General features: G+C 31.7%; 4 protein-coding genes across 14 annotated transcripts; 3 read left to right on the top strand and 1 right to left on the bottom strand.

Moving 5' to 3' along the window:
- The first annotated feature begins 18,380 nt into the window (after positions 1 to 18,380).
- On the top strand, positions 18,381 to 52,958 carry LOC109810324 (calcium/calmodulin-regulated receptor-like kinase 1). 7 transcript variants are annotated; one of them, XM_083061842.1, is made up of 9 exons: positions 18,381 to 18,821; positions 46,611 to 46,741; positions 47,930 to 48,305; positions 49,333 to 49,486; positions 49,841 to 49,967; positions 50,641 to 50,726; positions 50,802 to 50,873; positions 51,189 to 51,389; positions 52,380 to 52,958. In XM_083061842.1, the coding sequence occupies exons 3-9, from the start codon at positions 47,983 to 47,985 to the stop codon at positions 52,710 to 52,712; spliced, it is 1,296 nt and encodes a 431-aa protein (XP_082917968.1). In that variant the 5' UTR covers positions 18,381 to 18,821; positions 46,611 to 46,741; positions 47,930 to 47,982; the 3' UTR covers positions 52,713 to 52,958. The 7 variants fall into 7 exon arrangements, with proteins under 7 accessions (XP_082917968.1, XP_082917966.1, XP_082917967.1 ...); XM_083061841.1 differs by lacking the exons at positions 18,381 to 18,821; positions 46,611 to 46,741 and adding exons at positions 46,767 to 46,994; positions 47,751 to 47,808; XM_083061840.1 differs by lacking the exon at positions 18,381 to 18,821 and having other exon boundaries at positions 45,294 to 46,741.
- On the top strand, positions 36,215 to 40,150 carry LOC109810292 (putative terpene synthase 2). The gene is made up of 7 exons (XM_083061838.1): positions 36,215 to 36,406; positions 37,440 to 37,719; positions 38,141 to 38,513; positions 38,627 to 38,845; positions 38,933 to 39,071; positions 39,404 to 39,652; positions 39,747 to 40,150. The coding sequence occupies exons 1-7, from the start codon at positions 36,275 to 36,277 to the stop codon at positions 40,038 to 40,040; spliced, it is 1,686 nt and encodes a 561-aa protein (XP_082917964.1). The 5' UTR covers positions 36,215 to 36,274; the 3' UTR covers positions 40,041 to 40,150.
- Positions 52,959 to 56,950: 3,992 nt separating the features above from the next.
- Positions 56,951 to 62,164, top strand: LOC109810302 (putative anthocyanidin reductase). Of its 2 annotated transcripts, none has more exons than XM_083062607.1 (5): positions 56,951 to 57,404; positions 59,961 to 60,096; positions 60,392 to 60,609; positions 60,704 to 60,863; positions 61,701 to 62,164. In XM_083062607.1, exons 1-5 carry the CDS (start codon positions 57,282 to 57,284, stop codon positions 62,060 to 62,062), a joined length of 999 nt encoding a protein of 332 aa, XP_082918733.1. In that variant the 5' UTR covers positions 56,951 to 57,281; the 3' UTR covers positions 62,063 to 62,164. The 2 variants fall into 2 exon arrangements, with proteins under 2 accessions (XP_082918733.1, XP_020229313.1); XM_020373724.3 differs by having other exon boundaries at positions 56,956 to 57,404; positions 59,929 to 60,096.
- Positions 62,165 to 67,090: 4,926 nt separating this feature from the next.
- Positions 67,091 to 69,929, bottom strand: LOC109810275 (uncharacterized). Of its 4 annotated transcripts, none has more exons than XM_029273756.2 (3): positions 69,676 to 69,929; positions 68,693 to 69,586; positions 67,091 to 68,121 (listed from the first exon to the last, which is right to left on the bottom strand). In XM_029273756.2, exons 2-3 carry the CDS (start codon positions 69,384 to 69,386, stop codon positions 67,490 to 67,492), a joined length of 1,326 nt encoding a protein of 441 aa, XP_029129589.1. In that variant the 5' UTR covers positions 69,387 to 69,586; positions 69,676 to 69,929; the 3' UTR covers positions 67,091 to 67,489. The 4 variants fall into 4 exon arrangements, with proteins under 4 accessions (XP_029129589.1, XP_029129590.1, XP_029129591.1 ...); XM_029273757.2 differs by having other exon boundaries at positions 68,693 to 69,604; positions 69,702 to 69,929; XM_029273758.2 differs by having other exon boundaries at positions 68,693 to 69,604; positions 69,711 to 69,929.
- Between the last annotated feature and the right edge of the window lie 2,160 nt (positions 69,930 to 72,089).

The following is a 72,089-nucleotide window of genomic DNA, read 5'->3' as shown; positions in this document are numbered from 1 at the left end:
AGAACAAGAGCCTCCGAAAGTTGAACCCCTCGGGGCGGGGATTATAATTAAAGAGCCCGAGATTTCAAAGGATCAATTCCACGCTCTCGAGGACCGGCTGAGGGCTATGGAGGGGCATGATTTTGATATCAAAGATGCCGCTGACATGTGCTTAGTGAGGGACATCCAATTCCCTCCCAAATTTAAAGTGCTCGATTTCCCAAAGTATGTGGGATCGACTTGCCCCAAAAGTCATCTCACCATGTATTGCCGAAAGATGGCTGCATATGCCACTAATGAAAAGCTCTTAACCCATTGCTTCCAAGAGAGCTTGGCAGACACCGCACTCAACTGGTATATGCAGCTGGATGGGAATCAGGTGCATACATGGAGGCAGTTGGCCGATGCCTTTCTCAAGCGCTACAAGTATATCATCGACCTAACACCCGATAGGTCCGATCTTCAAGCCTTGAGTAAGAAAAATGATGAAACCTTTAAGGCGTACGCCCAACGATGGAGGGAGTTGGCGGCACAAATAGAGCCCCCGCTTTCGGATAAGGAGACGGTGTCACTATTTATAAACTCGTTGACTGGTCCCTATTACGACAAGATGATAGGGAACACAACAACGCTCTTTTCGGACATCATCACCATTGGAGAAAGAGTGGAACAAGGGCTGAAAAGCGGGAAGCTAGCTAAGCCTTCCCAATCATTCGAAGCTAAGAAGACCTACGGGAAGAATAAGGGAGGAGGAGTCAACGCCATAACTATTTCCTCATCTTCCTCCGCTTCGAAGTCGGGAAAGTCGCAGTACAACCCTGTGAAGAAGTTTGATAAACTTCCGACCACATATAGCAACCTCCTGCCGAAGCTAGTGGAAGCTCATCTTCTAGCTTATATTCCACCAAAGAAAATTGATCCACCTTACCCCGATTGGTACAATCCACAAGACAAATGTCTATACCATTCGGGGGCACCAGGGCATTCAACGGAGAACTGTAGAGCTCTCAAATATAAGGTCCAAGACCTTATCGATGCTGGGTGGATCACTTTTGATTCGACAGCGCCCGACGTGAGCAAGAATCCTCTGCCGAAGCAGGAGTAGAGAGAAGAGCAAGCCACGATAGGGCCCCTCCACATTTTTCTTTTCTTCTTGGGACTCATGATCAGTACCCGAGATCATGAGATCCTTTTCATGTAAATAAGGGTTTTGTACAGTTTTTAATACATATCAATAAAGAGGCATTTTCACTCACCATTCTCTCATCTATTCTTTTCTCTCTTTCTCTCAATAACATTAATAATTCTAAACCAAAAATAGAACCAGTAAAACAATTATGTCTGTGATTGTTCGCTCCGACCGGGATCCGAAAGTTGAGGATGAATGGGTTGAGTTGGACAGTGATGAGGAGACCATCTCTCCAGATCTGCAAAGACTGCTAGATCAAGAAGCTCGTCTACTCCAACCGTATCAAGAGAAATTGGAGACCGTAAATTTGGGGCAAGGCCAAGAAATAAAAGAGGTCAACATTGGGACCCATATCAGCGATGAAATTAAGGCGCAATTAATCCAATTATTAAGGGAATATAAGGACGTATTTGCATGGTCGTACCATGATATGCCCGGTTTGGACTCTGACATCGTCGAGCACAAGTTACCGTTGAAAGAAGGGTTTCGACCCGTCAAACAAAAGCTCTGACGAATCAAGCCCGAATGGTCTTTAAAGATTAAGGAGGAGGTAGAAAAGCAATTAGACGCGGGATTCTTGGTTGTATCTCAGTATCCCGAATGGTTGGCTAACATCGTGCCAGTCATTAAAAAGAATGGAAAGGTTAGAGTTTGTGTTGATATAGGGATCTGAATCGTGCCAGTCCAAAGGACGATTTTCCCTTACCACACAATGATACACTAGTAGATTATACAGCCACGAACACACTCTATTCCTTTATGGATGGGTACTCTGGGTACAACCAAATCAAGATGAATGAGGAAGACCGTGAGAAAACTTCCTTCATTACACCCTGGGGCACGTTCTGCTACAGGGTGATGCCTTTTGGACTCAAAAATGCGGGTGCCACCTACCAACGAGCGATGGTGACGTTATTCCACGACATGATCCACAAAGAAATCGAAGTATACGTGGACGACATGATCGCAAAGTCAAAGGACGAAATGGACCATATCCAATATTTGAGAAAATTATTCAACCGGCTTCGCAAGTATCAGCTTAAGCTAAATCCGGCTAAGTGTACTTTCGGAGTTCGGTCGGGTAAGCTTCTTGGGTTCATCGTCAGTAATAAAGGCATAGAGGTGGACCCCGATAAAGTGAAGGCAATAATGGAAATGCCTCCTCCTAAGACCGAGAAAGAGATAAGAGGATTCCTCGGCAGGGTGAACTATGTCGCAAGGTTCATCGCACAGTTGACTGACACGTGCAAACCAATATTCAGGCTGTTGCGCAAGAATCATTCCGAATCTTGGGATGAGGATTGTCAACAAGCTTTTGATAAGATCAAACAGTGCTTGGCCAATCCACCAGTATTGGTGCCACCTGTCGAGGGAAGACCATTAATCCTCTACTTGACCGTGCTTGATGAGTCCATGGGAGGCGTGCTAGGACAACAAGATGAGACGGGAAAGAAAGAACGAGCCATCTACTACCTGAGCAAGAAATTTCTCGACTATGAAACCTGCTACACGCCGCTAGAAAAGACGTGCTGTGCGTTAGCATGGGCAACACAACGGCTCAGGCAGTATATGATTAGGCATACTACTTGGCTGGTTTCCAAAATGGACCCAATTAAGTACGTGTTCGACAAACCAATAATCACTGGGAAGATTGCTCGATGGCAAGTACAGTTATCAGAATTTGACATCATACATGTCACACAAAAGGCCATCAAGGGCAGTACCCTAGCTGATTACCTAGCACACGGGCCGACCAACGATTACCAATCCCTTCAGGATGATTTCCCCGATGAGGATATAATGAATATACAACATGAAGAGCCTAAAGATGATGCGTGGACCATGTATTTTGATGGAGCCTCCAACATGCTCGGACGAGGGATTGGCACAGTGTTAATCTCTCCACAAGGAAAATACATTCCCATAACGGCAAGACTCAACTTCGATTGTACAAACAACATGGCTGAATACGAGGCTTGCGCGTTGGGAATCCAAGCAGCCATCAACAATGGTATCCTAAAGCTCAAAGTGTTTGGTGATTCGGCCCTAGTCATCTGCCAACTACGAGGTGATTGGGAAGTTCGAAATCCTAAACTGATACCATATGTTGAGCACATCAAAGATTTGACACATCTCTTCAAGAGTGTCGTCTTTGAATACATTCCAAGGGAGGAGAATCAGTTTGCCGACGCTCTTGCTACACTCTCGTCGATGTTCGCCTTGGATAGTGAGCATGAAATGCCTATCATCAATATCCGGCGGCACGATAAGCAAGCGTTCTGCCTTCTGATAGATGAAGTTGTCGATGATCATCCATGGTTCCATGACATCAAGCAATACTTAACAAAAGGGGAATATCCTGATACGGCCAATGATAATGACAAGAAGCATATCCGGAGAAGGGCCATGGGATTTCTGCTAGTCGGTGAAACCCTCTACAAGAAAAATTATGACTCGGTCTTGTTGAGATGTATAGACCAAGTCGAAGCTCAAAATATAATCAAAGAAGTACATGAGGGGGTTTTCGGTACCCATATCCCCGGGCCCGCAATGGCTAAAAAGATCCTCAGGGCGGGATACTATTGGTCGACCATGGAAAGGGATTGTTACCAATACGTGCGAAAATGCCATAAGTGTCAAGCATATGCCGACAACATTCATGTCCCACCGACTCCACTCAATGTATTGGCTTCACCTTGGCCATTCGCAATGTGGGGCATGGATGTTATTGGAACCATCGAGCCGAAAGCATCCAATGGACATAGATTCATCCTTGTGGCCATTGACTACTTCACCAAATGGGTAGAAGCGGCATCGTATGCTCATGTGACCCGAAAGGTGGTAACATCCTTCATCAAGAAGAACATTATATGCAGATACGGTATTCCCGATAAAATCATCACTGATAATGGATCTAATTTGAATAACAAAATGGTGGAAGAACTGTGCCAAGAATTCAAGATCCAACACCACAACTCTTCCCCATATCGGCCAAAGATGAATGGCGCGGTTGAGGCAGCCAATAAAAACATCAAGAAAATAGTGCAAAAGATGGTTGTCTCATTTAAAGACTGGCATGAGATGTTACCCTTCGCTCTTCATGGTTATAGGACTTCAGTACGTACATCTACAGGAGCTACTCCATTCTCCCTCGTCTATGGGATGGAAGCAGTTCTACCTATTGAAGTCGAGATACCTTCTCTAAGGGTAATCATGGAAGCAAAACTTTCCGAGGCGGAATGGGTTCAAAGCCGATACGACCGGTTGAACCTTATCGAAGAGAAACGGCTGAACGCCATATGTCATGGTCAAGCCTATCAGAGGAAGATCAAAAAGGCTTTTGACAAGAAAGTCCACCCTCGAGTCTACCATGAGGGAGAGCTGGTAATGAAGAAGTTGCTACCAGCTCAGAAGGACAAAATCGGAAAGTGGGCCCCGAATTACGAAGGACCATACGTGGTGAAGCGAGCCTTCTCAGGAAGAGCATTGATCCTCACAGATATGGATGGAGAAGAACTTCGATACCCAGTCAACGCTGACGTGGTAAAGAAGTACTACGCTTGAAAACGTTGCTTGCATAAGCCCGCTAGGATGAAAACCCGAAAAGGGCGTCCTAGGCAAAAGTTAGGGCAAAATAAAAAGCCCGCCAGTACAAGGGTACTAGGCAAAATAAAGGCGAATTTATCCCCGCTAGGATACGTCCTAGGCAAAAATTAGGGGCAAAAGAATAAGACACAAAAACAAAGCAAGCAACGATCATTTGAACCGAAAACCGAAAGGCGGTTCAAGTGATTATCTTCTAGAAGCAAGCGTCTTGCAGTATCTACACTCCTGGCTCAGGCATCTCACCCGAAGCAATTAGGGGAACGTAAGAGCGACAATTATAGATATAATTGTTAAGCCTAATGTATATAGCCTGCCCTGGCCAGCCATTCTTCAGAAATTCCTTTTGTATATCTTTCTGTAAAAACATTTGTGAATAGCAATAAAATATCTATTCATTTCTCTTCTCTCTTGACCATATGATTATGCCTCTAAAATTGGTATTTCTTAAAAATTGTACGAAATTCCTTTAATAATCGGTCAATAAAGGAAGTTGGAGGGGTTCCTATAAAATCCGTAATCTCCTGCGCAAAAGGCTCACAGAAAAACCTCCCTCACGTTGATGACAAACATTCCTCCAAGAAGAGGAGGATAGGGAGAGCCATTCATTTTTCTAAAAAAAACAAATTAACAAAATAATTTAACTTGCATTTTGTGCATCACACACACATTAGTTGCACGTTCAAAGACCTTATCATGAGACAGTCGCATAAAATAGAAAAAATAGAAAAAATTTCTTGTGTATGACAGCAGCCAACAAGAAAAAGCCAAAATCGACAAAAAAGGCAAAATTCAGAAAAACCAACAAACATACAGAATAACTGAGCCTGGAAAGGCTCGCCGAAATAATACTCCCCGGAGACATTTTAGCTTGCACTTTTGGGCCGAATTCCCAGTGAAAGCTATCAAAACAGGATCAGCAAGATTCCCCAATGGAAGCATGATCCTCAAAGGACTTAGACTTCCTCAGTGGAAGATAGCTTTCCAACTCAAACAACGAGTGAAGCTAAGCCTGAAGAGGCTTTCTAAATAATACTCTGGGATACACGAGATCCTCAATTCCCATTCGCCTACTCAGAGGCACTCCTGCAAAAAGGGAAAATCCAAAAAGATTAATACCCATTCCCCAAGCGGAATTCGGTATTCAACCAAACATGGAACATCAAAGATAATTCGCCTAACAAAAGAGGCCAATAAAGATCAATATGATAGAATCCCCCAGCGGATAACAGCCTACGCAGAGGCAACAAAAACAGAAAATCAAAAAGAGTCACCCGAATAAGGATAACCGGGATACTCCACCAACGTCGAAAGGACGTCAGCCAATCATAAGGCACCGCTCACCTTAGAAAGAGCATCTTTGTGTCTGCATCCCTAAGGAATCAGAAATTCCCCAGTGGGCACCAACTACGCAATGGAAAGTTGGGACACAAGAACTTATGAGTAACTGCACATCCCCTAGACGGATCCCTGCGTTATCCAGCCCTCAGCGGCATCATAATCAAAAACAACCGTCGAAGCAGCATCGTGGACTGTGGAGACAAAATCATCACAAATCCCTGGAGAGGGCAAACTCGCGCTACCAAAGTGACCAGAAGCACGGAGGTATGCAACCCTGGGGAGGGCAAACCGCAGACCCTGGAGAGGGCAAACTCAAGATGCCGAAGTGATCAGAAACACTGAGGTACGCAACGAGCCTGGAGAGGCGACGACTAATACTCAGCTACCCCGTCGTCAGAAACACGGAGGTATGCAGCGGCCAACGTCGTCAGAAACACGGTAACCGTAGACCCTGGAGAGGGCAAACTCACGCTACCAAGGTTGTCAGAAACACCGAGGTATGCACGAGCCTGGAGAGGCGACGACTAATACTCAGCTACCCCGTCGTCAGAAACAACGGAGGTATGCAACTGCCAATGTCGTCAAAAACACAGAGGCAGAGCCTGGAGAGGCGGTACTCAGTCACCAACGTCGTCAGAAACACGGAGGTGTGCAACTGCTAACGTCGTCAGAAACACGGAAGCAGAGCCTGGAGAGGCGGTACTCAGCTACCGAGGTTGTCAGAAACACCGAGGTATGCACGAGCCTGGAGAGGCGACGACTAATACTCAACCTGGAGAGGCTACTCAACAATTTTCCACCGAAAGACTCTACAAGTCAGAAGGATGGCTCATTCCCCGGACAATTAGGTCAACTCCTTTACTTGTCAATCGATACACCAAAAGGTCGTTTGACTAAGTAAAGGGGGGGCAGCTGTAGACCCCTAAAATTGTCCAGGTCGGAAATAAAGCTCAAGGACTCTCAAAGACTGAAGGAAAGTCAGCCAGAAGGACTCTTGGAAGACCCTAGGGTGACTTTTTGTAGGTCTAGGAGTCTTAGAGTAGCTTTAAATAAGGGTGTGTGAGGATTGGACTTCAATACGCCCTCCCTGGAGTTCAGTACGGCCGTATTGGACATTTTGAACTACAATACGGCCACACTGAAACCAATACGGCCGTATTGAAGTTTTTGAACTTCAATACGGCCGTATTGAATTCAATACGGCCGTATTGTAGTTCAAAACTTCAATACGGGCCGTATTGACCCCCCAGGCCGTATTGCGCCTCAATCCTATATATAGGACGTCATTTGCACATCATTCCACACAATTTCCAGATTTCTGGACCCTCTTGCTGAGTATTCTGGGGTTTTTGAGCAGTGTTCTGCCCTAGAAGTCTCTCCGAGAGCCAATCCGACAAAGTTCTTGAGTTCTAAGCATTTAGCTTGGGAATTCGAACTAGTCGAAGGGAAATCGCTTTGATTTCCTTAGTAAATATTGTTTTTAGGGAAAGGAGCGAGCGAGCGTATAGTGGGAAGGAGCGCCAAAAAGCCTCCTAACTTCTTTGAATATATAAAAGCACGCTTCAAAGGTTTCTTCTCTAAATCCTTTCTTTTACTGCTTTCTGATTGTTGCATTGCATATTTAAAGTTTTCATCATGTAGATATCTCGTTTATAATCGTTTCTAATAAATAGGGGTAATTTAGTAACTTTACGCTGTTATTTATGAAATAATCTGTCATAGGGAACCCGAAAGGGGCGTTGTGGGGTGCTAACACCTTCCTCACACGTAATCGACTCCCTTACCCAACTCTGGTTGTAATGGCCAAAGTTGATTTGTGAAAATCAACTGCCTTATATCTTTTTCCAATGTTTTGAGTAAAACATTGGTGGCGACTCCAAGAACCCTTTTTGCGAAAACCACTAAATCCGTGGAGGGTCCCGTTTGGGATTAACATGGATTGGTGAATCATTTAATAAAATTGTTAGTTCGATGAGGTCTCAGTTTGAGAATAAGTCGTTCTAACAATCCATCATTTTTCAAAACTAAAAAGAGAGTCCGACCATCGTCGCGAATGCCAACGTCCGTTTCGGCGGGTGGCGACAGAGAGGAGTGAGAACAATATCCAATAAATACAATAACTCAAAAGAATATACAAAATTATTTATAATCAATATTAAACATATATATATATATATACATATATATACAGATCATATATTAGATTTTCATGATACAATAAAATTTGAATTATACTTGTAGTGACTAGTCAGGATAAATGAGCATCATCATAACACTAACCAACAAAAGGATATTTCACCTAAACCAACAATAGGATATTTCACCTTCATTCCTTACTCATTTAAATCCCCAAGGTCAAACCTCCAACTATAAATAATTCAAACTTTATTTTCTATGGCCATAGAACAATATTTATCTTTATAAATACATGAAGAAATAAGACGAGCCCAAGATACAACTATATTATAGTGGATTATAAAATATATTTACAATAAATATATTTACGTAAAATAAATATATTAACAATACAAATGATATAAATAAAAATGAAAATCATTATAGAAAAATTAAACAATATAAAGTATGAACATCTTATTAATTATTATGAGTAAAAATAATCATAGGTTAAGCAAATAAATGAGGTTAGGGACACCCCACTAAATAAATATACATAAAAAATAACATAAATAAATAAACATAGTAGTATATAAAATTTTAAAGAGATAAAGTTTTCCTCCCCCTCACCTAGATAAACAGGAGCTAAAACTTGAGGAGAACCCCCCCTCTAGATTCCCTCTTTCTTTCGCTCTCTTTCTATCTCTTTCTCTCTCTCTCTCTCTCTCTCTCTCTCTCTCTCTTTCTTTCTCTCTCTAAGATTTTCACCTTCTCACTCAGTTATAATTTTTTTTCACTCCCTGCCTCCTATTTATAGGCATTCTGGCGTACCCGGAATGACCTGTACTGAATTCGGAATGGCCCATTCCGGAGCCTTCAAATATACGCAAAATTTTCAACTGGAATGGAACATTCTAAAATTAGAACGGCCCGTATTCAAAAAGCAGAAAGACCCGTTCTAAAATTAGAACGGCCCGTTATGGGGTCCATGTTAACACGTATTGACCATAGTTGGAACGGCCCGTTTCCAACTAAGGTTTTTAGGCAAATTTAGAACCTTGGAACGGCCCGTTTCCCTTTGGGAACAGCCCATTCTAGAAAAACCCAAACAGGCCTTTTTACAAATTTGGAACGGCCCGTTCCACTTTTGAAATGGCCCGTTCCGAGCCAACAAACACAAGTCTTTTCAAAATTTTGGAATGGCCCGTTTCACTTTTGGGAACGGCTCGTTCTGAGCTCAGAATATTATTTTATTATTTTTAATTATAAAATCTCTTTAATAATCCCATAAATATTTAAAATACATAATAATCATTTATTAAAATCTCTAAAATATTCTAAAAGAACCCTTTTTATTAATTAATAACTATAGAAAAATAATTTTCATATAAAATATTGTATAAAATTTGGGATGTTACAATAGTAAAAAATTTAGGATGATACATAAATCAATTATATCTTTTAATTATACAATGTTATTGTTAAAAATAAATATATTTATAATAATCTAACACAATTAAAAGATATAATTAGTTGACAATATAAAAAATTTTACACAAATAATATTATATAAATGATTAACTCTAATTTTTTCAATTTGGATATGTTAATGACTTAGCATAAAACCGTAGCAAATCAGTGAGAATATGATCGAGCCAACTGTTTTCCCTCATAAAGCAGTCAGACCTGCTGCTCCATCATTGGTATATGCATCTGCTGCTCTGCACACTGTGTTCTTTCGAGCACAACATTAATTAACACGAATCAAATTACTTAATATTCAAATCCTAACTTTAAATATAAAATAAATGTTAGAAGAACAATATCTCACTTAATGTACTGTAAATTCTTTGAGTCCTTAAAATTTACTCAATCGTTAAACCAGTGAGTCTCTTAATTACATTTGTGGAAATATAAATTCCTATAAGATGTATTTAATATAAAATTATATATTTAAAAATATATCATAATTCACATAATTCAATTAGTGATCCAACAATTTAATTAATGATAAATTAATTTAATTTTATAATTGAGTCAATTATCAATTTACTTCCGATAAATTAGTATGAATAAAATGTGGTTGAGTGAAAAAAAAAAAAAAAAAAAAAACTCCACTAAAAACTTTTAACCAATTTCTTTGAAAAAAAATAGTTAAAGATAATAGATCGATATTTCACATCAGATTAAAAAAATATCAATATTAATTATCATGAAGACTATTTTAAAAAATTTCATTCCAATATAAAATCTAATAGTATGATTACCCTTGTATATATCAATTTGAAATTGGATTAACTTTAATTGCAATATAACAAAATTGTCATATAGTGACACACATTTTATAATGACATTATACATTTCACAAAAAATTATTTTTACTCATACAACACTAGTGTACAAATTAGTTTAAAATCAGAGTTTTAAGATCGGTTAAAAGGTGACCGATCTTAATAGTGACGCAGTAATAATTTTGTAAATAATGTGAACACTTTTAAGATCAGTTAAATTTTAACCAATCTTAAAAGTACTTTTAAGATCGGTTCTTTTATGACCGATCTTAAAAGTTATGTCTGACACAACTTTTAATATCAGTTACAAAAGAACTAATCTTAAAAGTGGTATACAAGATCGGTTCTTTTAATACTCGATCTTAAAAGTTATATCAGACATAACTTTTAAGATCGGTCATAGAAAAACTTTTAAGATTGGTTAAAATTTAACCAATCTTAAAAGTACCGTAACAATTTTAAAAATGCAACGCTCTCCCTTAGTCATTCTTCCTCGCATGCGCCTCCGCTAGTCATATTTTAAGATGAATAAATATATTAAGTTAATTAATAATTTATTTAAAATGTTAAAATTTAATTTATAAAAATAATATTTTAAAAGAGAAGGGTTATAATAACACCAGTATAACTTTTACTAAGTATTACACCGCTCAATAATTTTATATTAAATGCAAATTTTATAAATTCAACCGTTAGATTGAAATTTTTTTACTCTTAGCTCATATATACAAAATTTTATATTAATTCAAGATGATTTGATACTTCATTCTTATAAAATAAAATTGACGTAATATATACATTTCAAAATATACTAAAACATGAACACTTTGATTACCTTCAAGTTGTTGTTCAATTTTAACAAAATTTGATATAAACATATAAAGTGATATGAACTTTCAATCTAACAATTGAATTTACAAAATTCACATTTAATATAAAGTTATTGAGCGGTGTAATACTTAGTAAAAGTTACATCGGTGTTATTATAACCCTTATCATTTTAAAATATATAAATTATTATTTAAACTTTAAATTTATAATAAATAATTTAAATTGTATTATAATATTAATTTTAAATAGAAATAAGTAGATTGTTAATTATACAAGTAAATATATATATATATATATATTAATTAAATATAATATAATTATTATTATTGGTAATATAATTATTAAATATTTTTTAATTTTTATAGCTGTTTAGACACACCAAAATGAGAGGGATCCAAAAATAGTATAAGTATGAGATTGTATAGTTAAAGATGACTTAAATAAATTAATTTGTACTATTTATACTGACAACATACACCTACTTTTTAGTAGCTTATCTCATCAGAACTCCATAGTTAAGCGTGCTTGACTTGGAGTAATATAAGGATTGGTGACCTTCTAGGAAGTTTTTCAAAAAATGTGCAGTAAGGACAAATGACGTTGAAAAATGAAGTGTTGTGAAATAGCATCCTTGAGAGACCAAATATGAGGGTTGTTACATTAATAAATTTATTAAAATTAAACAAAAATTAAGTCTGATACTTTAAGATCGATTATTTCGTAACCGATCTTAAAAGTTGGACTTTTAAGATCAGTTAAATAACCGATCTTAAAAGTTCAGCTTTTAAGATTGTCTCTTTTAAAATCGATTCTTTAACCGATCTTAAAAGTAAAAAATAATCGATTTTAAAAGTCTTTTTTCCACTAGTACAATAACTATAATATATGTTAGTATATTATTAAAAAGTGTGGGTATAGACTATAATGACATACAAAATATGTTGTTAAATCTCATTCAAAATTAACACTAAAATTGTGTGTAACTATATGTCAAATATACATATACTTACATATATTGTACCTATAGTGACACTTTTTATATGTTACTATATGTAACATTTCTTGTAGTGTTGGATTAAATTAATAAATTTAATCCACATTCAACCTAAATAATTTAATCATTTTAAATTATAACTATTTTATAATTTTTATGAAACATATAAAACAACGATAACTATTACACTTTGTCTTCTAATTTAATTTTAAAGCGCATCATTCCATTTAAAGAATATTATAAGGAGGGTATGCTTGTAATTTTATATTTCTAAAATAAAAAAATATTTTAAATTTAATCATATTTTTAATCTTTAAGTTTAAAATAAATTTATTTTTAGTCTCTCAAACTTAATACTTATTTTTATAATTTTAAAAATATTATTTTAAATATATTTAAGCTTTTAAATTATAACTAGCGCGTTTTTTTTACCTTACTGGTAAACTATATTAAGTAGGGATGACAAAAATACTCGTACTCGCAGGTATCTGTGGGTAAAATCCACTAAGGATAATAAATGAATAGGCTAATTGGATACCCGCAGATAATGCAGACAGATAATTTTTTACCCATTTATAAACGGGTCGGGGATGGGTATGATGATATTCATACTCGCGGGTACCCGTTTAATAATATTTCTTAAATATCATAATTATCTTTGTACCATGTAACCCTAAAACTACACTCTCTTGTCTTATTTTTTTTCCAAAAGTGAGGTTGATGAAGTTACCAACATGTGTTAAACATGTTATAGAATTTTGTTGGAAGTAATTTTTGATTAATTTTCTAACTTTGATTGGACCAATAAGATTTATGTATTTTAAGTTGTTTACTTTTGTTTGGAATTATGAGATTGAACTATTGTAATTTTGTGATATGAGACTTTCACTTACTTGTGAGATTGATATATTTTAAGTTATTGATTATCTTGTATTTTTATTATTATTTCAACAAAATTAACGTTAAATACAAGTTCAAAATTAATATTAAATTTTTATTTTTAATATTTCAATGACATTAAATATAAACTTAAAATTATTTGTAATATAATTTTTTTAATTTCTTAAAATTTTATAAATATCCATGGGTATTCAAGAAATTCATGGATACCCGCTTAATAGATACTCGTGCAGATATGGGGTAGATATGGAACCAATTTTCATCTAGCGAGATGGGAACAAGTTTACTATTATCCGCCCCATGGGACCCCATTATCTTCTTAATATTAAGTATAGCTAGAAAGTGCATAGTAATAAATAACAAGTAGAATATAGGCATCATTAACTATACAGAGTTCATTCTATTTCTTTAAAAAAAAATTTATAAATACCTACTAATTCATGCAAACAAAAAAGAAAAGAAATTATATACAATGTTTAAAGATGGGTTACGAAGCATGAAGATTGAAGTGGAATGGAGCTACTGAACAATAGCACATGCCCTTACATGTGTTTGAATCATGGCTTTTTGACCAAAGTGGGGTTATTTTAAAAGTTTATTACGTAAATGGGGTTGTTTTGAAACTATTTACGCCTTTGGGGCTGTATATAACGGTGTCGCTATGGGCCATAGCGACCAAGGACGGAGCCAAGGGGGGACCTACGGGTGCCACGGCCCCCCCAACAATTTTAATTTTTTTTTATATACATATATATTATTATATGGCACCCCCTATTTTTAATATAAACTCATATGTATAATTAAATGAATAACCCAAATTTATTTTTTTATTCAACTTTTGGATTTCTGGTACGGCCTGCTATGTGGTATCACTTTGGAATTTTTTTTTTTTTAAAAAAATGTAGCGCCTCATTTGATCATTCCAATTCTCGGCCCCCCAGTATTGAAATCCTGGCTCCGTCCCTATTAGCGACTCCGGTGACACGTGGCATTTTTTTCACTTCAGGGAAGCCATGAAAGCCATATAGATAAAGTCGCTACAGCCCACAGCGTCACTAAACGGCTTAAATAAAGTCGCTATAGCCCATAGCGCCACTAAACGGCTTAAAAAAAATAAATTCAAATATAAAAAAAATTAAGTTAATAATTTAAAAAAAAAAAAATAGTGGCGCTATGGCCTATAGCGACACAGTGTCGCTATAGGCCACAGCGCCACTGTGATAAATAATAAAATACATATTTAATTCGTGATAAAATAATCTAAAAAATATATATATATAAAGAAAAGAAATTACACAAAAAATAAGTTTATAAATAGAAATTAATATTTAATTTGTAATATAAAATAAAAAAATTTAAAAATAATTAAGTAAATAATTCAAATAAAAAAAATAGTGGCGCTATAGATATGTATAAAATAAACAAATTATAGAAATAATAAATTTATAAATATATATTTATATGAAATTGATAATATAATTTACTATGAGTATATAATAATTTTTAACAGATATATTTTATTTAAAAAAACTGGGCAAAAAATAAGTGAAGGAAAAAAATGTAGAAAAACAAAAATGAAAAAAAAAAAACTGGTAGAATAAATCTGGAGAATAAATCTGTATAAAACTAGCCTTTTTTTTTTTTTTTTTTTTAAATTTTCGTTTTTTTTTCTACTTAAAGTCGCTATGGGCTATAGCGACAGAAAGTCGCTGTAGCCCATAGCGACTCCAGCCTTTTTTTTTTTTTTAGTTTTTCATTTTTTTTACCTCAGTTTTTTTTTTAAATTTTTTTTTGTGTTTTTTGGTTATTGGGTGGGTCATTTTTTTCTCCAGATTTATTCTACCAGTTTTTTTTAAAAAAAAAATTTGTAATTCATTTTCTTTTATTTTTCTACATTTTTTTCCTTCACTTATTTTTTGCCCAGTTTTTTTTTAAATTTACATATAAAAAAATTATTAATAAACTTAAATAATAAATTTTCTTTAAACTACACAATTAATTATTTTTAATTAAATTTATTAACAAATTAATGATAATATATTTTTAATTATATTAAATAAAATACTTAAAATATAAATTTAATTAAATTTATTTATTTCTGTACTTATTTAATTAAAAATATAAAATTAAGTTTTTAAAATGAAATTTTAATATTTAAAAATAATAATTTTCCCCAATTTTTTAAAAAATTAACATATTTATAAAATAATTTTTGTTTTTATTTTATTTACTTATTTTTGCCACAATTTTTTTAAAATTTAACATATTATAATATAATTTTATTTTAACTATTTAGTTTCTTTCCAAACAAAATAAGTTAATAACTAAAAAAAAATTAATAATAAATAGTGGCGCTGTGGGCCACAGCGACACTAGTGTCGCTGTAGGCCACAGCGCCTATTTAAAGTTTTTAAAACGAGAAAAATATATATACAAAAACAATATAAATTACAGAAAAATAAACTTTATAATTAAAAATTAATATTTAAGTGCTAAATATAAATTAAACAAATTTCCAAACAAAATAAGTTAATAACTAAAAATAATAATAATAATAATTAGTGGCGCTGTGGGCCACAGCGACACTAGTGTCGCCGTAGGCCACAGCGCCACTTACATAAATAATTAAATCTATTTTTTAAAATTACCTTTTTAAATAAATATTTTTTATTTTTATAAATATATAATAAGTATACTCAGTTGATTATTTTAAGATTACATTTAAATTATTTCAGTTTTTTTCATTTTTTTTCTTAAGTGGTGTCGCTATGGGCTACACCACCTTTGTTGGCTCACAAACTGTGTTGGTCCAGCCCATAGCGACACTGTTGTGGCTCATTCCAGCCATCCCTACGCCATAAAAAAAAAGCCACGTGGCATGGGTGTCGCTATGGCCCATAGCGACACCGTTGTAAACAGCCCCAAAGGCGTAAATAAGTTCAAAACAGCTTCATTTAGATAAATAACTTGGTCAACGACCCCACTTTGGTCAAAAAGCCTTGAATCATATATGGCTGGCTCTCATACCAGAATTCTTGGCCTACAAAAGCCTTTTCTTCAAGTTCATGCAATCTGAAAGTGGGTATCTTTGCCTTCAGTTTATGTATATGTCCTTTCTCCTTACAAATGATGCTCATATATACATCCATCATACATCTCTCACATCTCTTAAGAGACAAGATAATTAAAAAATATATAAATAGAAGACAATCTTCATCTTACAAATTCCACATATCGACTAAAAATAAAAAAGTATATAAGTTATAAATTTAGAAAAGGAAATTATAAGAATTAATTATTTAAAGTTTTACTAGCAAAAGATAAAAGTCACTAAATGGATGGAAAGGAGACAATTGAAAAAATAAATTTTAATAGTTTTTAAAATGGCTACTAGAATTGCCACTAAAAAAATAAGCTTTCCCGACAATTTAATAGGTCTTTACCAACATTTTATATAAACGTCGCGTCGGTAATATATAGTATTAACGACCTTGGATACACCAATCATTATTTAAATGCTAGTAAAAAAATAATGATCATTTATATGACCACTAAAAAATAAATTAATTACCACAAAAAACTAATTTTGATATAGTGTTTGTGTATAAGTATATTTACCAAACAAAAGCTCACTATCGCATTGGGGCCTTATATAGAAAATACACACACAAAAATGTTTAGATACAATATGACAAAGTTCAGAAAAGGTTGCGTTTGAAGCATATTTCATTTTGGATATATCAAACAACTTTCTTTTAGAGAAATCAACATGCATCCATGTTTCACTTAAAAAAAACTTATCATGCATTAAAGCAGTTACAACAAACTTATAAAGGACTCTCCATTTCACACAAATACATCACATGAAGCCTATAAATACAAGATCTCTTGAAGAGTTAAAGAAGAGAATCTTACATGCTTAATTGTGTCAAAACTCTTTTATATTTACTACTCTTCGATCTTGTATCAAGTTCTAAGTTATAGTCCATTAGGCAAATAGTGTTTAAACCTACAAGCTTTATTCTTGCCTTAACAAGTCTACATTATGAGCTTAAACTTATATTTCCTCTTTGTCTGAGTTAACTTTGTAAATACTAACTCTTACTTTCTAGGTTGATCTTGAAGAGGAGGAACTCAATCAGATTGAGACTACACGTGAAGTAACCCCATATTGTGAGAGTTAATTTTGTAAATATTAACCCTTACTTCTTAGATTGAGTCTGAAAACTCTTCAATTGTGTAGTGTGTGATGAGTCTTCATAGATTGAGTTTGAAGACTCTTTAATTGTCCAGTATGTGATGAGTCTTCACAAGAGATCGTGAAATAAAATATTAAAGTGTAATTCATAGATCATCCATCAAATAAATAAGAATTCTTAGATAAAAATTTGAAATTCCAATTTTTGATTAAGATTCTGACACAAAACAAATTAAGAAAATGCATGATAATAACAATACATTAACAAAACAAAATGCATGATGAACAAAAAAAAATGTACGATAATTGTCAACACTCAATTTTTTCCGCGTTTATATAATGTGCTTTGTTTGTAACATTTAGTTTTTTTCATCCAATCAATCTTTTTCTTGTCCACAATCTTTGCACAATAGCAGAAAAGTATATTTTTTTTATATCTTTTTCTCTTTAATTTGACAAAATACAAAAATTTAATTATCCTTATTTCTTTTTTCATTATTTAAATTGGGTGAATTCAAAATAAAATTTAGTCACAATTTAATTGAAATCGATCCCTTTGATTATTTTTCCTTTTATTCTTCTTCTTTCTTTTTACTCCTTGACATTGGACGTGCTATTGTATTGTTGTTCTTTATATTCAACCTGGTTAATTCTAATGTCATTCCCATTGGGTTTTTTTAATCCAAATAAGTCTTGCTCCTTATATTCAAACCTTGCAAATTTATATGTAAATCTCATTATTAGGTTTATACATCTATATAAGCATGTTGATATATTTACATATGTTTTACCTCAATTTTCCCCTTATTTATTTTCTTTTCTCAATTACTATAACTAATATTTGTCCAGTTTTTTTAAAAAATTAAAGTATAAAAAATCAACTTTTTCAAAAATTAAATTGTTCCAAAACAAGTGATTTGGGTTTTTTTATTTTACTCTTCTAGCAAACTTAAAATTCCCTGAGATGAAATTGTAGCATCATAATTCTTCTACTTTTATTAAGAAGAAAGACAAAATTAAAAATTTGAGCTCACCTAACACATTTAATTCTTTTCTACCTTACTGGTGAACCATATTAGGTATAGCTAGAAAGCGCATAGTAATAAATAACAAGTAGAATATAGGCATCATTAACTATACATAGTTCATTTCTATTTCTTTAATTTTTTTTTATAAATACCTACTAATTCATGCAAATAAAAAAGAAAAGAAATTATATACAATGTTTAAAGATGAGTTACGAAGCATGAAGATTCAAGTGGAATGAAGCTACAGAACAATAGCACATGCCCTTAAATGTGTGTGAATCATATGGCTGGCACTCATACCCTAATTCCCTGGCCTACAAAAGCCTTTCCTTCAAGTTCATGCAATCTGAAAGTGGGTATCTTTGCCTTCAGGTTATGTATATGTCCTTTCTCCTTACAAATGATGCTCATATATACATCCATCATACATCTCTCATTAAAATGAAAGGATTCTCATGCAGTTTCCCAATACTAGGAACACATTTTAAAAATATAAAGTAAATAATTTATACATAATTGTAATTTTGTTTTCCTATAATATCAAATCATCCACAATTTGAATTTCTCTGATATTATTTTTACAATTTTAGTCCCTAATCAAATGAAGTCTGCAAATTTGATTTTCTCATTAAACATTTTCCCTTTTTACAATGTCAAGGGATTGCTGTTATTGATGAGTCTTCAACTAACCAATTTGTTTAAAGTTGACATTATGCTTAATTTAGTACAATGTCGACTTGGGACTATTGTTTTGGAGAAACCTTTAATAAAATATATTAAAGAACAAAACTACAAGAAAAATCGACAATAACTTTTCATTTTAAGATAACAAAATCTTTGTTCATGACAATCAAAAATATAATGTTTCCCGAAAGCGGGTTTGATTGAAATTCCCTTTCAAGGTATTAGAATTGTGAACCAAATATATAATTTTAAATTAGCGTTAGTTTGAGGAAATGGTCACAAACGTATACGAATAATAGTAATGTTAAGATCAAACCCAGTAGATAGGTAAACCACACACACAAGGAAAATATTAGATGCAATGTTAGAATACGAGATAAAAGAGGGGTTAATGTTATTTTTGATTAAGCCATGAATGGACATTAAATCTTAGTTAATTAATCAATGTCTCAAGAATCGATCAAAGTCGTTTTCATGAAGGTCAGAGGTGGGCTTCACTTTATTTTTCTTCCTCAAATTAAATTCTTTCTTGGATTCATCACTTCCCTTTATTTCAAATCACATTTGCATTTAGGTGTGTTAGGTCGACAGTTGGAGTAGCTAGATCACTTCTGTTCTCAATTTCCCCAACGTATTAACCGCCAAAGCATATCAACATAGCCATGCACACAACACAATGCATTTTTAATATTATACAATACATATATATATATATATATATATATATATATATATATATATATATATATATATATATATATATATATATATATATAAGTTAATTATCTATATACTATTAGTGTAAAGTCTTTTACACTGACAACTAATCATATACTCCCTCTGTTTTTTTTTCATAGTCGTTTTGTCAAAGTTTGTTGTTTTTTTTTTCATTGTCATATTACTAAAATCAATGAGTTATTAATTTTTTTCTTTCATTTTTACCCTTGATAATTAATACATGTTTCCTGTACAATGTGTGTATTTATTTTTAATGTCTACCTAATTTTTCTCCAACTACTCATATAAGGGACAATTATTTAATGGAGTAGTTCAAGAGTCTAAAAAATGCAAAAAAAAAAAAATTAAAGGGTAAAATAGGAAAGTAAGTAATAAATATTTTTGAAAACTAAAATATCAATGATTTCCTTAAGTCCCGTGCAAAACCTTAAACGACTATGAAAAAAAACGGAAGGAGTATTTTAAAATTGCTTATTTTATTATTATTTCATTGGTATTCTTAATATATTATTTTTGCGTAAATATATTTATTGTAAATATATTTATAATCAACTATGATATAGTTGTGATATCTTGGACTCGTCTTGTTGTTATTTCTTCACGTATTTAGGAAGATAAATATTGTTCTATAGTCATAGAAGATAAAGTTTGAATTATTTGTAGTTGGAGGCTTGACCTTGGGGATTTAAATGAGTAAGAAATGAAGGTGAAATATCCTATTATTGGTTAAGGTGAAATATCCTTTTATTGGTTGATATAATGATGATGCTCATTTATCCTGACTAGTCACTACAAGTATAATTCAAATTTTATTGTATCGTGAAAATCTAATATATGATCTGTATATATATATATATATATATATATATATATGTTTAATATTGATTATAAATAATTTTGTATATTCTTTTGAGTTATTGCATTTATTGGATATTGTTCTCACTCCTCTCTTTTCTTTGTTTTTTTAAAATTAAATATATTATAAAATAGATGGATCTACTTGAGATTCCAGATCATTTTGCAGTTGTTGTTACTGCTGTCCTACTTGGAAGAAATTGGAATATGGAGGCTATTTGATGGATCTGTTATAATTTTATTTGCCAACCATATTATATCAATTGTAATTTTCTTTCCAATATAAATGTAAATATTGTAATAGAAGGAGAAGAAAGAAATAATGTGTAAAATAATACGTTATTGTAAATATTTTAGATTGATATGTCATGTATTAAATTCACAAAATATTCTTTTTCTTTATCTTTATCTTCATTAAAAAAATATATATATTGTTCATGATATAATTGCGAAAATATTATATAAGAAAATATATAATTATTATTATATAAATTGGGCGTTACATTAAGTTGTTACATTTTTTTAGGGACGAAAGATTCACTGCCAAATATTTCTCATGTCATACTAACTACTCCAATTTCATTCTAATAATTTATTAATAAACTAATTATTTTTACTATAAACTAATTATTTTTTTAATTCAACCAGAAAATAAGATATATGCATAATGTTATTTTTAAAAATTTTATTTATATTAGGATAAATTATCACATTAAATTATATGTTTAATTAATAAATATATAGTATTAATATAAAATATTTCACGGGAAGTGATGATTTTTATTTTAACCTTCTAAAGGTGCAGAACTTGATTCCCAACATGATCAAAATTTTACTCTAGTTTATATTTTTTAAAATAGTTAATTAATTCATTGTTACTCAACTTATATTTTATTTTCTGTATTACTCAATAAACATTTATATATAATCAAATTAAAAAAAAGTGTAATTTACTATAAACTAATTATTTTTTAATTCAACCAGAAAATAAGATATATGCATAATGTTATTTTTAAAAATTTTATTTATATTAGGATAAATTATCACATTAAATTATATGTTTAATTAATAAATATATAGTATTCATATAAAATATTTCACGGGTAGTGATTATTTTTATTTTAACCTTCTAAAGGTGCAGGACTCGATTCTCATGATCAAAATTTACTCTAGTTTTATATTTTTAAAAATAGTTAATTAATTCAGTGTTACTCAACTTGTATTTTATTTTCTGTATTACACATAATAAACATTTATATATAATCAAATTAAATATTTTAAATATATATATATATATGTGTGTGTGTGTGTGTATGTGTGTGTGTCAAAATATTATATATGTATACCTATTATAAAGAGGATATATTTTGGTAATCACATTTTTGGTCTCCAGTTTTTAGTAGACCATTATACCCCTTGAATGTAAAAAAAAAATCTTCTTATATCTTCTTTGAATAATTATCCACAACTTTTAATATTTGTCTGTGTATAACTATTAGAGGCACGAAGTGTCTCGATCCCTCTAATATGTATAACTATTAATAAAGGGAATATATTTTTAAACAACTGTGTTCATCTCTATCATTTTGGGACTTTTTTATCGATTCAGTTATGCAATAACTCCTTATAAATAAATGATATATATATATATATATATATATATATATATATATATATATATATATATATATATATAATGTAACAAAATGTAATCGTTTTTTGTCTCTATTTTTTGATTTGTGTATAACTATTAGAGGCACAAAGTGCCTTAACTCCTCTAGTATATATAAAGAAGATATCCCTAATAGTAATTTTTATTTAATTATACTTAATTAATAGCTATTTAAGATTTTAAATAAAATTAATATTTTTAACTCATGCATTGATTGGTGATATTAATTAAATAGTAATTCTATCTTTTAATATCATCTAAATCAAAAGTTTATGAAATAGTCATTTACTATCAATAATTTTATGTATAGAGTAAATATGTTTTGTCTTCTTCAAAAATTAATGTTTAGAAAGTATTCAATATACAATAATGTTATTCAATTAATAAGGATGATTTCAAAAATAGGAAAGTCATAATCTTTTGTTCAAATAATAATTCAAAAAAAATATTTTTACTATAATTAATAGAGTTATTCGAATAATAATTTTATTTTTAATGTTATTTTGAGAGTTTAATGATTAGCCATTTGCTAACTTAAATTCTTATACAAATTTTCTTTTTTAAAAAAAATATATATAAGAGATTTATTTCATATATAAATTATTCTCTTGTATGTAATGGTTTGTGATGTTAATTGAGTAGCATTTCTATCTTTAATATCACGTGAATCATAATAATTTATAAAATAGTCATTTGTTATCATGAATTTTTATGTTTAGAGTAAATTATTTTCTTGGAAAAAATATTCTTTAAAATTTACTTAATATGTAACGGTTAATAACGTCAATTGAATAACATTTTTATCTGTGACCTTATTTAATTTTAAGAGTAATAACTAGTGATTTACTAATTTGAATCCTTATGCAAAATTTATTTCTTTAAATAAAAATATGTTTATATAAAAAAAAAAAGTTTATCTTTCACACATATAAGTTATTTTTAGTAGTTAATGATATTAATTGAGTAGCACTTCTATCTTTAATATCATGTAAATCGTAAAATCTTATAGAATAGTTATTGGTTATCCTAAGCTTTAATGCATACGGTAAAATAAAAATTATCATTTTATGAAAATAAAAAAATTTATTAATAGCATTAATTGAATATCAATTCCATCTTCAATGTTATTTAAATAAGAGGGTTTAATGCTAGTCATTTATTAGCTCAAAATCTTGCACTTATTTTTTTAAAAAAAAATTAAAAAATAAAAAGTTGTTATCTTTTGATAAAATAAAATATTTAAAAACTAATCCCAAGTGTGTGGTTCAGCAGTAGGGGTTGATCCACGCTTAAGCAAGGTCAGGGGTTCGAATCCTGCCTTGTGTATGCAGCCGCGTTAAATCTTGGGGCCAGCTATCCCACCCTTTGAGGTGCCTCCAACGTAGCGAGGAGATTAGTCACTGCTATGGGCGGTGGATAACGAACCAAAAAAAATATATTTAAAAACTAATAACGTTAATTCTATCTTTAGAGTTATTATGAGAATTTAATAATTATTTATTTGTTAGCTTAAATCATTATGTTAGTTTTTTAAATAAAATACAAAAAAAAAGTTTTTTTTCATCTATAAGAATTAAATAAAAGAATAACAAAATATATTGCTAGTGGTAAATTAAATATTTATAAATTTATGTAATTTTGTGCATTTAATTAAAGGTATTATTTTTTTACACGCGTCTAGGGTGTTAATACCTTCCCTACACGTAATTGACTTCTGAACCCAATTTTGATTTTAAAGATTTTTTTAAAAGGGTTTTTCAAATGCTTAGGTATGTGTAGCTTTGATGCCAATTTTCAGATTCATAAATATATATTTTTGCGTCATTATCATCGGGATTCCAGTTGCGACAATATGTTCTACAAACGAGGACCCTCAACCTTGGGAGGAGCAAGGGGAGGCTGTAATGACCCGGCTAGTCGCTACACACGGTACAACACACTAGAAACACCGGGCAAATAGAACAAGTATATAAATATAGGATCTAGAATATATAAATATACAAAGTTCCAGTCTGACTAGAGTTAAAGTGTACCAAAGAGGATTACAACCAAATGCTACTATCCCAAGTAGCCACAAACAAAACAACCAGACAGCAAAACAGCTCCTCGGTCCGCCGGAGACTCACTGCTAGGCGCCCACCTATTCCTGTTCTGCTCCCATACACAGTATGATCATCGCAGTCCAAACACCATGGAAAATAGCAAAAGGGGTAAGCTAGTGTAATTAAAAATCAGCATACAAATGGATAAATAGCAATGTAATTAGATTTCATCATTATGAGTATCAACTCATCTGCACAGCTTATATCACGCATCAATACTAGCACCATGATGTGACTACATCAACACTGTAGAACAGCAACAACAGCACCACCTCAAGTGGTTATAACAGCACCGCCTAGCGGCAACATCAGCACTGCTCAGCAGCAGCAACAGCACCACCTCAAGTGGTTATAATGGCCTCTCACTTAGGCACACATCAGCACTGCTCAGCAGCAGTAATAGCACCACCTCAAGTGGTTATAATGGCCTCTCACTTAGGCACACATCAGCACTGCTCAGCAGCAGCAACAGCACCACCTCAAGTGGTTATAATGGCCTCTCACTTAGGCACACATCAGCACTGCTCAGCAGCAGCAACAGCACCACCTCAAGTGGTTATAATGGCCTCTCACTTAGGCACACATCAGCACCATCTAGCGGGTATCACAGCACCACGTATGTGGCAACAACAACACCGACTTAACGGCTACAACACCACAATAGTGGCTAACAGCACCGACATAGCGGCTATAGCAGCATACAACTCAGCAATAAATAGCACAGCAAAGCAACTCACAGCACATCACAACACATTAACATACAACACAACTAGTAGTATTCAACACAGCTTACTACTCACAACTCAGCTCATCAATCTAGAGTACAGCCATATTATAAATTAGCATTTAAATCATATATAATAGTCCAACTCAGCACAGCTTACAGTACGGCACAGCTAAACAACTTACAGCACAACTAACACAGCTCACAGCACAACGTTACATCATTAATTATATAAATCAACATACAATTCAGATCGGCTCAACAACAAAAATCCAGCATTTGCATCATACATTACAACAACATACATCAACTACAGCTCAACATCATACTTTAGCTAATATCAACTAGTCAGCACAACATATTCATCACTTATCAGCTTAAGTCAACATAAACAACATTCGGCGTTAACATCATTAATCAGCATACAGCATAGCACAACTCAACTTTTCATCACACGGCATTGGCAACATTAATCAGCACAAACAACATTATTATTCACTCATCATCACACCATATTTATCCATTCCAATTCAACTCAGCATATAATGAGTTATCAACTTACAGCAATATACAACGGGTACAGCTCAACATAATAATGCAACATAAACATCTCAATCACATTCATCATTAGCAGCTTAAGTTAGCATGATCAACGCCTAATATGATCCAACCATCTTGTTTACAACTCATCTATCTTGTCAAATTACTCACCCAAACAACAAGAGTACACCTAAGCACCTAAAACAAATTTTCACTTAACCAAATCACTAAAAGTGAAATGGCAGCCTTCACTGAAAACAGCGCATCAGGAGTTATACTACTCCTATCATGCTTATCCTTATCTCATATGAAAGATAAGAGGATTTCTTACAACTCTCATGAAGACACCAAGTCCTAATTCCTTCATATACCTTGTTAAAAATGAGAAAAACCGCAACAGCTATAGGTGATGCTGGCAGCTTGACCTCTCTTCACTAAAACAGCCATATCTGGAGTTCTAGAACTCCTTTTTAGGTGATTCCAACGCCATTGGAAAGCTAACATCCCAGGCTACAACTTTCATGAAGACTACAAAGTCCAATTCTGAAAGTACAAAAGCGCTCAGCGCCTTCAAAGCGCTCAGCGCTTTGCTCCCAGAAATTCTCCTCTAGCTCTCGGCCCCCAAAGCGCTCAGCGCTTTTAAAACCGCTCAGCGGTTTGGTTCCAGGGACTCTCCCCTGTCACGAAACTCCCAAAGGGCTCAGCCCTTCAAAACGGCTCAGCCGTTCGTGACAGAAACACAAACCCTCCTCCATTTTTGAACTATAACCTGCAAACAAAGAAATCCCAACACATGCAAACTAGCCCAAAATGCCACAGTTTCATCAATCAACACAAAAACCCCTTCTTTTTCAACATGCAACAAGAAACGAGGGAAAATCCCCAAATTTTCACTCAAACCCCGAAACCCCGGAAAAATCCATTTTCATCAACCTCGGCTCAAATCATCCAACGTTCAAACAACAATGAGCTACTAGAACTCATTTTCAGCAATTAATCTGCAAAAGAAACTAGCTTCCCTTACCTCGGTGAAGAATTCCGAGCTGAGTGAAGAGGAGAACGAAAAAGATGAAGAGGAAGAGAACTCCGCCCACGCTTAGCTCCGGATGGCTTCACCCTTGTAGAGGAGGGTCTCCAAGATCACCCACAACTTTAGTTGGGAAATGGAGAAGGGTCAGCAACCAAGATGCAAGGAGAGTGCAAGTGAGAATGAGTGCGGGTTCGGGGGAGAAAAGAAATCTGAAGAAGAAAAGGGGGCCTCACAACCTCCCCAACAACAAGAGTTTTCGTCCCCGAAAACAGGCTTACTTGGGAAAGGAAACGGATACTGTTCCCTGCACTGCTGCTCAACCTCCCAAGTAACCCCACCAATAGTTGCATCCCACAACACCTTCAACCGAGCAATGGACTTGCCCCTCAACTCCTTCTGCTTATGATCCACCACTGCTATCAGAAACTTCTCAAACGCTAGATTCTCCTTCATTCGCACATCATCCAGCTCCACTACATGACCAGGGTCATGAACATACCTCCTCAACAGGGACACATGAAATATATGTTCCTTTTCCGCAACTCCAAAGGCTTACGCCTTTCATCAACATATGATTTCTACCTACTCTGAGCAGTCTTCATCTTCTCCTGTATCATCTTCACCTTTTCAGTAGTTTGTAGGATTAGCCCCGGTCTCACAACCACTGACTCACCATCCTGATACCAGCACAGAGGAGTCCTACATCTTCTGCCATACAGGGCTTCAAACGACACCATTCCAATACTAGCATGAAAGCTATTATCGTAAGTGAACTCCATCAGTGGTAGAACCTCCTCCCAACTCAAAATCAACAGCCTTCTTAGTTTTCAGCAAACCAAGAAGTTTCACCAGCTTCGACATCTTGCAACTGTTTCTGTCCAACCTGCCTCAAGAACTCACTAGTTATGGTGATCACCCCACAACTAATATGATCCTGAGCTAACTCCACACAGAAATTCAGATCTCTGAACTACTCAACCAGCTCCAGCTCCCCCACCATCATACTCGACATGTGGATGAATTTTCCTACTCAGCGCGTCCACCACAACATTGGTCTTACCAGGATGACACAGTAACTAGAAATTACAATCCTTCAGAAACTCCATCCACCGCCTCTGCCTCATGTTCAACTCCTTCTGATCAAACAAGTACTTCAGAATTTTGTGATCATTAAAGACACTGAACCGAGCATCATACGGATAATGTCTCCATATCTTCAAGGCAAAAACAACCGCTGCCAACTCGGTTGCCATGAAACATATGTCACTACTTTCCTGTTTTGCATCAGCACGCACCCCAGACCCAGGTGAGAAACATCATAATACACATCAAAGGGCTCACCAGAATCCGGCAACACAGCACAAGAAAGTAGTCAACCTCCTATTCAGCTCATCAAAGCTCCGCTCACAGGCACCTGTCCAAATGAACGGTTGCTCTTTCCTCGTCACCTGGGTTAAAGGCGCTACTATCTTGGAGAATCCTTCAAGGAACCTTCGATAGTAGCCCGCTAAACCCACAAAGCTCAGAATATCAGTAATAGTTCTTGGACGCTCCCACTGCAACGCCGACTCAACTTTAGCCGGGTCAACAGCAATCCCCTCAGCTGAGATCACATGGCCCAAGAACTTCACCTCACTCAACCAGAACTCTCATTTTGAAAGCTTAGAATACAATTGCTTCGCTTTCAAAATCTCCAACACTGTCCTCAAGTGCTCTCCATGTTCCTCCGGGGTCCTTGAATAGATTAAGATATCATCAATAAACACTACCACGAATTTATCCAAGAACGGCCGGAAGATCCTGTTCATGTAGTCCATGAACACTGCGGGGGCGTTGGTCACACCGAACGGCATCACAACATATTCATAGTGACCATACCTAGTCCTGAAAGCAGTCTTCGGTATGTCACCCTCCTTCACCCTAATCTGGTGATATCCTGACCTCAAGTCAATCTTAGAAAACACCGACGCGCCCCTCAGTTGATCCATTAAGTCATCTATCCGGGGAAGTGGATATTTGTTCTTAATGGTCAATTTGTTCAGCTGCCGGTAATCAACACACAGTCGACTACCCCCATCCTTCTTCTTTACCAACAATACAGGGGCACCCCACGGCGAAACACTCGGTCGCACCAACTGCTTTTCCAATAAGTCCTCCAACTGATCTTTCAGCTCAGCCAGCTCAACAGGAGCCATCCTATAGGGAGCTACTGACACTGGTCCCGCACTTGGAACCAGGTCAATGCTGAACTCCATCTCCCTAACAGGAGGCAACCCAGGCACCTCGTCAGGGAACACCTCGGCATACTCCCTCACCACATCGATACCAGCTAAGATCCTCTCGGTTTCCACACTCGTGGTAGCAAGCAGAAGACAGCACTCTGCCCCATCCCTCAGCAAGGACTCAACTTGAACAGCTGAGATCAACAGCTCATCCTCCTCTTGAGGGAAGATTAACAGCCTATTGGCACAGTCTATAAGGATGCGATTGGCAGACAACCAATCCATCCCTAAGATTATGTCAATACCCACCAAAGGTAAACAAATCAAGTTCACCTTGTACCCCTCCACCAATGCTCAGCCTCCCCAACCAACATGTAGACAGCATATGCCAGTCTCCTCTCTTGAGAACATCCCTGCACAGTGAAAATCTTCTCCATCTCACAGATCCAGTGGTCAGCTACCTCTGGGTCTGCATCTCCCTTGAACTGAGGAGGACGGCATTTTCAGAACTCAGCTAGATCCCGGCTCTCCTACGACCCCAAGGGCCTTGCTGCACCAGGTACAGCTCTATCAGCGTCTATCCTAGCAAAATAAGCATTTTGCTGCTGCATAACCACAGCCATCATGAACATGGCACGGCTATCTGCTCATTGGTTCTAGTCATTGTCTCGGAAGTAACGGCATCTTCAGTACACAATACTAAACCAAACAATTCATCAACAGCACAATAAAATAACACAGCAGTCAGCACGACAAATAACACAGCAAGACAACACAACAAAGCATCACAGCAATTTTAGCACAGAAATTTTAGCACAGCAAACACCACAACAAAACAACACAGCACAGAGTCAACACAACAAAAGCCTAAAGGAACCACCCCCAAAGAGTGTCCACTAGACTCGAACTGCTCTGATACCACTAAAGTGTAACGACCCGGCTAGTCGCTACACACGGTACAGCACCCTAGAAACACCGAGCAGATAGAACAAGTATATAAATATAGGATCTAGAATATATAAATATACAAAGTTCCAGTCTGACTAGAGTTAAAGTGTACCAAAGAGGATTACAACCAAATGCTACTATCCCAAGTAGCCACAAACAAAACAACCAGACAGCAAAACAACTCCTCGGTCCGCCGGAGACTCACTGCTAGGCGCCCACCTATTCCTGTTCTGCTCCCATACACAGTATGATCATCGCAGTCCAAACACCATGGAAAACAGCAAAAGGGGTAAGCTAGTGTAATTAAAAATCAGCATACAAATGGATAAATAGCAATGTAATTAGATTTCATCATTATGAGTATGAACTCATATGCACAGCTTATATCACGCATCAATACTAGCACCATGATGTGACTATATCAACACTGTAGAACAGCAACAACAGCACCACCTCAAGTGGTTATAACAGCACCGCCTAGCGGCAACATCAGCACTGCTCAGCAGCAGCAACAGCACCACCTCAAGTGGTTATAATGGCCTCTCACTTAGGCACACATCAGCACTGCTCAGCAGCAGTAATAGCACCACCTCAAGTGGTTATAATGGCCTCTCACTTAGGCACACATCAGCACTGCTCAGCAGCAGCAACAGCACCACCTCAAGTGGTTATAATGGCCTCTCACTTAGGCACACATCAGCACTGCTCAGCAGCAGCAACATCACCACCTCAAGTGGTTATAATGGCCTCTCACTTAGGCACACATCAGCACCATCTAGCGGGTATCACAGCACCACGTATGTGGCAACAACAGCACCGACTTAACGGCTACAACACCACAATAGTGGCTAACAGCACCGACATAGCGGCTATAGCAGCATACAACTCAGCAATAAATAGCACAGCAAAGCAACTCACAGCACAGCACAACACATTAACATACAACACAACTAGTAGTATTCAACACAGCTTACTACTCACAACTCAACTCATCATTCTAGAGTACAGCCATATTATAAATTAGCATTTAAATCATATATAATAGTCCAACTCAGCACAGCTTACAGTACGGCACAGCTAAACAACTTACAGCACAACTAACACAGCTCACAGCACAGCATTACATCATTAATTATATAAATCAACATACAATTCAGATCGGCTCAACAACAAAAATCCAGCATTTGCATCATACATTACAACATACATCAACTACAGCTCAACATCATACTTTAGCTAATATCAACTAGTCAGCACAACATATTCATCACTTATCAGCTTAAGTCAACATAAACAACATTCGGCGTTAACATCATTAATCAGCATACAGCATAGCACAACTCAACTTTTCATCACACGGCATTGGCAACATTAATCAGCACAAACAACATTATTATTCACTCATCATCACACCATATTTATCCATTCCAATTCAACTCAGCATATAATGAGTTATCAACTTACAGCAATATACAACGGGTATAGCTCAACATAATAATGCAACATAAACATCTCAATCACATTCATCATTAGCAGCTTAAGTTAGCATGATCAACGCCTAATATGATCCAACCATCTTGTTTACAACTCATCTATCTTGTCAAATTACTCACCCAAACAACAAGAGTACACCTAAGCACCTAGAACAACTTTTCACTTAACCAAATCACTAAAAGTGAAATGGCAGCCTTCACTGAAAACAGCGCATCAGGAGTTATACTACTCCTATCATGCTTATCCTTATCTCATATGAAAGATAAGAGGATTTCTTACAACTCTCATGAAGACACCAAGTCCTAATTCCTTCATATACCTTGTTAAAATTGAGAAAAACCGCAACAGCTATAGGTGATGCTGGCAGCTTGACCTCTCTTCACTAAAACAGCCATATCTGGAGTTCTAGAACTCCTTTTTAGGTGATTCTAACGCCATTGGAAATCTAACATCCCAGGCTACAACGTTCATGAAGACTACAAAGTCCAATTCTGAAAGTACAAAAGCGCTCAGCGCCTTCAAAGAGCTCAGCGCCTTCAAAGCGCTCAGCGCTTTGCTCCCAGAAATTCTCCTCTAGCTCTCGGCCCCCAAAGCGCTCAGCGCTTTTAAAACTGCTCAGCGGTTTGGTTCCAGGGACTCTCCCCTGTCACGAAACTCCCAAAGGGCTCAGCCCTTCAAAACGGCTCAGCCGTTCGTGACAGAAACACAAACCCTCCTCCATTTTTGAACTATAACCTGCAAACAAAGAAATCCCAACACATGCAAACTAGCCCAAAATGCCACAGTTTCATCAATCAACACAAAAACCCCTTCTTTTTCAACATGCAACAAGAAACGAGGGAAAATCCCCAAATTTTCACTCAAACCCCGAAACCCCGGAAAAATCCATTTTCATCAACCTCGGCTCAAATCATCCAACGTTCAAACAACAATGAGCTACTAGAACTCATTTTCAGCAATTAATCTGCAAAAGAAACTAGCTTCCCTTACCTCGGTGAAGAATTCCGAGCTGAGTGAAGAGGAGAACGGAAAAGATGAAGAGGAAGAGAACTCCGCCCACGCTTAGCTCCGGATGGCTTCACCCTTGTAGAGGAGGGTCTCCAAGATCACCCACAACTTTAGTTGGGAAATGGAGAAGGGTCAGCAACCAAGATGCAAGGAGAGTGCAAGTGAGAATGAGTGCGGGTTCGGGGGAGAAAAGAAATCTGAAGAAGAAAAGGGGGCCTCACAGAGGCTTAGGTATGTGTAGCTTAATTTGATGCCAATGTAACATTGTGAATTGGAGTAGTTAGGGATTTGGTTATTTTTTTGTTTTAGTTCAAAAATTTTAAATTGTAATTGTTTGTCACTACTCTGTTTATTTACCTTTTATGAACTGGGTTGTCTTTATATTTTTATGTTTGTGTGAGGATTCAAAGGAGGTTTATGAACTACTTATGAGGATTTCAAAGCTATATTTTTATCTTTTAATTGGTATCGTATTTGGGGCTAGATGGGTGTCACACATTGAGTCCTGTTTGAGATGCATCATACACACAACTGAGATTTAGTCTTCAGGCGATGGATTTTGGACAACAGTTGACAATTGTGAGTATTTGGATGGTGGCCTTCGAGCAACAATTGATATTTTTCAGCCTTTAGGCAGTGGCCTTCAGGAAATAATTGATAATTGTGAATCTTTAAGTGGTGGCCTTCGAGCAACAGTTGATACTTTTGAGCCTTTGGGTGGTGGACTTCGAGCAACAATGGACAGGTTGGAGCCTTCAAGCGGGCAATAGTTGACAATTGATTTTACTAGTGCTACATACATATGCACTTTGAGGTTTGTGTCCATTGTATCATATGTATATGTATACAACTAAATTTATGTTATGACTTGTATTGGTTATATGATTTGTGTATTATCAGTCCAATTGTATTTTGTTGTATCAATATATCTGTTATTAGTGTGTTATGATTTATATTTTTGTCCCTTTGCTTGTGTTTGGTTATCTAACTATATTTTACGTTATGAGCCAGTGTGAAATGTTTCTCACTCCTTTTATTTTGTATTTGTCTCTTTTGTATGTTTTTATAGGTAATTTATATCATGAGGTTGAGGATGTTGCTAATGAGGCCTAGTCCTTATAGTTGGCTTTATGCTATAATAAGATGTGATATCAAGGTTTAGCTGAGATTTGTTTTGCTTTAAGGTGTGTGTTGGGATAATTGTTATTTAAGGTACTAAATTTCATTTAGTTTCATTTTGTTAAAATATGATACTTTTTATGTTGAATATTAGAAATTAATTTTGATAGATTTTTTTATTTAATTTTATTTATTCGCATAGTATGGTATGTAAGGTAGAGAGTGTCACACTTCTAATACCTTAACTCCTCACTAACCCATCAATTAAAACATTTTAAATCTGGCTATAAAACCCTTTCCTAAAGTAAATAAAAAAAAATCAATTAATTATAAAACCTTATAATATATTCATATACATATAAAATAATTAAAACAACCCAAATAATTATATATATAAAAAATAATAGTAATTAGTATTATATATATATATATATATATATATATATATATATAAATACTATGAAGCATATTTTTTTTAAAAAATACATTTAATTGGATAAATAATCAAAATATATTTTCTTCCAATACTTTCTATAACAAAATAACTTTACAAATCTTCTTTATTAATAAAAACACTCATAATTACTAAATGCCTCTAAAATATTTTATAAAACATCTTTAATTAATCAAGAAATTATAAGAAAATAATCTCAATAAATATAAAATAAATATTAATTAATTAATTATATTAGTAAAAAATTTGGGATATTACATTCCTCATCAAAATCGGGATGAATTCAAATATTATTCACGAGTTTAGGATTTAGTTGTTAATATAAGTTTTAATTGTTAATAGGTTTTGATAGATGTTTAAAAATATATAAGAATAATTTTTTATTTTTTTTAAAAATTATTAGTAATAATATTTGTGATTATTAGTAATTACTAATAAAATTTAAACGTAAATCTAATAATGATTACTAATTATTTATAATATAATAATATAATTACTTCTAACCTAACATTTTTAGTAATATAATTATATTTTTATAGTCAGTTAACATGCTCAAACTTAATTATATTTTTTTTAATAATTATTAATTTTTAATGATTTAAGCAATTTAAGAATTCATGTTCATTAATACTGCAATGATTCTTATTTAGGAATAATTTAAGAATTCATGTTCATTTTCTAATATTCCGTAATTATTAGGATTAATTAGCCTTAATTATGATTTATCAAGGTTTTTAGTCTAAATTTGGAATGGTTAATTTAATTACTTTAGATAATTACTCTTAGTTTTAATTTAATTTATCAAATTTCATTTTATTTTATTCTAGAGTACATTAATATCTAAACATAAACCAAGTTTCACTTATGCCCCTCATTAATTGGAAACGAAATAAATAGGGATATTATTGGAGGTGGGCTAGCCTCATCGGCATAGGTTAAATTGATGTTTGTATTAGTTTTTCTTTCTTAATTTGATTATAAATGAAAATCGGGGAGAGTACCAACTTATTTTCTGTTTTATATTCTACAATAATATCTTATTTGATAAAAAAAAATATTTATTCAATATCTTTGACAGCCTCTACTTTATACGTCATTGACTCATAATATATAAATAATAAAAATTGAATAACGTAATTTTTTATAAATAAAATCAAACGTGTTCAAGGAGAATATATTATATTCTTACGTAAACAAAGTAACAATCAATTGAAATTTACAAGAAAATAAAAATAATATTTTTCAAAATAATTCAACAAAACAATATATTCTAATCTAGTATTAGTTATATCTCGATGTCACATGTCTCATCAAAACAAAATATAACACTAACATTATGACACCCTCTACCCTACATATCATAACACATAATATATTGAATATCTAAGTAACCTAAAATATAATAGATAAGCTCAAAATCATACATGTAACAAGAATCACATTTTAACATAAATTAGACATAGCGAAAATATTAAATTACAAAGAAATTAAAATTAAACTACTCAAACTATAACATAAATTGTAACACCCCAATTTTCATAAATTATATGAAGACCCAAAGCCCAATAAGGGTGATTTAGTAGTCTAGAACGGGTCGTTCCAACCTACTAAAAAGGCTTATAAACCCTAGTTGGGAACGAGTCGTTCCCAACTGGAACGGGACGTTCCAAATCACCAAAAAGGCTTGTAACCCTAGTTAGGAACGAGCTGTTATGGTTTAAGAATGAGCTGATTTAATAGGATATTTAACAGTAAAAATAAATATGTGGAATAATTTATTTCTACGGTTAAATATCCTATTAAATAAATTATTATGAATTATTTTTATCTTTAATTATATATATATATATATATATATATTTTTTTTTTCTATTTTAAAAAGTATTTTGTAAACTTTATGAATCAATAATAAGAATAGTATTTCTTAACATATAATTATATTTAATAATATTTAGCATGGAAAAATGTTTATGTATTTAAGAATCTTATTGTTTATTTTTTGTTTAATTTGGTTACACCACAAATAGATCCAATGGTTTTTCATATATTATTAAATTCATTTTAGTCCAACATTAATGTAAGCTAGCGTTGTAAGTAAGTAACTGTTATGTCTTCTCCTCCGTTGCCTATAAATGTTGAACATTTCAATGCTAAGTTCCATCAAGTCATATTAACTTTGTCCCAAACAGTCACGTACAATTATAGAAAGTAAACAATGTCTAATGTATCATCATCTCTACCAGTTTTCTCTCATGATGCAAAACCACCCTCAAACTTTCGACCAATTGCAGATTTTCCTCCTTCTGTTTGGGGGGATTATTTTATTCAGTATCTTTCTAGTTCCGAGGTACGTTTATATTCCACTTCTAATCGTATCTTTGAGATTTAGATTTGTTTATTTAAGTCTTAAGATGTCACTTTTATATATATTTAACATTTCCTTTTAAATTAATAAATTTTAGTATTGTACTGATTTTTTGAATCTTAGTGCCAAAGATATACGCATATCAAATTTTGAAGAAACATATATATTTAATTTGTATATATAATTCGCAATTCACATTAATCTACATTTATGTATTATTTAAAGGAAGAATATATATTGTTAAAATAAAATGATTTAAATAAAGAATTAATTGAATAATTTTAAACATTAGATTTTATAAGTTGAGTTGTGTGAGCCACAGGAACATGAAAATATAGTAAGTATATATACTTCACACATGAAAACTTTAAATCATTCCTATATGCGCGGGTTCACATTAATCAAATGCTATGGGTGAAAATTTATATTAGAAACATTTGATTAAGAATGTATGTAAGAAATTCACAAGTTAGCAATCACCAAAGTTGTCATTAATCATAGAACAGTTATCATTTATGTCAATAAGCAACAGTCTTGTTGCCGCTAGGATGTAATTTTTTGTCATGTGATTTCCAGCATAATATTTGTGATCTATGTTTGAACATTATTGATTAGATTATTTAACTTCATGATTGATCAAAATAAAAAAAAGAATTTTTTTTTACAAGAGATCTGATTGGATAAACTTATAAAAAGTTATGTATATGAGAAAAAAAAATAGTGAAAATAATAAATCAAATTCCTATTATAATTTGAATTTTTCAATGGGTTAAATAAGAAATATTTAAAATGTTAATGCAGATAAGTTCATTTTTAAGTTATTGGATAATTTATTTTTATTTTATCTTCATATTTTTTATACTCATAAGTGTTTTGTGAGGAAACTATTTAAACTTAATTGTTGTAGTGGTTCCCAACAACTCATCTATTTTACTGAAGAGTGGCTTGGATAATTTGCTTTTGAATTCAGTATGTTTCTTAAATATATAATTAAGTGTTTTTTCAACGCCTGCAGGAGCTTGATCATGATATTGAGACACAAATTGAAACATTAAAAAAGGAAGTGAGCAAGATGCTTGTCTCAAAGACCGAGAATCCCTTAACAAAAGTTGACTTGATTGATTCAATCTCTCGTTTGGGTGTGAACTATCACTTTGGGCATGAGATTGATGAAGTTATGCAACAAATTTACAAGAATTATGTTGTAAACAGAGAAATAAATATTGAAGCCAACCTCTCCATTGTTGCTGTGTTATTTAGATTATTGAGGCAATACGGATTTCATGTTTCACCCTGTATAATTCTCATCTTAAGTGTCTATTTCAATTGATTTTTTTAAAATCATCTTTGAAAATCACTTTATTTAGTTACAACATAAATTACACACACTAATTAAAAAACAGGATTTCATGTCATAGACATACATACTTTCATAATAAGGAAAAAAAAATTATTTGGATTATATTATTTATTATTTTTCAAGTCCTCACTTACTTTCAATCTACATCGTTTCTCACTTTGATTAAATTTTGAATGTCATAAATAGAGTAGTAAACATTCAATAGGGAATAAAGCATGAATTCTTTTTATATTTATTATTATTAATAAGGGATGCACCTTAAATGTTATCTCACAACTTGTTTTCTTTCATATAGTTTTCTTAAATGTTGTCTCTAACTATTTTTCTAATATTGTGGTTGTTGAATAAAACACTAGTTGTGTTCAACAAGTTCAAGAATCTACAAGGAAACTTTAATGAGAGACTTTTGAGTGATGTTGAGGGAATGTTAAGCTTGTATGAAGCCTCACATACGATGGTTCATGGAGAGGACATTTTGGAAGAAGCACTAACTTTCACTTCCACTCGCCTTAAGTCCATTACCACCACATTGAGTCCTTCTCTTGCAGCTCAAGTCAATCATAGCTTAAGGCAAACTCTCCATAAAAACATGTCAAGGCTAGAGGCACGGCGCTACATTTCTATCTATGAGCAAGATCCTTCTCATAATGAAATTCTACTTACTTTGGCAAAATTAGATTTCAATAAGTTGCAAAATCTACATAAAAAAGAATTTGGCAACATTTGCAAGTAAGTTTTTCATCCATGCAATTTTCCCATAGCTAAACGAACAAGGTTAAATCAATTCCAAAGACTAGTTCTTCTAATATTGCTGCCATTATTTCTGGTCTTTAATTATATAGGTGGTGGAAAGAGTTGGACGTCTCTGGTAAATTACCCTATGTGCGAGATAGAATTGTGGAATGTTGCTTTTGGGTTTTAGGGGTATATTTTGAGCCCCAATATTCTCAAGCAAGAAAAATACTTTCGAAAGTATTTGGCATAACATTAATCATTGATGATACATATGATGCATATGGAACCGTTGAGGAATTAGAACTTTTGACTAAAGCAATTGAAAGGTTAATTAGTAAATTATAAAAACACAATTTTTCTTCACTTTCTATTTTTATAATTATGTAATTATTTTATTGAAATTGATTTTTCAGGTGGGATATTAGTTGCTTGAATGATCTCCCGGAATCCATGAAATTACCTTATAAGTTACTCATAAATCTTTATGAAGAAATAAAACAAGAAATGATTAAGGAAGGAAAATCTTATTGCATCAACTACGGCATAGAAGAAGTACACATTTTTTCCCTAATTATTATCAACATATATCTTGAGTTACAAGGCTTGTATATCAAATTAATTTGTGGTTTCTATTGGCAGACTCAAGGTTTTTGTTGACAAACTTAAGGATTTGCAATTAGACTAATTCATATATTAAATATAGAGTTTGTGAACTAAGGCATCCTTTTAGTGCACATATTGTTAAAACTAAATATAAAAAAGTACTCCTTACATTAAAAACTACTATATAATTCTACCCAAAGCACATGAAAAATATTTTGCATGATATACTTTCAAATTCAAAATCTATATATTTATTGTAATTAATGCATCTTTGTTGGCAGTACAAAAAGTTGGTTCGAGCCTACATGACTGAGGCCAAATGGTTCAACAACAACTATAAACCAACAATAGAGGAGTACTTGCATGTATCAGCAATATCATGTGGTTACTCATTGATGACAATAACAAGTTACATTGGAATGGGAGACATGGTCTCTGAGGACATCTTTAAATGGGCAACAAATGAGCCAAAAATTCTTTGGGCTATTTCTATTGGTGGGAGGCTAATGGATGACATTGCGTCCAACGAGGTATAGTCTTTCATTTTAATAATCATTCTCTTCAATGTTTATGTTCCATTAAAGCATGAAAATATTAAGTTTTACGTTATTTCTCGTTTTATAGTTTGAACAAAAAAGAGGACATGTTTCCTCATTCTTGGAATGCTATATGAATCAATATGACGAGTCTAGGGAAGCTGCCATTCACGAATGTCGAAATAGAATAATTGATAATTGGAAGGATATAAACGAGGAGTGTCTTATGCCGACCAAAGTTCCGATGACTTTTCTGAGACGTCCATTCAACCTTGCATGTTTCATGGATGTGTTCTATAAAGATGAAGATAACTTCACGCACTCTGGAGGAATAATGAAGACATCTATTAAATCTTTGCTCTTAGATCCGGTGCCAATTTAACCATTAATTTCGGTCCTTTATGCTTCATATACTAAAGGCTAAATTATATTTTTGGTCTTTATATTTATTTTTTAAAATTTAATTTAGTCTTATTATTGTTAAATAGTTCATCTTAATCCTCTAATATTTTAAAATGTTTAATATTATCCTTCCATCCAAATTGACATTAATAACATGAACGAATTTGGACGAAGTGACAATATTACACATCTTTTGAAAATTAGAGAACCAAATTAATTTATTTAAAAATAGTAGGATTGAATTAAACAAAATAATTTAACATATTTTGTCTCGATAAATTTGAATTTTATTTTGCCTATTTAATAATTTCTTTTATTAGATAACTCCTTCATTTTGTGATTTTTTTTTTAATTTCAAGTAGTACTCAATTTGTTTTAATAAATGATCTTGTTAAAAAAAGTAAAAGAAAATTATATTTTATCTAGACAAAAAAAATGTTAGATAAATTTTTATTCAATTTGATCTCACTATTTTTAAAATATTTAATTTGATCCTCTAATTTTCATAAATATTCAATATTATCATTTCATCTAATTTTATTAATATCGTTAATGTCAATTTTATTAATATCGTTAGTGTCAATTTAGATGGAAAGATAATAATAATTTTTTTTAAATCAAAAAATCAAATTAAATCTTTTAAAAATGATGAAAATAAATAAAATTTTAAAAATAAATAAAGAGAGTTGAAAATATGATTTAGCCTGCTTTAAATATATATAAAAAATGCATGTCCATGTGTGGGATTTGTTTTGATAAATGTGAAGTTACATATAAATTCTAAGTGCAATATGATGCATCTATAAATTATAAAAATAAATATTGAAATTGATTTTCATTTTTACATTAGTTGTGAAAATATCTTTGACTTTAGTTCTAACTTTATACTTTATACGCCCCTTATGTAAATAAATACATATGCATGCATATAGTGGATAGAAAAGGTTCTTGATGAACAAAAGAAAATCCTTATAAAAGAAAACATATATCTCTTTAGCCCTTCTTATTATTGAAAATGTACCCTCTTTAACACATAGGAAAATTGAATATTAGTTTGATCAAAAACAAAATTGAGGTTTACATACTGCAAATTGTCTGCTGAACGAAAAACATTTTTGTAACATCTAGCTCACCATGGTTTTGATGGTTACAAAAAGTACTTTGATCTATGATATACTAATGGTTTTTGAGAATATTGTGTAAGATATATGTGTCCAAAAGGATTTTGTAAAAAGAAAAAGAAGTGTATATAAGCTTTGAGTAATAAAAGTAACTAACCTTAGTATTGTCTAAATAATTTGACATCTTAAAATAAAACATTCGTTCAGCGTCTAATGTGTTTGGACTTATTTTTTCATCCAAACATTAACAAGTCCAATGCTTGCACTTAGTGTCTTTGCACTCTCAAAAAGACCAAGACCTTGATTCAAAATCATGAAAATATAATCGTTGTGATAACTTGCTCTGATTATGACACATTTATTATACTATTTCCTTTTTTCCCTACAACAAAATTTGTTATTAATGATAATTATTTAATGATAATAATTTAATTACCACTATTTAATTATATAATAAAAATATTAATGACTAATATATAATAGCCACTAAAAATATATTTATATTACATTAAAGTTTACTATTAGCGACAATTATTTATTGAAAAAAATTTAAGTCTCACATCGATTAAAGATAAGATAATTAAATAGTATATACGTGAGTAATAACTATTACCTTATAAGTTGATTTTATAAGATTGAGTTAGACTCTTAATTTACTATTCAAAATTAGTATCAAATCACCCACTATTACCAAGTTTAATAGTGCTATAAAATAATTAGAGAACAACTTTCACCTTATAAATCTCACATCTCTTAAGAGACAAGATAATTAAAAAATATATAAATAGAAGACAATCTTCATCTTACAAATTCCACATATCGACTAAAAATAAAAAAGTATATAAGTTATAAATTTAGAAAAGGAAATTATAAGAATTAATTATTTAAAGTTTTACTAGCAAAAGATAAAAGTCACTAAATGGATGGAAAGGAGACAATTGAAAAAATAAATTTTAATAGTTTTTAAAATGGCTACTAGAATTGCCACTAAAAAAATAAGCTTTCCCGACAATTTAATAGGTCTTTACCAACATTTTATATAAACGTCGCGTCGGTAATATATAGTATTAACGACCTTGGATACACCAATCATTATTTAAATGCTAGTAAAAAAATAATGATCATTTATATGACCACTAAAAAATAAATTAATTACCACAAAAAACTAATTTTAATATAGTGTTTGTGTATAAGTATATTTACCAAACAAAAGCTCACTATCGCATTGGGGCCTTATATAGAAAATACACACACAAAAATGTTTAGATACAATATGACAAAGTTCAGAAAAGGTTGCGTTTGAAGCATATTTCATTTTGGATATATCAAACAACTTTCTTTTAGAGAAATCAACATGCATCCATGTTTCACTTAAAAAAAACTTATCATGCATTAAAGCAGTTACAACAAACTTATAAAGGACTCTCCATTTCACACAAATACATCACATGAAGCCTATAAATACAAGATCTCTTGAAGAGTTAAAGAAGAGAATCTTACATGCTTAATTGTGTCAAAACTCTTTTATATTTACTACTCTTCGATCTTGTATCAAGTTAAGTTATAGTCCATTAGACAAATAGTGTTTTAAACCTACAAGCTTTATCCTTGCCTTAACAAGTATACATTATATATGAGCTTAAACTTATATTTTCTCTTTGTCAGAGTTAACTTTGTAAATACTAACTCTTACTTCCTAGGTTGATCTTGAAGAGGAGGAACTCAATCAGATTGAGACTACACGTAAAGTAATCCCATATTGTGAGAGTTAATTTTGTAAATATTAACCCTTACTTTTTAGATTGAGTCTGAAAACTCTTCAATTGTGTAGTGTGATGAGTCTTCATAGATTGAGTCCGAAGACTCTTCAATTATCCAGTGTGTGATGAGTCTTCACAAGAGATCATGAAATAAAATATTAAAGTGTAATTCATAGACCATCCATCAAATAAATAAGAATTCTTAGATAAAAATTTGAAATTCCAATTTTTGATTAAGATTCTGACACAAAACAAATTAAGAAAATGCATGATAATAACAATACATTAACAAAACAAAATGCATGATGAACAAAAAAAAATGTACGATAATTGTCAACACTCAATTTTTTCCGCGTTTATATAATGTGCTTTGTTTGTAACATTTAGTTTTTTTCATCCAATCAATCTTTTTCTTGTCCACAATCTTTGCACAATAGCAGAAAAGTATTTTTTTTTATATCTTTTTCTCTTTAATTTGACAAAATACAAAAATTTAATTATCCTTATTTCTTTTTTCATTATTTAAATTGGGTGAATTCAAAATAAAATTTAGTCACAATTTAATTGAAATCGATCCCTTTGATTATTTTTCCTTTTATTCTTCTTCTTTCTTTTTACTCCTTGACATTGGACGTGCTATTGTATTGTTGTTCTTTATATTCAACCTGGTTAATTCTAATGTCATTCCCATTGGGTTTTTTTAATCCAAATAAGTCTTGCTCCTTATATTCAAACCTTGCAAATTTATATGTAAATCTCATTATTAGGTTTATACATCTATATAAGCATGTTGATATATTTACATATGTTTTACCTCAATTTTCCCCTTATTTATTTTCTTTTCTCAATTACTATAACTAATATTTGTCCAGTTTTTTAAAAAAATTAAAGTATAAAAAATCAACTTTTTCAAAAATTAAATTGTTCCAAAACAAGTGATTTGGTTTTTTTATTTTACTCTTCTAGCAAACTTAAAATTCCCTGAGATGAAATTGTAGCATCATAATTCTTCTACTTTTATTAAGAAGAAAGACAAAATTAAAAATTTGAGCTCACCTAACACATTTAATTCTTTTCTACCTTACTGGTGAGCCATATTAGGTATAGCTAGAAAGCGCATAGTAATAAATAACAAGTAGAATATAGGCATCATTAACTATACACAGTTCATTTCTATTTCTTTAATTTTTTTTATTTATAAATACCTACTAATTCATGCAAATAAAAAAGAAAAGAAATTATATACAATGTTTAAAGATGGGTTACGAAGCATGAAGATTGAAGTGGAATGGAGCTACTGAACAATAGCACATGCCCTTACATGTGTGTGAATCATATGGCTGGCTCTCATACCCTAATTCTTGGCCTACAAAAGCCTTTTCTTCAAGTTCATGCAATCTGAAAGTGGGTATCTTTGCCTTCAGGTTATGTATATGTCCTTTCTCCTTACAAATGATGCTCATATATACATCCATCATACATCTCATTAAAATGAAAGGATTCTCATGCAGTTTCCCAATACTAGGAACACATTTTAAAAATATAAAGTAAATAATTTATACATAATTGTAATTTTGATTTCCTATAATATCAAATCATCCACAATTTGAATTTCTCTGATATTATTTTTACAATTTTAGTCCCTAATCAAATAAGTCTGCAAATTTGATTTTCTCATTAAACATTTCCCCTTTTTACAATGTCAAGGGTGTAGGGCCCGCTAGTCCACCTTTTGCACCACCATAGTATGATATTGTCCGCTTTGGGCCCAAGCCCGCACGGTTTTGTTTTTGGGCTCCTTCCCAAAAGGCCTCATACTATGTGGAATGGTGGACACTTATAAACTAGCCAATGTTCCTTCATTTTACCGATGTGGGACTTGGGATGAATCCCAACAAACCTCCCCTCAGACCAAGGACCACATGTCTCGTGATCTCCTCCCCTCAAGCGATAATCCGTCACCATCTTGTACCGCCGTTAACTCTACGGGACACGCCGCCTGCACACCACAATATCAGGAAGACTTTCGACACAAGGCACCAAGTTCGAATCTCCATCGCGAGGCACAACACTGAGGGTCTTCCCGCATCAAACCCAGACGAACCGTTGGCTCTGATACCACTTGTAGGGCCCGCTAGTCCACCTTTTGCACCACCATAGTATGATATTGTCCGCTTTGGGCCCAAGCCCGCACGGTTTTTTTTTTGGGCTCCTTCCCAAAAGGCCTCATACTATGTGGAATGGTGGACACTTATAAACTAGCCAATGTTCCTTCATTTTACCGATGTGGGACTTGGGATGAATCCCAACAAAGGGATTGCTGTTATTGATGAGTCTTCAACTAACCAATTTGTTTAAAGTTGACATTATGCTTAATTTAGTACAATGTCGACTTGGGACTATTGTTTTGGAGAAACCTTTAATAAAATATATTAAAGAACAAAACTACAAGAAAAATCGACAATAACTTTTCATTTTAAGATAACAAAATCTTTGTTCATGACAATCAAAAATATAATGTTTCCCGAAAGCGGGTTTGATTGAAATCCCCTTTCAAGGTATTAGAATTGTGAACCAAATATATAATTTTAAATTAGCGTTAGTTTGAGGAAATGGTCACAAACGTATACGAATTATAGTAATGTTAAGATCAAACCCAGTAGATAGGTAAACCACACACACAAGGAAAATATTAGATGCAATGTTAGAATACGAGATAAAAGAGGGGTTAATGTTATTTTTGATTAAGCCATGAATGGACATTAAATCTTAGTTAATTAATCAATGTCTCAAGAATCGATCAAAGTCGTTTTCATGAAGGTCAGAGGTGGGCTTCACTTTATTTTTCTTCCTCAAATTAAATTCTTTCTTGGATTCATCACTTCCCTTTATTTCAAATCACATTTGCATTTAGGTGTGTTAGGTCGACAGTTGGAGTAGCTAGATCACTTCTGTTCTCAATTTCCCCAACGTATTAACCGCCAAAGCATATCAACATAGCCATGCACACACACCCACATTGTGTGATGCATTTTATATATATATATGATTAGGAGAGAAATTCACTATTAATGGCCCATTAGATTTTTTTATGGAAGCTAATCACCACTAAGGATATTTTGCATCAATAATATGGTGATAAAATAAAAGGTTGGATTCCTTAAACTAGATTTCAAATTCAAATATTGTGAGCGAAAAATATAATTAGGAGAAAAAATTCAGCAAAACTTTTAGTTAGATTTTTTTTTTACATAAATTAATAATTTTCAGTGATATTTTGTATCAATGATACGGTTAAGAAAGAAAAAAGAAATTAGTAAAAAAAATGAAATTTCTTAACCAATCCTCTTAATTATTATTTATTATATAAATGAGAAAATAGAAATGGTTGTTATGCTATTAAATATTAAACATTTTAATTCAATACTTTTTCTAAGAAAAAATGTGTTGAAAAGATTTAGCACTACTCATAAAAATTTCCAAAAATGGGCACAGAGTTTACCTGATCATGGTGGCATGGGCAAGAAAAGGAACAAAAGTAAGAATTCCTCATAAATAAAAACCAAACTTGATATTATGATGATGTTGGCATTGCAAGCATACACAATGCACGTTACCTCTCTATGTGGATATAACGCACACAACAATTTTGGTGCGGTTTGTTCTCAGCGTGGAGCCAGTCATTGCTGTTCAAGAAAAAGCATTGAATGAAGTGAAGTGGTCCTTCAGCAAATGATTAAGTTTGAATCTACAACGAGTGAGGGTCCCACGTGTCCAGCTTGTTCAAACATCACTTGCAAGTGTGTGTGCACTTTTATGCTTTTTGTTACTTGTAACTGTGCTCAACCTTCATTAGATTCTTGAATTCTTCTCATAGTTTCCTTCTTGGATTCTCAGTCACATTTGCTTCACTTTTTGGTCCCTTCTCAGTTCTCACTGCCACGCTTTTGTTTTTTAATTTGTGGTTGTTGTTTTTGGAGTTCTGTGCTGCCATAAAGCATGCGAGTTGTGACAGGGTTACCTCTGTTGTTGTTTTTTACCTCGTTTGAACTGGTGAGTTTATGATCCAACATGGTACGCGTTTTTCCAGAACATGTTTACCTTTTTGGCCGAACGTTGTTGCTGTCAGTGTTTTGATCTGTCTGGCTATGTTTTGTGTTTGTGACTTTGTGTCATTCTGAGCTGTTGCTTCATTTCTTGATGGGGTATGTTAATGTTTTCTCTTTCTCTTATGTCCTTGTTTTGTTGCTAAGGATTTTCGGTTTTTCAAGATGTGAGGATGACAGAAAAGGGGAGGTAAATAGTTATCTGTATTTGGTATAATGCCAACCAATAATGGTTATGTCTAAAGGAAGGGGTTAGTCGTAATAATGAGACAAATCATGGTTTGAAACTTGAATCTTGTTGAGTGAGATGCTCACATTTAGTATCTGATCGTCTCTCGAATAGCTCTAGAAAAGGATAAAATTTATAAATAAATAGGTTAAATGTCTGTTAGCCTCATTGGGATCATAGGGTTGAGCCATTTCTCCTAAATCTGAACCTGTTCTTTTCTGTGCTTTTTTTGACACATTAATATTTATATTGTAGAAAGAGTTCAAAAAAGGCAAAATATGCATATTTCATTTCGGTAAAGGACTGCATTTGTGTGTGTTTTGCATATGCTTCTTCTTCCCTTTTTTGGGTCTTTGGTGCCATTTCTTGCTTTCTATATAGTTGTGATGTTGATTAATTGATCTTTTGATGGAAATGATGAGTTATGGTAAATCATTCATTTATGCCAAGCTGTAGCTTTTGTTATTTGCACAGTGATCGTGGTTTTGAATGATGTATGGTACCGAGTTTATTAAGAGCTTTGAAATCCAGAGTAATATCCTACAATTGGCCTTTAATTTTCTCTATGATGAATCAAGTTTCAAGATTAACCATTACGCATCTCAATTTTTAAATATTAACCATGACCATGATTTGTTGTGTGCTTCTGGCAGGCCTATCAATGGATTGGAAGATCAATAGGGAATAGCAGAGAAGTGAAGAGGAGATGAGAGAGGAGTCAATAGGACTAATTATTGGGGTTTCCATTGGTGTGGTTATTGGACTAGTTTTGGCAATTTTTGCATTCTTATGCCATAGGTACCATAGAAAGCGTTCACAGATAGGCAATAGCAGTTCTAGAAGGGCCGCTACCATACCTATCCGCACAAATGGTGCTGATTCTTGCACCATTCTATCAGACTCAACCTTAGGTCCAGATCCAGAATCCCCTATAAAGTCAGGAAGACATGGCAAACCCTTCTGGCGTGATGGGTTTAAGAAGAGTAGTAACATGATACCAGTATCAGGACTACCTGAATATGCATACAGGTAAGAGTTTGCTTCTTATATGAAGTTGCCTTTATGTTTCAATTTTTGTAATTTGAAAAAAAATTATTTTAATCCCTCTATTCAAATGGCACTAGTAAATTTGTTAAATAAAACTCACGTATTACTGTATCTGTCACGTAAATTTACCTACTTGTGAAAGCATCATACTAAATCCTACTAATACTACATATCTATATCAACAATCAGTTATACTATCAGTATTCTTAAGAGATTAAAATATGATATTTTGAAATTCCAAAGATTAAAAAAATCAATTTTAAATTTGAGAAATTAAAAATATATTTAAGCCAATAATATATATATCATTTCTTACCATGTACTCTTCTTAAGGGTAGTTTAGACCCTTTTTCTGTTGCCGTTTCATATTCCCCATTCTCTATTGTATTCTCAGATTTTGCAATCAATAGAACAATGCTCGCTTTCTCTTCTCTTTGAACTTTTCTTCTTTATTTGCATTGTTAACAGACTTCATTTTCCTTTAGGGATGAGCCTATTTTGATATTGTTAGTTGAGACTTGAGAGTTTAGACCAAGAATAGTATTTTTTTTTTGTTTATTTTCTTAGTGTCGAATGTGAAATGGTTCATTAACCTTGCATTGCATGCTTTATGGATCATGAATCATGATCTGTATACTTTGAAAGGAAGTAGTCTGAAGTTATTAGGTTGAAACATTTGAATGAGACATCGAGACAAACTGAAAAGATGACTTTAGAACCTTAGTTCTATTACCATTATGCATTATACATGTTAAAATGGATGTCTGATTTGTTGTAGCCTTGTAGGAATGGGCCATTATAGTTCATGCCTGATACGTATCTGTCAGATAAATGCATATGCAAATTCAAGTTTTAAGTTTTAACTAATCATATATATCTTTCCAGATATAGCCAGAGCATAAATATACTGTTTGCAAATCTTTAAATTTTAACAAGTGAGATTCAAAATTTTTTAATTCAATGAACTAACTGTTTTTCATTCTTTCTAATTGCTTTATTTATGCTTCAGGGATTTGCAGAAGGCAACACATAATTTTACCACAGTCATAGGACAAGGTGCATTTGGTCCAGTTTATAAAGCTCAGATGCTTACTGGTGAGACAGTTGCAGTTAAAGTTCTTGCAACTAATTCTAAGCAAGGGGAGAAAGAATTTCACACAGAGGTCGGTTACCAATGTCACTTACCATATAGTTTTATCACATAAATTTCAGGGATCAACTGTGTTAGATTTGGTAACTTCAGAAAATTTATGAGGCCAGACTGCTAAAGAAAATGTAGGAGTAATGTGAATTAGTATTGGTGTATAAATATCATTTATAAAAATTAGAATATTAAAAACATGGCTATTGCCTAACTAGGCATGCGTTTACTTTCAGCTGAAGTTAATGAAACTTGGAACAATTGGTGATGTATCAGTTTAACAGTCATTATCACATACATTCATTTTCTCTGCTTTTTTTCTTTTTACTCAAGAATAATTTTCAATTGCAATTTTTTCTGTTCTACTTTTTCTCAGGTTATGTTGTTGGGAAGGTTACACCATAGAAATCTGGTGAATTTGGTTGGATACTGTGCAGAAAAGGGGCAACATATGCTTGTATATGTATACATGAGTAGGGGTAGCTTGGCATCCCATTTGTATAGTAAGTCATCTATCTATCCTTTTGCATGACATGCTTAGACTGTTCTACTTTACAAACTTTTGTTCCTGAATGAGCACATGGAAATATCAAATATGTATCTGTAAAGAAATTTCTTATGTCCCGGCCTAAAGATTAATTCCTCGTTACAGATACTCATTTAAGGGGTGGACAATAACCTCTCCTGACAGATGTTCTTCTATACAAATGGTCCTTAGATTAAACTTCTGATCACATGTTATCGTCTTCACATTATTTTCCTCTACATTCTGTTGTGAAATAGTAGTATGTTATTGTCTGTCTTTCAATTAATGCATTTTTTTTTAGAGTAAATGGTTATTTTAGTCTTTAAATTTAGAAGGGACTGTCATATTAATCTTTAAAACTAAGAAATTGATATATATATATATATATATATATATATATATGTGTGTGTGTGTATGCATATCCAGAGACCAAAATAACAATAGTTTGTAAAATTTGGAGACTTATTTGTCATTTTCTTAATTTTAGGGACTAGTATGACACCAATCACCACTTTTAAGAATCAAGATGACTATTTACTTTTCTTTTTCTTTTTTTTTTTCTTTTTTTCTTCATTCCTTTCGAATGCATTTGCGGAATTGGATGTGCAATAATATATTGAATAATGTGTTTTTCTTGTCTCCACATTCAGGTGAAGTGAATGAAGCACTGTGCTGGGATTTGAGGGTTCACATAGCTCTAGATGTAGCAAGAGGCTTGGAGTATCTTCATGATGGGGTATGCTTCCATGTGATCTGCACCAATCTAATTATAACTTGTAAATTCTTATAATTGCATGCACTGTCACTTCAGGCCGTTCCTCCTGTAATCCATCGAGACATCAAATCTTCCAATATTCTGTTGGACCAATCCATGCGAGCCAGAGTATGTCCTTGTTACTAATCCATTATCTTAATAACACAAAATAGCTTACAATAAATAATTAAATATAAGTATCTTGCTAATCAGTGCCTTTAGGGTATTCATTAAGAAATTAATAAGTAGAAAATCTTTATTAATAATGTGCAGGTACACTTTTAAATAAAAACTTTATATTTTAAATTTTTTAACCAATACACTAAGGACAATTGTTAGCATTTCCAATGGCTAATTATACATTGATGTTGTCATAGTCATCTATTGTTGTTAGGACTATTAAGATGCTTCTTAATTTGTGGTTGTTGATGTTGAATGAAACAGGTTGCTGATTTTGGACTTTCAAGAGAAGAGAAGGTGGATAAACATGCAGCTATTCGGGGTACCTTTGGCTATCTTGATCCCGAGTATATATCTTCAGGAACATTCACTAAGAAAAGTGATGTATACAGTTTTGGGGTGTTGCTCTTTGAAATTATAGCTGGCAGAAACCCTCAGCAGGGTCTTATGGAATATGTAGAGCTTGTAAGATCTCTTTCTCTCCCTACAAACCATATTGAGGATAATGAAACTGGTTGTGTGGTTGTTACATTTTTTTTTGGTATATATTTGGGAGATATGTAGTGAATAGTGCATAACATACAAAATCAGATAATGAAAGTGGTTGTTACATTTAGGGTGACATTGAGTGCCTTAATCGGTTAAAGAGCATTTAATACAACTGATTAAGAGCTTATTTTTGGAAGTATTTATGAGAATTTTTCTATGAGAAAAAGTTTTTTATTTTTATTTTTTTTTAGAAAAATTCTCAAATTTTTTTTGAAACTTGTATTTATTTTTATTTTTAAGAACTTTTTTGTTTTTTAGAAAAAATCCTAAATCCTAAACTTGTATATAAACAAACTCTATGTATTTAAGGGTAGGAGTACTTTTAGGAGAAAAAATAGAAAATTGAAATGAAATAAGAATTTTCATAAGTTAAAATTGTCTTATTTATAAGTTAAAACAAATTTTTTGAGAAATTATAAGAGAATGTTTTTATAAATTAGTTAACGAATAAGTTTATTTCATTTTTTCTTTATATTTTTTCTTCTAAAGCATTTCTAAAGAAATTTATCCAAACATTTCCTAAATCAATAATAAATAAATTATATTTTTATTATAATAAATATTTTTGACTTTTGTTAGACACAAATTTAGATATAATTCTTTAAATTTTTTTATATTATTCGTAATAATCAAAATTAAAGTTTCATTTCATTAATATACGTAAAAAAAAAAAGTTTAAATATTAAATAGCAATATAAATTATCATTGTGAAATTCTAATTTTATTAATAAAAGCCCTTGTACCTACCAATCTATATTTATCTACTTGATAATGAAACTGTCATACCTTCATTGAATGAATGATCATTGTCATTCTCAAGAAATAAAACATGTCACTGTCATACCTTGGTTCCATGCATGCACATTTCATTTCCTAGGCTAATGAATGCTTTTGATGGATGATAAGGCATCAATGAACATCGAGGGAAAAGTTGGGTGGGAAGAAATTGTGGATTCTCACCTTCAAGGAAACTTTGATGTCAAAGAACTGAATGAAGTGGCATCACTTGCCTACAAATGCATCAACCGGGCCCCAAGGAAACGTCCTTCCATGAGGGACATAGTGCAAGTGCTAACAAGAATCCTCAAATCAAGGCACCATGGGAATCATCACAGAAATTCCTTGTCAGCCACAGATGAAGTTTTCATTGATCATGATCAGCTAGAGACCAAGATTTCTGTTTCTGACCACAAGAGAGAAGAATCTATGGTTAGTGAACCAGAAGTGTATGATGTGTAGAATATGGTTTTACCTTAACCTCATTTTTTGTTACATTTCATTTTTTTGATTTTGGATTTGAATGTAGATGATTGTAGATCTGGTTTGTATAATGTTGTGTAAAATGTGCCACCTTTTTTTTTTTTTTTTTTTTTTGTTTATCTTGCCTAGTTATATTGTCTTGCAGAAGTGATGCTCCAAAAATTGTATATTATTACTTTAATTTCACTGGTGGAAGTGAAGAAAAAGGTAACAATTTGTGTATTATATTCCTTCTAATGCTACATGCCTATATACTTATTGTAGCATAAATAAATAGTAATAGAGACAATTTAAAAGAATAAAGTTTATGAGAATTAAAATTAAATTTTATCATATTTATACAACAAAATATGTTTTATCCAAACAATTATTTACAAAATCAAATGAATTCACTTCTTTAAATCTATAATTACAATTTACAACCATAGTAAAGAGAATTTTATATATCGTTTTAAATTATTTTAACTAAATGTGTGTTTGTCACATAGATAATTAATGTGTTGCAATCAAATTTAAGTATTAATATTATCGTTTGATGATTTAACTAATTGTATGGTTGATTTTCGAGTCTTAAAGCCTTAAATACGAGTTCTGAATTTAATAAAATTACAACGTTAAAAGGAATAGTCTTAATACAGATTCTAAGATAGATTAATTTTTGACAAAATCAAAAGATATCCTTATCAATACTATAATAAAATAAATAACTAACTAACTTACATATTAAATAAATAAGTGAATACGACACCACATATTATTCCAAAATTTTAAAACATAATGTTTACCAGTATGTTTTTTTTTCACTTATAACGTCACAAATGTCATGTTTCATTATATTGTTGGTTGGTTGACTTTGTACAGTTGACTCTCCTCAAGACTTGAGAATTTGTTCGAATCTCCGATACAGAGAAAAAGTATGCATATACATTGGACATTAATTATGTAAACCACGTTTAAAGATATAATTTTTGTTATACAAATATAACGTTAATTATGTGCACCACGTTTAAAGATATAATATTTATTTCTTTTTGTGTAGAAATTTTATTCTGGGGTTGTTTCTTTAGTCTACATGAATGAAAAGCAAGAAATGCAAATCAAAATGAATTGATGAATGATAAGAAATGTAGCCTTTTTCTTTCATTTTTTTCCTTTCACTTTAGTCTTTACCCTCAAAATGAGGTCATATAACAGAAGTATTCAATCTTATTCTTCAAGAATGAAACTTAGTACCTCTGTATTATCATTGAGTAAAAGTGAAATTTTTTCATGTATAAAAATTATGATTTTTGAAAATCATAAATCTTGATAATTATGATTTTTTAAAATAATTAAATTTGTTTGGTTGGTTATAAATATTTTTAAAAATATTTGTGAATATTACTTAAAAAAAACAAAAATCTTACTACAACATATTAAGGAAAAAGAATATTTTTAATAAAATATTTTTTTTAACTCAAGAATGTTAAATTTACATCTATTCATAAAAATATTTAGTAAAAAATCTATATAAAAAATATTTTTGAGAAACTATATTTTCTAGAATTATTAGATAAATCAAATGTGAAAAATTAATATTCTTAACTTAAAATCTCTGAGAAAGTAAAATATTTTAGTTATCAAACATTTATTTAGAAGAAAATCAAAACCTTTCATGTGCATTTAATTAAGTGCTTGTAAAATTAGTCTTAGATTTAGAGCAAATTTCTGAATATGAGATCAAACATAAGTATTTACATAGAAATATCTTTATGGACATGTCAATTTTTGAATAATCCAAACAAACACTTCATTTCACTTTATTTGCATTACCCACTATTCTTTTGTCTTACATTGAGAGCATGCAAACTATTGAAATAGGTGAATCAATCCTCCTTTTTCACTAAAAAGGCACAAATAGGAAATAAGAGAAATGCCTAATAACTTACCATCTATTTCATTCCATTTTCACTTTTTTATTTTTATATATTTTATTAAAATAATTTTGCACCGTTAACAAATAATTTCTCCTTTAAAATCTATGAAGTTTAAAAAATATTTTCAATATGATAAAAAAATAAAATATTTTCTAAAACAGATATTTCGAAATTAGAGAGATTGAGAGATATTTTTTCATTTTTTTCCTTCTATTTTCTCAAGTGCTCAATTTAATTATCTAAATGGCAAACATTTAGAGAATAAAAATATATTATGAGAAAACAAATTTTAAAAAATAGAAAAATATTTTCAAAGCAGTAAACAAATAAGGTCATACTCTCTAATACTCTATTTCTATATATATTTTTTCTTATTGCATCAAATTCATGTTAAGTCTACTAAAAATGTAATTTTCATTCTCAAAATTAATGAAAAACAAATGAAATTCAACCAATAAGAAAATATCATAAAAATAAACAATGTATCATTCAAAACAACATTATTTACACTATTAACTTTCACTAAATGTACACAAATAATAGTTTATTTAGCTACTTACAAATTAATAGAACAATCATGCTAACTGCATTCCCCTCCCAACCTTTTACATAGTGGCTAAGACAAAAGTTTACATCAAACACCCATGAATGGATCAATGGATTTAGACAAATATTTCTTTGTCAGAATAAAGATATGGATGAACCATTAAAACCAAGTTGAAACTTGCAATATATGTTATAAATTTAAAGCAAAGTAACATATGAATTATTAGTCAGCATTATGTCACCCCTAGATTTAGAAATTGATTTTCTCACCCTGTTTCCTGTCCACCAAACATGAACTTGATGTAGACAGGGCTTGACCTAACTATTATTAATGCTCACATCATCATCTAAATTTGACAATTGAGAAGCAGAATCTCAATTTTCTTCCCTTTTCAAATTCGAGTTCTCTTCTACTCTTGTCGTATTTGCCTCATGCAGCAGCACTGTCTTATTCTCATTAAGTTATGTGCAAATTTGGCTTTTGAATTTATTATTATATATTATTATTAGAAAAACACTCCATACTTTTATTAAAATAAATAAATAAGTAGTTAACTTTTAGTATATATAATTTTTTATTTTATCTTTGAGAGATATATTAGTAAAAAAAATGTAATAGTAAAAGATTATAAATTTTTTAAGAAAAAATGGACATTAAGAATATATTTTTTTTAATATATATATATATTATTTGAATAAAGATGACAAATAGATAGATTGGATAATTTTTTAGACAAATTATAATAGATAGAATAAGAATAATCTATTAATCCATATAAATCCATTAAAAATTTAAATAAAAATTCAATCATCCAACTAGTAAAAAATTCATCAAATTCATTCATAAAAATACTATTTTAAAAATTAAATAATTTTTTTTTTTTGAAATATTTTTTATTTCTCTCTTTATTTTATAAATCATTATATTATTATATAATTTTTTAAAATTTAAAAAAAATTACGTTAAAATAGTCTTTTAAAATCTTAATTTAATAAATATTTTATCATAATTCAATGAATTTTTTAAAAGATAGTAGATTAAATTAATAGAATAAATTCTATTCATTATTATTATTTTTTTATTGTAATAGATGAATCACATAAAATTTGAATGAATGACAAAAATTAATTTAGCTTCCTTTCCAAGCAAACCGGTAATTTGTTGATTAAGACTATTCAAATTCGTGAGTTTTGGAACCTCAATCATAAATCTCATTTGGTAGATAATTATGATACAAAATTTAGCACGTGTGTCACAGACATGAAATTTTTAGGCGTTTCAATAGCAAAAATCTCTTGGTTTGTATCATTACGTACCACTTCGCTTATCATAACCTTAAAAAGCAATGCAAACATAATTATGATTGAAATTAACAATAACCCTTATATCGAAGTACCTAGGAATTTTTTTGTCACGAATTACATTCCTGTGAATTCCAACATTTGATAACCTTATGCATGCAAACAAAAATAACAGCCAAACTCTCCAATCTGATTCTGATTGTACATAAAATTATGGTACAAGATTTGAGATTCCACCGACGATATTTAACTTATTCCTAAGTCCTTACATAAAGGATAAAAATATCTCTAGTTAAGAATCATACCCTGTAAAATATCCGAGACACGTGCACTAAGTTCCAACATTTGGCAAAGTGGAATGGTGGAAAAGCAACACCTGTGTAATTTTTCCACTGTCGTTATACCAGACTACCACAGAGAGTTATAAGAATAAAAAATAAAATAAAATAAAAAAGAAGAGAAGAGAGAGAGAGAGAAAGAAGACTAGTAAGATGAAGAAAATGAGAGGAATTAACTACTAACATAGTATTACTTAAAAGTGAAAATTAAAATAAAATAAAATTGCTATTATATATAATAAGTTTATTAATTTTTATAATAATTACTTAACTTTTATTAATTCAAAGTGTAAATTTTTTTCTATTTTGTTGTGCATGACTATAAAACTCTTTGCTAGGCAAGGCTCTTCAGATAAAGGGCTGTATCAGGTTGGTTTAGTTTGCAGGATTTTGGTTGTAAAGAGCAAAGAAGGGAATGGAAGAAGTGCTGAAAAAAGTGAAAAGCAATGGACAAGTTGTTCCTGGTGCCAAATATTGTGTTACAGGTTCCACAGGGTATATTGGTTCATGGCTGGTGGAGGCTCTTCTTGAAAGGGGATGCAAGGTTCATGCCACTGTCAGAGATCCTGGTTAGTATTCTCTAATACCCTTTTCCTTTTCCACTATTTTTTTTCTTCACTTTTGTTTTCCTATTAAACTAGTATCAAAGCAATTGTTGATTGAAACAGAAGTTATGTGCATGATAACAGTTCTTCCATAATCATGATTTTGACATTATGAAAACTGAGACAGCAGAAACAACTTGATTGTTCATGACAGAGAACCATGATCTGATGCATAGTAGATTTCAACAGAAGTCACATTTTTAAACCCAAATTTTATTTTTCATCAATTTTTCGCATTGTTATTAATTGATTATTTGTAAGAATTATCTAGTGGCTGGTTTAGGAAACTAATTGGGTGTTAATCAGAACATGGCAAATGGAAAACTAAAGTGACCAACTTCTATATATTCTTTTTGTAGTTGGTGTTGCTAATTTAAAGTGTAAATTAATTTTTCCTTTTGATGTGATGATCTATTTTATATAACTATTTTGTGCTCCGAAGGCTTTTATTATATAATCAAAGTTCAACCTCCATAAATTAGACAATGAATTGTGAAACCTGTTGAGTCACATAAGATGTGATAAATTCACCATCCTTACCCCATTTCAGTGTTTGTATTTGGATATTCATTTGGTCTATCTTTAGGTGTTTCTATATGCATTGAGTTCATATGACATACAATTATTTTACATTACAAGTTTGTCTACACCAACAATCTACTTAACTTTGTGTTTGATTTCTTGTTGACACTCACACTCTATCTCTTGAGTAGTATAAGGATGTTAAAATTAATGACAAAGAAAAAGTGTAAGTTTTCAATATATAAGAATTAATCATCGAGGATTTTAGAATTTAAAAGGTGATGTAAACAGAAAATGATGGAAAGGAAAGTGACTTTCTAGTATATTCAAAAGGCTAAAAGTTCCAGAATAAGCTATTTTAACTTGCTTATGTGATGGCATATTTTCCAGAAGACCCACAAGAGATATACACCAATCTCATCATGTGTCTCTCACCGGTTATTCTGGAAAACTATAATTTCAACTTTTTCATGCCACTAATTTCAACTCTTCTTTTGATGGATAATCATAAATTCAATTAACTAAATTCAGCAACACCCTGTTGAGCTTTGCCGACAAGATGAGAATAAAGTTGACAGAAAAATAAAAAAGCAATTTATGCTGCAGCATTTTTAATTTTTTAAATTATTATTTTAGTTTCTAAATAATCCTAAAGTATTTTATTGAAGTTTTATTGTTTATAAAAAGTATATAGGTATTATAAAATTTGGTAATTTTAAAAACAAATAAACAATAAATTTGCATAAATTTTATGCCTTAATATTTTATTTATTGTTATATATGTTTAATAAGCTTTTTTAATTTAAATTAAAAAATATTTTTTTCTTTTTTTGGTAACCATAATATATTGGTATAAAGTATCCACTATTAAAAATGATAATTAATCTTTGTTAGAAATCATGAGCATACATAAAATGAGTATTTATGAGTATTTCTTTGCTGAAGTGCGTGTTTGGTTTTCATTTTGTAAAGCAATTTTTTCTTCTCTCTCCACGTCCAATAGTAATTTTACGTGGAAGCTGTTATTTGTTACTTTCAATTAAACATGAAAAATCACGTTTCGATGCAAACACTCACATAGTCTTCTAAGGTAAGGATTTGGATCAATTCTTTCCTTTGTCTGAAAAATTCTTCTCCCAATCATTCCTTGGAGAATATACAAGTATTTCACTTTATTGGGCTCTTTTTTTTGGTTCCATACACTATTTGTCTCCTATAAGCCCATATTGAAGCCCATTTTGGTCCCTTTGCTGGACTACTTTGAGCCCCTGTTGGTTCTTGTTGGACTCTACTCTAGAAGTCCATTAATAACAATTTCTCTGTGACCACTGTTTTATTCTGTTGTTAAACGAGTTGAAAATGTTCACAAATGCTCATGACCTTGTGACGTTTTTCGTTCTCCATTGTTTCAATTGAATTTGAGTTACATATCTGCTCCAAGTTGCCAAAATATACCAATCTTAATGAGTCACTAAACCATGAAATTTAGTAATACTAAAATTAGTTCATTGTTCATTCATAAAATTTGATTTGGCTTCTACTTAAGATATAAGTCACATACCTAGTAATAGTCGTGTAAATTTAGATAAAACAGGGCATAATGCATGAGAGAAAGCACATCCCAAGCAATGGAAAAAATTTATATTATATTAATTATTGAAATGGTTTACCCCATCGTTGAATATATTATTTTTACTGCTAGTATTGATATTCCATTTTAATCAAAGATCTGAAAAATTAGTTATCTTTCTTTTAAATACAAAACAAATTCTATTTGTAGAAAAAACCAAAAAAAAGTAAAAGTGACAATTAAAATAACATGCATTCTAAGCTAATGAAACTCAATGAATTTCTTCCTTATTTGAGCAGTGAATTATTGTAAATGCTTGATTTTGTATAATAGTACAAATATTTCTATAAACTAATTATGATAAATGTTTCACTTTCTTTTGGGAAAATGCAAAAGCAAAATCATTGCACCTTCTGTCTTTGTGGAAGGGTGGTGACCAATTGAGATTTTTCCAAGCGGATTTGCATAAAGAAGGAAGCTTCGATGAGGCTGTAAAAGGATGTGTTGGTGTGTTTCATGTTGCTGCTTCAATGGAATTCAATGTCACTGAGAATCAAAACAATGGTAATGCCATGAATATTATTTAAGATATATTCTACCACAAATATTGTTATGTTGTTTTTCGATCAAAATTGAAGATTTATTTTAACAATATGTATTGATATTTAATAAAATCTTTTATTACCTACATTACGAAATTAAAACTTTTAATTTTGATTAAAAAACAACACTAATAGAAAGTTTTATCTTATAATTTAATGCTTTTCATGAACCTGACAAACACAACAAGGACTTTTCACTTTTGAACATTATAAAATAAACTGATAATTGAGAAATATTCCTTGTATTGTGCTGGCAGAGGCTTTTGTTAAAGCAAATATAATTGACCCTGCAATCAAAGGAACCATAAACCTTCTCAAGTCATGTTTGAAATCCAATTCTGTGAAAAGGGTTATTTTCACATCTTCCATAAGTACCATTACTGCCAAAGACAACAATGGAAATTGGAAACCTATTGTTGATGAATCTTGCCAAATTCAAACTGATAGTGTATGGAACACACAAGCAAGTGGATGGGTAATAAACTAATAACTTATAAGTAACTTTTTCCCTAGTTGTTCATCTTACCAAATTGGTTCCTCTCCTTAAGGACTTTTTTCTTTGGTGGCAGGTTTATGCACTTTCCAAGCTTCTAACTGAAGAAGCAGCATTTCAATTTTCAAAAGAGAATGGCATTGATCTTGTGTCAGTCGTTACAGGCACTGTTGCAGGCCCATTCTTCACTGCTAATGTGCCTACAAGTGTTAAAGTTCTTCTGTCACCATTAACAGGTGATTTTGTCATCAATCTACATGTTATGTTATTAATGATGGGATACAAACCAAGTTCTAGGACAAGAGGAGAAATAAAGGTCCTTAAAGCACACATACACATGTTCCATTGTTTAGAAACTTTTTTGATAATAAACAAAAGTAAAAAACATGAAGGTTTCGGTTCAAAGTAAATAATATTTTATTATTGTGGAGATATGTGTGTGATACTTGATAAACAACAAGATATTATAACCCTAGAGAAAGACTAATATGTTAGTATGACTATATTTAATAAGATATAATAATCCTCCTCTTGATAAAATATATTTCTCTCAAACAACTACAAAAACTCAATAACCCTAGCAATTAATGCATGAGGAGGCATCCCTAGAGAAAGTATGATCTAAAAATATGACTATGTTTTTTATAATCATATTATTGGTACAAAATATTTACCAACTTTACCGATAACTAAATTTTGTTAACCCGATCAACTTTAATAGAGTCTCTCCTCTCAATCAAGTTTTTCATCTGAGACCTTACTTAATGAAATTGAGACACTTTCACTCAAACTAACAACTTGTTGGTTGTTAATAGGTCTATTATGAGCTATATTGCTAAATATTGTATAAGTAATAAAATTAAATGTTTATTTTACCAACTTCCATTTATTTCCTGATTTTGTGAATGAAGTATCTTTGACTCCATGTTCCCTCAATATTTTGTACCTCTGCTTCCATGTGCATCATGAAGTACAGTTACAAATAATGCACCATTATACTTGTGTGCATGAAATTCTACATGAGTTGAAATATTTTATTTATTATCACTTGACCATGTTGATCATAAATGTAGGTGAAACTGAGCACTTCAAGATATTATCTGCTGTAAATGCACGAATGGGGTCAATTTCTTTAGTTCACATCGAAGATATATGCAATGCTCACATATTCCTAATGGAGCATGATAAAGCAGAAGGCCGTTACATATGCAGCAGTCAAAGTTGTACACTGTCAAACTTGGCTACTCTTCTTTCCAAAGTGTATTCTGGTTCAAATATCTATATGAAGATCGAGAAAAATTATGACAAAGTTCCTTCTGAGATTTCATCAAAGAAGCTAGAAGATTTGGGTTTTAGTTACAAGCATGGCCTTGAAGATATAATTCAACAAACAATTAATTGTTGCCTAGACTATAGCTATTTACCTCCTGTATAATCAGTAGCTTTCTAATACAATTACATGATTGTAAACAATTGAGCTTTGTATTTTGCCACACAAATAAATGTAGTCCACTTGCAAACCAACAACTTCCTTGAATTTTTGGTATCTTTTATTTTCTCTTATTGTGGCTTCAACAATTCATAGCCAATTAGCCATCATTAATTATCAACAGAAAAAGACGCCTGATGTCAAAAAATTCAACCACGATATATATGACAATTAGACAAAGGTATGGATTAGTTGAAGAACACCGAGAACTTATAAATGTGTCTAATCTGAATCAACAACTTCAATGGTGGCCTGTCCTTATTTTGAGTCTGTAGAGTGATTAAAGGCTAAAAAATTATCAATAGAAATTGAGGAAAATTCAACCATGATATATATGACAATTAGACAAAGGTTTTGATTAGTTGAAAAACAGCAAGAACTTGTAAATGTGCCTAATCTGAATCAACAACTTCATTGGTGGCATGTGCTTATTTTGAGTCTGTAGAGTAAATGAGTGCTAGACAAGAGGCTAAAAGAGGCAAACCTGCAGAATAGGTGTGACCTCACTTTACTTTCAAAAATAGATATTTTTGGTCTAGTTTGGGGACCAAAGTCATGTACAAGAATAGAAATTAGTTAAGAACTAGCTATAGACATAGTCAAGGGTAAACACAATAAGAAAGTTTAAGTCCAAACTTCAAAGAATCAAAGGCTAGTGATATCAAAATTGCAACGGTTAGCTATGTGGTATTTTGACATGTTAACCTTTCACTGTTTTATTCCATTGTTTTTAACTTTTTATTGCATAGCTATCAGCAACTGGCAAAGACTGCTTCTAAGTTCAAACATTAAAGAGGGAAGCCCTTAAAATGGTTCATAACCTATGCTCAGATGATTAGTCTAAAAAGCTTATCATGGCTTTTGAAACCGTGTTATTGCAAGTCAACAAGAGCAATTAGCTCATTTTGCAAATTCAGTTTTACCAAACTACTTGTGACTTTTGAAAATTTGAAAATTTGGGAATTTCATTGAATGACCTCCATTCCAAAGCAGGGAAGTGTAATGAGGGTTAGTAGACATTTATGAGGTGCATGTGGCATGAGAAATGAAAGCTGGACAGATGTTACAGTAATGAAGTGACATCACCAACCCCCACCAAGGTACAGAGTCTCAGGACTGAAGAGGAGTCATGGCCTTCTCAAGTGACTAATAAATTTACCTGTTCTTGCATGACATGGCTGTGAATCAGTTCAATTATTTGTGAAATTGTAAAATAATCAATAATAATAACAAGAAAACGATATTATGGAAATATATTTTACGTTAACAATGTTGCATTAATCTTATAAATGTGAGCTATAAGTAATTAAGTTGTTAAATAGTGTAAGAGTGAATTATCACTTTTTTAGTTTTTTTAATCATCTAAAAAAATGAACTTGATTAGTTAAAAACAGTATTATTTTGTGCAAGTAGAAGAATAATATATTACTAATAATAGTTTCTCTATATTTCATATTTCATTTGCTTATTATTTTATAATTCAATAAATGACTTTAGGCATGTATACATGTATAAGATAATAAATTTGTTTAAATACAAGTTTATAATAATTTTTGAAAACTTCTCCACTATGAATAAAAAAAATGTTTTTTAATAGTGACATTCAAAAAACTCTTTTAACTTTGTACTCAAACAAAGTCAAAATCAAATGATATTGCATATAAATTTGATAAAAACACCTTCAATCACTTTTTACAAATTTATATGTTTTCATTTGAAATATTGTATTGAAAATTCTTATCATACTAATTTAGTTTAATTTCATCACACTAGCAAGTTTCCTATTTTTTTTTCAAAAACAACATGCTTAGAACTTAAGATCTTATATAAGTTTTCTATGTATTGTACAAGTATTTTTTAATTTAAATAAAATTGTAAATTAAAGAAATTTTAAATGTAGATATTTTAATTATTAATTATATTCTATTAATTTTAGTAGGAATAAATTAAAGATGTAAACATATAAAATTGAGAAAGAAATCATGGAAATAAATTATTAAATTTCATTTTGATAAATAAAGTGTGTAAAAATTTAAATCAAATTCAAATTATTATTGTCTAATATTACAACAGTGTTAAAATTCAGTTTTATCTTATATATATATATATATATATATATATATATATATATATATATATATATATTGTATTTGATAACTAGTATTTAGTCTTTGTAATATGCAAAGTAAATATTTTTTTATATAACTAAAGTTTATAATAAATAAATAAATATTTTTAAATATATAAATTAAGTTATAATTAAAAATTATGATGAATAAATATTTTTAGCATAAAAATAACTTATATTATGAAATAAGATTATTTTTAACTATTTATTACTTCTTTAAAATATTAAAATTTAATATTTTATATAAATTAAAATAATTTTCTGGGACAAAAATATTTTTAGAGACCATTCTTCAACAGGTGTGTTTTTACCAAAATTTTCTTCAACAAAATTACTTTTTTAGAAATTTTTCTTAATCTCTTATTTATTTTTATAAGTGATTTTGTTATTTCAATATATTAAATTTCAAATGAGATGTCAACCAGACATAAATTCAAGAAACAGTATTTGAAAGGAATAAAAAGATAAACTCAAAAGTCTTTTGAAAAAAAATATATATACACTAAAGATAAGAATAATTTCTAAAAATTATTATTGTTCAACGATGAAAAAATAAATTTTTATAATAGTATAAAATTAGATATAATATTTAAATATTATAAAAAAATTATTATCAAATTATATATCTTAAAATTTCTGAATTATCAAAAATTTTCAGACACAGACAATTATTAAAATATTCTCTCTTTTTTCTTATGATAATCTTTTGATTATCTAACACGAACAAGATTATTTCATATAGATAAGTGTAATATCATAAAATCAAAATAAAATAACATAATTTAACAATAAAATGTAACATATGCAAATATATATACATACCAAGTTTGACATACATGTGTCATTCTCTATAATCTCATTTCTATAAAAGGAGATATCATATACTTTATGAAAGAGAGACCCCTTCCCGGAAGGATGAGACATGGGTCCGAACCTTATCTTAAACCCACACTGTTCACATCAAGATCCAATAATTTTCAAGGATGCATAAGTGACAAATTGGCCATTAAATATTAACAAAACCTTTTCATCTCAAAGTGAAGAAGAGACAAAGCATAAACCTCAGCATTGAATATCTCACTTCTTAATTCCAATCCTTATGTTTGTCCACAAGTTTAGAGTCACCTCTGTCTGAACTAGAACCAAAACCATGGAAGAAGGGTCACATGCCATTTATTTGGGGTACACTAAATACAAAATGTAGCAACTTGCCTTATATGTCCTAGGTTGGAGCTTCACAGTTTGAGGAATGGCACATGTTTAGTTAACATACAAGGCTTAGGAGGTCAACCACATCACCCAATTCACATGTACAGTTGATGTTTCTATTGGGTTGTTTCAATATTTAATTATGTAAAACAAGTTTTAATTAATTGGTGGAAGAAAACGTGATTGTTTATAATTGGTTTTGAATTAAAATAAATTATAATTATGGTAAACTTTAACGATTTATTTTATTTACTCAACACACTTATTATATATCACAGTCTATTTACTAACCCATTCTTATGTCTTTGGATATTTTAGCCTTCTTTTATTTCTAAAACAATTTCTGTTTTAAAATTTCAAAGTTTAATTATTTTATTTCAAATATACTCTCGCTTAAAATTTGATTAATAGTGGTGCAAACTTCAAGGATAATTAAGGTATTAAATAACATTTTTATTTCAAATATAATATTTTATTTTCATTAAATATTTTCCTTGTCTTTAAATATATGACTTTTATCTAATTCATAATTACTTAAAAAATTATTAATTTAATTTTAAATATATCAACAATTCGTTAGTTTGAGCGGTATTAGATTCAATCTTTTTAAACAATGTATTGAGTTTGAGTTTTATAAATAAATAAAAAAATTATGGAAAAGAGAATACTAATAAAGATAATCATTCAGATTCTTTGATAGAAATTAATATGAAACTGGTGTTATTTCGTACCAAGAATATAATTATAAAATATAGTTTGTCATATTAAATTTGTTATTAATTTGTATTTTTTTAAAAAAAAATACCCTTCCGCTTGATTACCTTTGATCCAATTAATTAATGTTAGTTATCTTTTTCATACCTTATAAGAGATAATGAATTTATCTCATTAATTTTAACATTTATTTTAAAATAATTAAGAGTATTTTAGTAAAATAAAATACTCCCTCCAACCTTTTTTATAAGAAATAAATAGGTAAATTTTTCTAATTATAAGAATCAAATACCTATTTTAAGATATATTAATTATTGAATGTATTTATTGATTTATTAATTACATTCGCTGATGGAAAAAGATATCTCTTAAATTAGATGAAGTCTTATAACATGCAACAATTAAATTTTAAAGAAGAGGTTACATGCAGACACGAAGGTAGTATTCATATATAATATATTAGTTGTAAACATATATAGAAAGGAGGTAATATTAGATGAACAATGGAATAAAATTCATTCATATTGTGGGTGCATATATGCTATTTATTCAAAATATAATTGAATCCAAATCACATTTATTGAGCACTTATGGAATCTAATCTTGGGTTGCATTAAACTAATACAAATAATTTCCGCACTTTGTCCAAGCGTATATCACGTAATTAAATGAACATGCAACTAGGATTCTTACATTTTTCAATTTGCCTATGAGAAATTGAATCATGTAATAGGTTTAGTAGGTTATTACCCATTTTAATGGCACTATTTTTTAGACATTCAATTAATGTAACACCGACACAGAACCTGCAAGCATCTGCATTCTAGTGGAAATGTTGTAGGGGTAGTATTTATTAAATCTGGCTTATTAGTACTATCTCACAAGTCTTGTGTAGTATTTATTTCTGATTCTTGCACTTAATGTTGCATAGTGTAGATGTAAAAATATACATAACCATTTAGAAAATCCAATTACAAATGTATGAATGAAAGAGGTTCATATAATAAACACGAAGATGCACAATTTTTTTTTTTTCACAAGTATCCTAGCTCATTAGAATAGAGACTAATCTCACTCACAAATATCTTAATCTCAATCTAGTAGGACAAAGATTAATCTCACTCACGATTATCTCAGTCTACTAGATCAAAGACTAATCTCGCTAGCGGTCATGTAAAGAAAAAGCACAATTGACTTTGGAGAAAGAATCAAAATTCTTCAAAAGATGAATGCCAAAGGAAAGAACCTCAATAGAAAGGCCAAAATAGGGGGATCTACAAAACTACACATGTTAAGGCTTTTTTGACTTTGATTCTTTTGGTTCAAGGTTTGCAAATCACCACAAAGCAAGGAAGAAGAGCTCTAGGATTGAGCAAATACAGCTCCTCAATGTTTGAATATAGACCCACTTTGCCAGCCAATGAGTCGAATCCTGTTTGTGCTGCCATTTCCTGAATGTTCTCAAGTGGCCTATGAACCCTGCCAGCAATTACTCTGCATACTATAAGTGCTTTTCTCTGTGATGGTTCATCACCAATGATCTCTATGGACTCAAAAGCCCTTCCACTTGTGGATGTTGTGAAAACTCCAATGCCACCCTTGAGCTCCTTCTTGGCTGAAAAACCATTCCTTATGATTCTGCAAACACAACACTTTTCTGATAGGCAGAGGCTAGAAGAGCCATTAAGGCCAAGAGAGCATGCCACGGTGGTGCCATAGAACCTCAGAAGCTCATTCCCATCAGCCAGACACCTTGGATGCTTCTTCTGGAGTTTGCTGGCTTTGATCTTCACCATCTCCCTGTACTCTTCAAACCTTGCAAGAGTTTTTTGCATGTTGTGAACCTTCAAAACTCTCTCAATTCTACCACACTGGTTTTCAGACTTTAACCAGCTGGTCCTGCATATGATCTCCACGATTTTCCTTGATGAATCTCCTTCCACAAGCTCAGTCACTGCCAAGGGAAAACATATTGCTCTCAAACTTGAAATATGTGAATATGAGGCTTAAAATATGTCCCAAAAAAAAATTAAATAGTAACAAACTTGGAGGCCATTAAACCTTTCAATCAATTCTGAGTTAGGTGGGTTGAAGAGAGAGAGAGAGAGAGAGACTGTATGTCCTAGATATTTTGATTTTTGAAGGTAAAGCTGATGGGGGATCCTAAGCATGGTTCTAAGTTGAAAAGGTAATGGAAAAAGGAAAATCAGTTTGGTTGTCCCAAACTGAAAAAAGTATGTTGATTTATAATATTCCTCACCTCAACATAAAAATTTATGTCTATATGATATAGATGTGGCCAGAAAGTTTGTGGTCAGAAGAATATTTTGATAACCAACTTTGAGGGTCACATAACAAATGGAAGAAACAAACAGCCAACACTACAGTGAAGGTTACAAGCATCATAGGTAGGACAAGGAGTGTATGATGTGGAATTTCCACTTGCTCATAGAAGCCAGCCATGAAACCAGAAAAAGGTTTAAATAGATATATGAGAAAGAAAAAGATTTTTAAAAAAATGTTACCAGCATGCTTGGACAGATGATGAGCTTCAGCAGCATCCCATTTGTTAAATTGTTCTCCACATTTGTGGCAAGTCACAGTTGAAGACCCATTAGAATCTGTCTCAAGAGACAATCTATTGCTAGGATGAAGTCCTCCACCATGAGGACCAGACCCTTCTTTATCTGCTAAGAGGAAAGGTGATTTCCTTGGAGGAGTGGATGAAGTCCTAAAAGAAGGATTAAAGTAGTGCATTGTAGGGTGCCCTCCAGGGCCTGGAGTCCCTGGCCTCAAAGTCCCCACAAAAGTTGAACCACCACTGCCACCGCCACCACCACCATTGGCACTGCCAACCCCTTCTTGGAACCCTCCATAGCCAGTGATCTTGAGCTCACACCTTGAGTTGCTCAATATCACCTCATGAGTTATGGGGTTGAGGAACTCACTGCTCCCTATGGATCTTGGACTGCAACTTGGTGGCTTATCAAGATGCCTCTTGCTTCCATGAATCACATCTTTGAGATTTGCTATGGACCTAGAACACCCTGACCTCCCTGCTCTCTTGGTCAAAATTGTGCTCAAGTGTTTCCTTGTTTTGGGGTCATGAACATCAGAAGGCTCAGATTTGCAGTGTAAAGACTTCTTCAGAGAGAACCACACTGTTGGCATGTTATCCTTTATGTTTCCCTTTGTCTTCTTTTTCTCTTCTTTCTCCATACACTTCAACTAGCACCACTCCTAACTTTCTGTGCTCTTGAACTTAACCCTCTTACAATGCTCTCCAAAGGATCCATGTCTCCCTTTTCCCAAATGAAAGCTGAAAAAACTCAAAAAGACAACAACTTCAGCTGCTTTCTGCTTAAAGCAAACAACCCCTTTTTGCTTCTTGATACTCCCTTCCACTTTCAACTACTCAACTATGCATCAAAGGCAACCTAACATCAAAACATGTTTCACAAGAGAGATCAAAGGGAACAAAATTCAAAACACCACACCAAACTATTACCAAACAGCTTGAAGACACTCAAGTACCAGTGTTACCATGAAGAGCACTAGGAGGGGCAGTTCTGATTCATCACACAGAATGAGTTTGGCAAGTTGCATAGGATAGTGTCCGTGACCCCATCAGAGAGCAAGTGAGACAAAAGGGACTCAAATCCATAGGATGATAAAACATGAATGAGAGCATTTGTTAGAACACGGGTGTTTGAAAAAAACACAAGAATCTTTGGCTCTTAGATATGGGATTTCGGAACATGACAACTAACTGAGACAAACTAGGTACTGTTGTGTCATTAAATGCGAGTTAATTACTCAAGCTGTACCTTTTTTTTACATTGCATTACAGAAAAAAATAATATATATATATATATATATATATATATATATATATATATTTATATACACTTCAATAAGAGTATAATTTATGCTATTCAAACAAGCATGTAAAATTCATTCTAGAGACTTATAAGTGATTGAAAAACATATGAATTTGGTATGCCAAAATACTAATACAATACATGAAATAATTAAGTGATTTATGCTGCTTCTTTTTTTCTTTAACAAATAAAGTGTCGCTTTTAATATTTGGCTTTACTGTCAGCACATGAATGTATAGTGATAACCTTTATTTTATGGGGTAAGAAGTCTACCCCAAATAATGACATGCGATCAAGTTCCAAAGGGAGGACCACTCAAGTGTTTATTTATTTTTCTTTGCCCAACTTTATATTATATAACCTCTAAACGTAGAATTAACTAGCATGTCCCCATGAGTAAGTAATTAAATATTAGATTTAACAGAGAGGAGAATATAAATGTTGTCCCCTACTGTGATCTTTTTCACCTTAAATAACGCAGTACTATAATGTAAACAAACATGGGTATGTAAGTCGTGCACATAATTTAAATAATTTGGCTTAATAGTACTTTTTATTTTATATTTATTTTACATATATTTACAATTTTATAAATTTAATTATTCAACTTTTAAAATTGTATATTTTATCACTTAATTTTTGAATTTGTGCACATTTCGTCACTCATTTGATTAATCATTTATTTTTACTAATTGATTATTGACATAACATATTGATTAGTGATGTGACATATTAACCGCTAATATATCACATTAATTATTAACATGACGTATTATGTTACACTAACAATATACATCATCAATGAACATGTCACATTGACAATTGTTAAAATAAGAGATTTCAAAGAATAAGAGAAAAATAAAATTGGATAAAATACTTTTTCATTTCTTAAACTAATTTTGATACATGTTACATGTATTTATATGTTTGTAGTTACATATAACAGACTCTAGTAATATTTTAACTGACTGTCACATAAGCTTACATAATATAGCTATCGGTATACTCTAATACTCTTCCTCAGACAAACTATACACCTCAAGTTTGTCATGAAGATTACAAAAATGCTGAGAAGACAATGGCATGGTCAATATATCAATTATTTGAGCAATAGTTGAAACATGTTAAACAACTAAATCTCTAGAAATAACTTTCTCTCAAATAAAGTGTATGTCGAGCTCCGCATGTTTAGTACAAGAATGCAACACATGATTGTGAGACAAGGCAATAGCACCAAGATTATCACAATAAAGTGTTGGAGTATCATAAGAAATACTAAGTTCCTTTAACATGGATTGAATCCATATAATCTTAGTAGTGGCATGAGCCATATTTTGATACTCAACTTTAGTATTAGAGTGAGCAACAATAGATTACTTCTTGGAGCATTAAGAAACTAAATTGGGACCAAATGGAACACAAAATCCAAAGGTTGACCTACAATCATTCTAGTCACTTGCCCAATCTAATCACAAAAAAACTCGTAAAGAGTATTTGGTACTAAGAGCTGCTGGTTTCAAAAGTAAACCATAGTTAATAGTGCCTTTAAGGTAGTGAAGAATCCGTTGGACAACTCATCAATGACTATCAAAAGGATTACTTATGAACTGCACACCTTGTTATAACACTATAAGCTCTCTCAAGATGAGTCATTGTTGCATACTATAGTGCACCAAAAATTGAGCAAAAAAAATTGTCCATCTGAAACTGTATTAGTACCAAAATAACTCAATTTACAATTACTCACCATAGGAGATGATATGCCTTTTGATTCAAGCATGTTGGTTCGTAATAACAATTTACGGATATACTTTGGCTGAGAAAGTAGAAAAACACCAGAAGTGAGACTTTTTGCCTCGATACCAAGAAAATACTCATTGCTACCAAGTTGCTTAAGAGAAAAAGAGGCATGTAACTTGTGGATGAGATCAATAATTAGAGAGCTTGAAGAACCTATAATAATGATGTCATCAACATAGATCAAGACATACAAATAGACATTGTTCTTGCAGTAGGTGAGAAATGGGGGATAACACTTGCT

Source organism: Cajanus cajan, chromosome 8, assembly GCF_000230855.2.
Source record: "Cajanus cajan strain Asha chromosome 8, NIPB_CcT2T_4, whole genome shotgun sequence".
Lineage (NCBI taxonomy): Eukaryota > Viridiplantae > Streptophyta > Magnoliopsida > Fabales > Fabaceae > Cajanus > Cajanus cajan.
The sequence above is the reverse complement of the archived record's forward strand: the minus strand, read 5'-3'. Positions and strand labels throughout refer to the sequence as shown.

Excerpts from the sequence above, each read along its gene's own strand:
- LOC109810324 (XM_083061842.1), top strand. The coding sequence starts at position 47,983 with ATGAGAGAGGAGTCAATAGGACTAATTATTGGGGTTTCCATTGGTGTG. Across the intron at positions 49,487-49,840 it reads AGAAAGAATTTCACACAGAG|GTTATGTTGTTGGGAAGGTT; the intron begins GTCGGTTACCAA and ends ACTTTTTCTCAG. Across the intron at positions 51,390-52,379 it reads TTATGGAATATGTAGAGCTT|GCATCAATGAACATCGAGGG; the intron begins GTAAGATCTCTT and ends ATGGATGATAAG.
- LOC109810292 (XM_083061838.1), top strand. The coding sequence starts at position 36,275 with ATGTCTAATGTATCATCATCTCTACCAGTTTTCTCTCATGATGCAAAA. Across the intron at positions 37,720-38,140 it reads CGGATTTCATGTTTCACCCT|TTGTGTTCAACAAGTTCAAG; the intron begins GTATAATTCTCA and ends ATAAAACACTAG. Across the intron at positions 38,846-38,932 it reads TTGACTAAAGCAATTGAAAG|GTGGGATATTAGTTGCTTGA; the intron begins GTTAATTAGTAA and ends TTGATTTTTCAG.
- LOC109810275 (XM_020373696.3), bottom strand. The coding sequence starts at position 69,386 with ATGGAGAAAGAAGAGAAAAAGAAGACAAAGGGAAACATAAAGGATAAC. Across the intron at positions 68,122-68,692 it reads TCATCTGTCCAAGCATGCTG|TGACTGAGCTTGTGGAAGGA; the intron begins GTAACATTTTTT and ends TTCCCTTGGCAG.
- LOC109810302 (XM_020373724.3), top strand. The coding sequence starts at position 57,251 with ATGGAAGAAGTGCTGAAAAAAGTGAAAAGCAATGGACAAGTTGTTCCT. Across the intron at positions 57,405-59,928 it reads TGCCACTGTCAGAGATCCTG|CAAAATCATTGCACCTTCTG; the intron begins GTTAGTATTCTC and ends AAAATGCAAAAG. Across the intron at positions 60,864-61,700 it reads TCTTCTGTCACCATTAACAG|GTGAAACTGAGCACTTCAAG; the intron begins GTGATTTTGTCA and ends TCATAAATGTAG.